The sequence below is a fragment of the Panthera onca genome, chromosome B1 (assembly GCF_046562875.1).
Source record: "Panthera onca isolate mPanOnc1 chromosome B1, mPanOnc1 haplotype 2, whole genome shotgun sequence".
In the NCBI taxonomy this organism is placed as follows: Eukaryota; Metazoa; Chordata; class Mammalia; order Carnivora; family Felidae; genus Panthera; species Panthera onca.
The window spans coordinates 160147101-160208140 of record NC_138342.1 but is presented as its reverse complement, the minus strand read 5'-3'; the positions used below and the strand labels follow the sequence as shown (position 1 = coordinate 160208140).

General features: G+C 54.4%; 2 protein-coding genes across 3 annotated transcripts; one reads left to right on the top strand and one right to left on the bottom strand.

Annotated features, from left to right (window-relative positions):
* The first annotated feature begins 7778 nt into the window (after nt 1-7778).
* Nucleotides 7779-12092, top strand: BRF2 (BRF2 general transcription factor IIIB subunit). The gene is made up of 4 exons (XM_060653605.3): nt 7779-8555; nt 9491-9550; nt 9998-10319; nt 11289-12092. The coding sequence occupies exons 1-4, from the start codon at nt 8402-8404 to the stop codon at nt 12016-12018; spliced, it is 1266 nt and encodes a 421-aa protein (XP_060509588.3). The 5' UTR covers nt 7779-8401; the 3' UTR covers nt 12019-12092.
* Nucleotides 12093-12704: 612 nt separating this feature from the next.
* On the bottom strand, nt 12705-48194 carry ADGRA2 (adhesion G protein-coupled receptor A2). Of its 2 annotated transcripts, XM_078445555.2 has the most exons (19): nt 47482-48194; nt 35181-35252; nt 24796-24867; nt 24467-24538; nt 24240-24311; nt 23790-23953; nt 23151-23364; nt 22476-22640; nt 21672-21870; nt 21015-21164; nt 20728-20889; nt 19705-19929; nt 19292-19508; nt 18182-18390; nt 17371-17498; nt 16936-17059; nt 16330-16475; nt 15727-15816; nt 12705-15496 (listed from the first exon to the last, which is right to left on the bottom strand). In XM_078445555.2, the coding sequence occupies exons 1-19, from the start codon at nt 47742-47744 to the stop codon at nt 14230-14232; spliced, it is 4011 nt and encodes a 1336-aa protein (XP_078301681.2). In that variant the 5' UTR covers nt 47745-48194; the 3' UTR covers nt 12705-14229. The 2 variants fall into 2 exon arrangements, with proteins under 2 accessions (XP_078301681.2, XP_078301682.2); XM_078445556.2 differs by lacking the exon at nt 19705-19929.
* Nucleotides 48195-61040: the final 12846 nt, after the last annotated feature.

The window sequence follows — 61040 nt, the reverse complement described above, 5'->3', positions numbered from 1 at the left end:
CCAGAAGGACATCATTTGAATTTTCTGTCCCCGCTACTAAAAGCTGCCGCCTGTTCCTCAGCACCGGGCACTTTTGGCTGAGTGTATGAGCAAGGTTCCTTCCTTGATCCCTCCACCCCAATCCCCCACCAGTTTCCTAGAGAGTGAAAGGTTCACTGTGGAGATGTGATTTGAATTCATATTGTGTTCACACTGCCCAAGATCTGGGAGCCAAATCCCTGGTTCAGTCAACTTGGTTTTTCCATTCCTGAATAGAGGGTACTGGGGAAGCACAGGGAATCTTCTCCTGAGCTCAGCTCTCCTGGAAGTCTGAGCCTTTCCTGATGAGGTGAGAGGTCGGCCTGCCTCCCAACCATAGTCCATGCTCCAAGGGCCCCGACCAAGAGGTCGGGAGGGAGGAGATGCTTTTTCTTGCCCTGTGATAAAAGTCACACTGTAGAGGGACAGAGGTGGGCCTGGTACAGGTACTGCCCTGTGAAGCCCCTCCGGGTGGGATGGGGGGGGCGGCCCTGAAGGCCTCCCTGGTTACCCCAACTAGTTGTCAGTGGTGGGGCTGCCATGTAAAGTGATATGAAAGCAACTTCTCTTAAAACACAGCTCTCCAGGTTCAATTTAAGAAAAACAAAAGGAAACAAAACCCTCTGGAAGGAGAGTCTTAGGGAAAGAAAGTTTCTTTATGCAAATGACCCTAACTTTTCCCTCTGAGGTCCTTCACTTTTTGTTTTGCAGTTGGTTCTGGCCCCCCGCTGTGGCCGCCAGACAGCCCTCAGGGGCAGGCTGCTGTGTCTTTCAAACTCCGGGGCCTCGGAGGGACACAACTCTCTCCTTTCTCTGAAGTCTTCTTAGCTTAGCTGCTAATAACAAAAAACAAACAAACATAACAACAACAACCAGGAAAATACAGAGAACGATTGTAAGATATATGAACAGCATAAAGAGTGAACTTTCCCAAATCCAGGATTCTGAGCTGAAGGAAGTCAAGCCCCCCTGGACCCTGGGAGCTTGGGCGTCTGTCAGGCGGCTTCAGGTTCTCACCTTGGCTTCCCAGTTGGTGAAAAGCCCTCTCCTGTTCTCCCTCTGAAGGAGTGGTGTCTTTTCCTCTCCCCTACACTCCCTTGTCCACTCACTTGGCCTGTAGATTTTTCTAAGTAATGTCATACATGCTTACGCCCAGAACAAAAGAAATCCTAAGCTCCTCGCTACCAGGAGGTAACTAAACACTGTTATTTTGATTCTTTGTCCTGGCATTTTCCCTCTTATAGAAATAGATACACTTTATTTTTTTAAGAAATTTAATTTGTGATGGGTATTGAAGAGGGCATCTTTTGGGATGAGCACTGGGTGTTGTATGGAAACCAATTTGACAATAAATTTCATATATTAAAAAAATAAAAATAAAATGGCAGCATGACTTTCAAAAAAAAGAAATTTAATTTGGAGTTTCTTTTTTTTTTTTTCCTTTCCTTAATTGAGGTGTAGTTGACCTACAATATTGTATTTGCTTCAGGTGTACAACTAGTGATGTGACATTTTAATATACATTAGGAAGTGATCACCATGGTCCAGCTCTTACAGTATGCACTAGACTCCTGTTGCAACCTGGTGTCTTAATTATCTAGATACAATTTATTAACTTAAAAAAAATGTTTATTTTTGAGACAGCAAGAGAGAGAAGGGGGGGAGGGGCAGAGAGAGGGAGACACAGAATCTGAAGCAGGCTCCAGGCTCCGAGCTGTCAGCACAGAGCCCGACACGGGGCTTGCGCTCACAGGCTGCAAGATCATGACCTGAGCGGACGTTGGACGCTTAACCTACTGAGCCACCCAGGCGCCCCAGATACACTTTAAAATGAAGATGGGAGCAGGCAGTGCAGTAAGTACGGACTGCTTTGAACATTTCTGCGTGCCTTTGGATACTGTTCTGCAACCAGGACGGATAGTGATCCTGGGGGAGAACGTGCCCAGCTAACTAACCCCCCCTCCGCCCCCCTCCCCCGCGCCCCCTGAAACACACACGCACACGGAAGAACTGTGGTGGCCGCGGATACCATCCAGGTCACTTCCGGCTCCGCTTATCATCGGCCGCCTCTGGGCCAGAATAAACGCTTGCTGGGGAAGCACCCTGCCCCTCCGCTGCCCGTGGAAAGCAGTCATTTACCGGGTGTGGTTCTGACGCTTTAACCAGGGCCCAGACATCAGCAGCACAGGCTGCTGGAACCCAACGTCCACCAGCGAATGGATCCCGTTCCCATGGCTTCTCTCCAGGTGTTCTCTCTGGGGCTGTGCCCTCACTCTCAGGGGAAGGCGGATTCACATTCAAAACAGGCTTCCTGAGCTCTGTGAGCCAACGTGTCCCAAAGCCCCCAGATCTCGACAGGTTTACACAGAAACCTGTATCTGAGCCCTGGAAATAGTCCCCTTGGTGCCCTTGATAAGCCCTCAGAGGAGAGAGAAAGCTGTTGTCCTTGCCTATCAAGTGCCCTTCAGGCTAGCTTTGACTGCAACAGCATTTTTGCATTAAGCATTTGTATTCTTACTAGTCACTACACGCTGACAGGTACTATTTCTAATTCTCATCAAGGTAGATAATATCTCCATCATGCAGATGAGGAAACAGAGTCCTAGACATGGGGAGAGTTTTGGTTCCCCTGGGGTGGCACAGTGAGTAGTTAAGAACAGATTTCGGGCCACCTAGGTGGCTCAGTTGGTTGAGTGTCCAACTCTTGATTTCAGCTCAGGTCGGTGAGATCAAGCCCCTCAACGGGCTCTGCACTGACAGTGTCGACCCTGCTTGGGATTCTCTCTCTCTGCCCCTCCTTCCCTCTCTGTCTCTCAAAAATAAATAAACTTTTAAAAAAAGCAAAAAAAATTAAAAAAAGAAGAACAGATTTGAACTCCTTGTCTGTCTGACCTGCAGGTCTAGAACAGGGGTCAGTAAATACAGCCTGCTTCCTGTTTTTATATGGCCCTAGAGGCAAGAATGATTTTTGCTTTTTTTTTTTTTTTAACATAAAATGAATAAGTCTGGAGATCTAATGTACAGAATGATGGGCATAGTCAACAGCACCACACCAAATACTGAAATTCTTACAATTAAAATAACAGTATTTCATGACACACGAACATTACATGAAATTCAAATGTCAGTGTCCACAAAGTTTTACTGGAATACAGCCATACTCATTTGTTCCCATAATTGTCTATGGCTGTTTCCACGTTATAAAAGCAGACTTGAGGGGTTGTAACAGAGACCTTACCATCTGCCAAACCTAAATATTTGCTATCTGGCCCTTTACAGAGTTTGCTAACCCCTAGTCTAGGATCACTTTGGGAGTCAAGGAGATCATGTTGTAATTCTCTTGGGATCCTGGAGGACTGGCCCAGGCGGGGAAACGGTATGACTTGATTCCCTCTCAAGATAAGGCCAGCTAAGCCACAGCCTCCCTGAGGAGGGACATTCCAGGTAAGTAAGCTGACTGGTATTCATGCTCTCAGTCTGTGCAGCGAATGGTGGCCTGGGACCACCTTCTTAGAGTTATCAGATGCCTTTGTTCCTCGGAGTTCAAGAAATGGAACACATTAATCCTCAGCCCAGGAAAGGCGATGTGTGTAATGGGGATGGCATGAACAATGCAAAAGGAGAAGGCGGATATGAGCAAGGGGAGTTAGCTGGCACCAGGATTTAGGTAGTTCGTGCTGTAGGCCATAGCGGTCTCACCGTGAGCGGTAGAGAAGATTGAGTTCCCACCAAAGAGCTGAGGTGATGGGAAGGCAATCCAGTCAGAAAGACTCCTCAGCCCGAGCCACCTGCCAGACTTAGTGTGACAGGAGAGCGTGTCCTCAGGGCTCGGAGTGAAACTGGCTCAGAGTGATAAGGTTTCCTTTCGGTCCAGTGAGCTGGGAGGAGCCCAGGGGTGAGGCCAAGATTAAGGAGCAGAGGCAGCCCAGCTCTCCCTGGTGATTTGTTCTAAATTAGAATCGTCTTGTCTCAGAGAAGTTTAGTCTTAGAAGCTGTTGCTTCTTACAGGCCCACCTGGGACAGGTGTTCATAGGAGTGGACTAGCCCCTCACTGAATGCCAGCCCTCAGTATAGAAGGTGGCCCCTGGACACCGAGATGACAAAGTCACATATTCCCACAAAGACTTGCAATCAGAGGGAGAGCTAGACGGGCAAACAACTAAGTAGAATACACACATCTAACTGAAGGAGGACACGTGGGAGTTTCCTTCAACCCCCACAGCAGCAGTGTCTTCCTTTCCCCTCTCCTCTCTGGAAAGAACTGTGACTTGAGGTCTGTATTTCACATCTGGACCATGGTTGGGGCAGCCTTTCCAACAGCCTCCCCTCCCCAGTAGCTTTCTACTCAAATCCACACGTTCTGGGCGCTCTGCATTCCAGAAGCCCGTGTGCCAGGCACCACGTGGGCACTGGTTATACAGAGACAAGAAACATGGTTCCAGTTTCAGAGGCTGGGGTGGGGGTGGTGGTGGTGGCATGGGGGAGAGGGGTTTGAGGAGCATCTGGTAAACAGATCATCACTATCACTGAATGACGGTAACTCTTAGAAGAGTCTGTAACAGCAGGAAGGGCACTAGGAGGTTGTGTCGGTCCTAATTTCCAGAGAAAGGCAAATAAATGTACTTCTTCCTCAGAGAGTGGAGAACCCCAGACTTACAAGCCTTAAAATTGGTTTTTGTAAATCTTAAGTACAATCTACCCCCCAGTGGGGGGCCCAAACTCAGGACCCCAAGAGTTGCCGACCGAGTCAGCCAGGCGCCCCTGGACTTTCAAGTCTTACTAGAGAGCGCCATCTTCTGGTCTGGGTTCTGCCTACCTCCCAGCCTGTCTGGGGGCCTTGTGGTACCTTGGGGTATCACACACTTGTGACTGGAAAAGAGAATCACTCACTCCGCTACCCCTTATAGGCGCTGGTTGAAGGATCATAACACCACTCTTCCATTTTACTAAGAGTAATGTTGGGAAAAGAAGAATTTTAAGGCGACTTTCATGGGCAGAGGACTCTAGTAAAATCCCACTTTTTTTTTTTTTTTTTTAAATGTAGTTAGGTTCAAGATCTGCACAAAATTGGGGGTGGGAGGAGTCTGATGCTGTTCTGTAGGGTAATGTAAAGAACCACTCCCGGTGCAATTATGTTGCTCTTGGGAACATATTTCCCCACCCCCGTAGGGATGTCGACTGTAGTGTCTAAAACTAATGGGTGGGGGCGCCTAGGTGGCTCAGTCGGTTAAGTGGCAGACTTCGGCTCAGGTCATGATCTCACGGTTTGTGAGTTCAAGCCCCGCGTCGGGCTCTGTGCTGACAGCTCAGAGCCTGAAGCCTGTTTCAGATTCTGTGTCCCCCTCTCTCTCTGACCCTCCCCCGTTCATGCTCTGTCTCTCTCTGTCTCAAAAATAAATAAACGTTAAAAAAAATAAAAAAAAATAAAACTAATGGATGTCTCTGAGGGGTGTTTTGTGCACACACAAGCATGCCGGTGTGTCTCAGAATTTATCTGCTGGACAGCCAGAAGTAAATCCTTATCACACACCTCGCACTAGTGGGCAAGTCTAGAGGAGACTTTGAATGCCAGTGCCCACCCAGAGCTATTGTGTTGAAGCCCCCTTGTGGTGTGGGGCTGGAGCGAGTAATTCAAACGTAAGGGAATGAACTGTTGGGGATTACTGTATCTTGGGTTGGGGGAAGGAGGTGAATGCTCCAGTGTGATCCAGTCCTGGGGTAGTAGGTGGGACTTCTCTAAAAAGAAGAGGTCTGCATGCTCTGAGAAAGCAGTCTTTTGGGGATGGGGTGGTATATTTAAGTATGCACATCAAGGAAAGAAACTGGAAAAGAGGGGGGTGACAGCTTTTGAAGGTATTTTGGTTTGGTTGTTTTTTAAAATTTAGTTGTTATTATTATTATTTTCTCTTGAGAGAGATAGAGCGAGCCAGGGAGGGGCAGAGGGAGAGGTAGAGTCTTAAGCAGGCTCCATGGGTATGGGAGCCTGACACAGGTTCCATCTCATTGCCGTGAGATCATGACCGTGAGATTATGGCCGGAGTCAAAATCAAGAGTCAGAGGCTCGACTGACCGAGCCACCCAGGCACCCCTGGTTTGGTTGTTCTCTAAATGCTTACCTCTTGAACTGTGAGGAGAGTCTTAGGAAATTTCCCATTTTACAAACATACTTCTCATTTATGTTACAATCACCTTAAGTTCCTCCACCCTTCAGCAAGGTGCATGAACGGTCTCGTGATACTGGTGTGGAAAAGGAGAAAATGGAAGTCTGGCTGCTCTGTGCTCCCAGGTCAACTGACGATTGGTCAGTGGGAGAGCATGTGGCTAGCCCACAGAGATCCGAGGTGCAGGAAATTCCGTCGTGCGGTAGTAAGGGAGGGGAACAGCTGTGAGCAGAGGGGGAGGCGCTTGTGAGCCGGGGGAGCTTCCGTTGAACGGGCAATCCTTGTAAGGCACAGCACCTCCTTCCCAATTTATACTAAAGGTAAGCAACATTTGAAGCAGGGAAAGCTGATGCTTGGATTGCAGGTAATATGCAATCTTTGTGTCAGAGATGCCCTTGTTCCCCACTGTGGTCCAGGTAACTCACAGTCTCATTAGGCATACAGAGAGTCCTCTGTACCGACCACTGATTACAGCTCTTTCAAAAGAACCTACCGCCCTGTCTCCTCAGATCCCTTTCTTTTTTGAGGCCCCAATCCTTTGAGGTCTCTCTGGGTACATGGTCACTGTGTCGTCTGTCTCTTCAGGTTAGTAAGCGCCATTTTTAATTTTGAAATCTTTTCAGTTCTAGGACGCAGAATTTATTAGTCTTCTAAGGAAGGCAGTTGTATCTTATCTTGTAACCTGTAACCTGTACCTTATTCCTCAAGGGAGTATCCCAATTTGTTAAGGGGCTGACAAAACATCCGTATTCCTCAATCCATTCTGCACAGGAGCTGTCCAAACATTTTCTGTTCTCAGGGAAAAGTGCTGATCTTACCTTCCGTCCCCAACCCCCAATGTAAGGTTGAAATTAAGCCCAGAACAGCTCCTAAAATCTGCTGATGCCAGGAGCCTAATTCTCCATTTTCGGCCCGAGAAACAGATTCCCCACACACACTTTAGGCACGTGCTGTGATGACTCCCATCTGCTTTCTTGGAGTCATATGGACAGACTTTGGTGGTCCTTGTCATTTAACTCAACTTTCTTATTTTTCAGACACAATGGATTAAACCTTTCAGGCGTTAAAATCTTTATTCTTGAGTGTGATTACATGACTCTTTTGGCGACTTTTAATTTATATTCAAACATAACATACATAATTTTAAATTTGTAAGCTTGGTTTCTGTGATAGTATTACTAGAGGCACAATTTTGTTCAAGATTCTCTGAGTTATACTATAGCAAGCTAGGAACTTTGTAGCAGAATCTTGGAATATCTTAAAGCTCAGCTTAAGCTCAGTTTTAAAACATCTACATCTGCTTGAACCCTCCAGTTTGCCCAAAGCCTCATCATTCCATATTCTTTCACTATCAACTCCCTTGGATATTCCTTGCCTAGTCTCTGAAAGCATTTGAGTTTGCCACTCTGGATTTAAAAAAAATTTTTTTTTTTAATGTTTATTTATTTTTGAGAGAGAGCGCGCAAGCGCTTGGAGGGGGGAAGGGCAGAGAGAGAGGGAGACACAGAATCTGAAGCAGGCTCCAAGCTCTGAGCGGTCAGCACAGAGCCCGAGGGGGAGCCTGAAGTCATGAATTGTGAGATCACGACCTGAGCTGAGGACGCTTAAACGACTGAGCCACCCAGGCGCCCCTTGTCACTCTGGATTTTAATTCAATTCCCTCATTCTATCGTTGAGAAAAATAGACTGCATAGACAGGAAACAACTTGCCTGGGAAAGCCACTCTGGAGAGTAGAACATAATTTCCTGCTTTCTCACCATACTTTGTACTATGGCCAAAATCAACATTTGTTACCAAAGAGTAACAGAGAATCTACGATTCCCCCAGCATTTCAGAAGTTAGACTTGTTTGGGAATGGCCACAATTTCTTGTCTGTTATGTGTGTCCACGTGAGAAGAAATCTCACCTAAATTCAACTCCCCCGCCCCGGTCTGGCCCACTTCAAACCGACCTCAGACGCCGGGGGAAGGCAAGGCGAAGACGCGGTCCACACCAGGAACCTTCTCTCCTAGCTCACGTTTCTACCCGAGCCCGCAGAGACCAGGACCGGAAGTGGCGCTCGGTCGGCGTACAGAACTGCCTATGTAAACCGCGTTTGCTCTGGCCGGAAGAGAAAGGTGCAGCGCTTAGAAGGCTCCCCTCCTAGTACCGGCTTCCGCGCTGCTGCTGTTGCGGACGTGCGAGTAGATATCTGAAAGCTTCCGAGACTCTGGGTTGTGACATGCCGGGCGGAGGCCACTGCCCCGATTGCGGCTCCACTGAGCTCGTGGAAGACTCTCACTATTCGCAGAGCCAGCTGGTGTGCTCAGACTGTGGCTGCGTCGTCACCGAGGGAGTCCTTACTACCACCTTCAGCGACGAGGGCAACCTCCGAGGTATTTGTGCCGGCCTTTCCAGGGCCGTGGGTATAGGCTGGGGTGGTGGAGGGATTGACATCAGATTCCTCTTATTCCTCTCACGCCCTCTCGTTGTCACGTGTACACTTAACTACGGGAGAAAGTGACCTAAAGTGAACGAGCGCTGCAGGAGGGCAGGGGCGGCCATTCCTCTGCGTTTTTCTAGCACCTGGTACGGTATCTGGCATGTATTAGGTCTCATAAACGTCGACCAAATGAAACAGAGAAACAGAGTTTCACTCAATTTATCTAGTTTGGGTGTGATGGACGGATGGAATTCTTTACAAGTGCGGAAAAAGTATGAGCCCGAAGGAGCCTTTAGCCGTAATTGACAAACACATCTTTTTTTTTTTTTTCTTTCTTTCTGAGTCCCTGACCAGTGCAGCCCTCAAAATCAGCAGTCAAGAAAATTGCGTGGATTGGATATACAGGAGGGATGGCTGCAAATTTGGAACTCTTGAAGCCACTTTAGTGCAGTCTTAACCTTCCTCAGTCTCTGTATTTTTTTTTAATTTTTTTTTAACGTTTATTTATTTTTGAGACAGAGAGAGACAGAGCATGAACGGGGGAGGGTCAGAAAGAGGGAGACACAGAATCTGAAACAGGCTCCAGGCTCTGAGCTGTCAGCACAGAGCCCGACGCCGGGCTCGAACTCACAGACCGTGAGATCATGATCTGAGCCGAAGTCGGCCGCTTAACCGACTGAGCCACCCAGGCGCCCCTTAGTCTCTGTATTTGATACTGCTTGTGAACGTAGAAAACCAGATGGACTTTTAATGTGCAAAAATGGGCACCTTCATGAGACAGGGAGCAGAGCCTAATGATATGAATTCTCCCTGGTTTTGTGTGGTGGGAGGCCAGGGGTCTGGTGGATAAAGGCTAAACAAAGCTATTTCTTGTCCCTTATCTTACAGAAGTAACATATTCCCGAAGCACAGGGGAAAACGATCAAGTTAGCCGCAGCCAGCAACGAGGTGAGACTCAACCTTTTATGATACAGTGGCCTTAAAGAAAATTCTTCTGATGGTCCAGCCCATCCTCTTGCTTTTCCTGATTTCAGCATTGCTATGTAAGGTAGAGTAGAAGAGAATGGTAGTCCGAAATAAAGAATGGAGATGGCCTAAGAGAGGTGGCAATTCAGTATACAGTGTGGGTATGTTAAAGGTTGATTTAAGCATCCCAGATCACACTTTGGCTTGGCTCTGAATCACACCAGCCCCTGAAGAGTGGTGGGTTGAAACGTGACTACTTTCCCCAGATTTCTTTGTGTCTTTAGAATGACCTCACCAAGCGTCACTTCTGTCATTGTAGAAAAGTACATCATTTGTGCAACTGGTATGGGAGACAAGTGTAGCAGAAGTTGCTAGGAGCCACTCAGTAGTGCCTTTGACCCCTCTGACTCTGGCTGTGGGCTTTCTTAGGTCTCCGCCGAGTGAGAGACCTCTGTCGAGTCCTGCAGTTGCCATCAACATTTGAGGACACAGCAGTTGCCTACTACCAGCAGGCGTACCGACACTCTGGCATCCGTGCTGCCAGGCTGCAAAAGAAGGAGGTGCTAGTTGGGTGCTGTGTCTTGATTACCTGCCGACAGCATAACTGGCCCCTAACCATGGGAACCGTCTGCGCCCTGTTGTATGCAGATTTGGATGTGTTTTCTGGCACCTACATGCAGATAGTGAAGCTCCTGGGGCTGGATGTGCCCTCGCTGTGCTTGGCAGACCTGGTGAAGACGTACTGTAGCAGGTACCTGCCTACCGGGAAACCCCGGGACGGGATGGACCCTTAGCCCTCAATCTTTTTACCTTTCTGTCACTTTTTCACCAAAGCGCATCTAAAGGGATTTGGGAGGAAGATCTATGTTCTCCCTCCCTTGTGCTCTTGTAGTCTCTCTTCCTAGTACTTGGCGATAAAGCTGATTCCATTTCACATTTCTAAACTGTTTGGCATTTCCGAATCCCTTTGCCTTTATTGCATCCTGATGCCTGATGTAGGCAGCGCAGGTATCAGCCTTGTCACCGGGCCGCTGAGTTGCGGCTCTCACGTTGTGCGTGGCCTGCTTGGCTGTGTGCGACCGCCCTGCCTCAGCAGGATCATCTGCAAGTGGAGGTGACAAGATGTTAGTGACCGGGCCAGTGGTGGAAGCTACTGCTTTTTTTTTTTCATTTTATTTTTTTTAGGAGCCACGTTCTTCTCTTTTCTCTTCTCTTTTTCTTTTCTTTTTCTTTTCTTTTCTTTTCTTTTCTTTTTTCTTTTCTTTTCTTTTCTTTTCTTTTCTTTTCTTTTCTTTTTTCTTTTCTTTTTTTTCTTTTCTGAAAATAGAGTAGAAGGCACAGGCTACCAGTGTCAAGTTGTGTTGGGTTTGCCTGGTTACTTCCTAGCTGGATGACTCTGGGCCAGATTTTTAACTATAAATGCACATAATGGGGCGTAGAGTGGATGATAGGAGAGCATGTGTAAAGCACGGAGAATACTGGCCGACAGGGTCGCTGACACATTAGCTTCCCCCCTGCATGCTCCTGCCCTTCACCTCACGGGTGGGAGAAGCAGCCTGTCTTCTCTCAGCACCTGTATAAACCCGCTGCCAACAAGTTTGAGTATTTGTTCCAAGAGGACAGAACAGCCCACCTGGAGTGGACTGCTTTTCTTCACTTGGGAAGAGCAGTCCCCTCCCCCATGGGCATCGAGACCAGACTCTCCTTTTGGTCATTTCAGCTTCAGACTGTTCCAAGCCTCCCCGTCTGTGCCACCCAAATACGTGGAAGACAAAGAGAAGATGCTGTCGCGAACACTGCAGCTGGTGGAGCTGGCGGATGAGACGTGGCTGGTGACTGGGCGGCATCCCTTGCCTGTCATCACTGCTGCTACTTTTCTGGCATGGCAGTCGCTGCAGCCTTCGCATCGGCTGACGTGTTCCCTGGCCCGTTTCTGTAAACTGGCGAACGTGGACCTGCCCTACCCTGCTTCCTCCCGCTTGCAGGAGCTGCTCTCCGTGCTGCTGCGGATGGCTGAGCGGCTGGCCTGGCTGCAGGTTCTGAAGCTCGACAAGCGCTCTGTGGTGAAGCACATCGGTGACCTTCTCCAGCACCGCCACACGTTGGTCCGCAAGGCCTTTCGCGATGGAACGGCAGAGATGGAAGCTGGGGAGAAGGAGCTGCGGGAACGGTGTCAGGGGCCAGAGCAGGGAAAAGAGGAGGTGGCGAGTAGTTCCTTAGATTTGCCTGAGGGGAAGCGGCCAGCTAGTCCCACCCCTCTCCTCCCACCTTGCATGTTGAAGCCCCCAAAGCGGATCTGCCCCCCACCCCCAGTCTCCACAGTCACCGGAGATGAGAACATATCTGATAGTGAAATAGAGCAGTATTTGCGTACCCCTCAGGAAATTAAGGACTTTGAAAAAGCTCAAGCTGCAAGACAGGCTGCCAGGAGTGTTTCTAACCCTCCCTGATGTACATCCGGGGGAGCACTCACCACATTCTGACAGCAGCTTAATAATAATCCTGTCCTATCTGGAGAAATCAGCATATGTAAGTCCTTAGGTGTTTTCTTGTTTAAAGGAACCAAGGGACTCTGCAATTACCTGGACCCTGGGTCCTGGAATAGAAGTTGGGAGCAGTGCAGGGACTATTGGCTTGGAGAGAATCGGTCCTTTGGTGCCGGAGAAGTGGCCCATGTTTGTATTACGTGGGATGGCTTCCCTCCTAGACTGGTTGGAGGAGGTTAGGCTTCCTCCTGGTTTGAACCGGGTACAATGCTGCTGCTACAGGCCTGATGATGGGCCCTCACTGCTGGTGTGGAGCGGGTGGTATCTCGAACAGTATCAGCCCCCAGAGGACAGGAACCGGGCAGCTGTGGGCCCAGTGTCCACCTATAGGCATCGATGGGTTCTTGTGTATGAGGTCATGAAATCCTCCACTTCATAACAAAAGGACCGTGGGTGGACTAAGGTTATAGCTCAAGGGCTTTGCAAAATTTTAATATATTAAAACAAGAGGCATCTGCTAGAAAACATTCTATTGTATAAAACTCAAGCTTTTAAAAACATGTTTTCTTTGGCACTTTTCATCCCCTCCCTCCCTTTTTTCCCCAGCGTATTGCAAAAGCTCTCCAGTGCTAAGGCATTGGCAGGGTATGTAAACGGCAGCCAGCATATGTGGAAGAATAATACGAAGCTTTTTTTTTTTTTCTTTTTGTCTAATATTGTCTGTGCAGCAAGCATAAATAACAGGATTCATCCCAAGGTGTGTGGGTTTTCTCCCCTCCCTTATGTCTTTTGCCTTCGTGATCAGGCTGCAGTGACATGGACGCTGGGAGGGGACCTAGACCAGGTCTTGTTTTCCTGTTCTTCACCAGGCCCAGGTTTCCCTCCACCTTCACTGGGTCCTTTAGTAAAAGGCTGGTGGTGACTTTTTAGGTTGGGGGAAAATATGGGTGCTGGTGTTTAAAAGTAGTGAAGGCACAGGGCCCGGGTGAGCTGCAGGGACCCTACCTGATACCTTGAGGGATTCAGCTTGGGAGTCTGTGAGGCAGGAAGCCAGTTTGATGTTTGGGAGGTTTCTCCCTAACCTGACTTAGAGGTCAGTTCTTGGACTAGTCCTTCCATACGGCCTCATGGAGGCAGGGAAGTCTCTTCCTCAGCCCCATGGTGTTAGAAAGCTGAGACTAGGGGTGTGGGGCTTGCAACTGAACAATAAGTGCTTCCCCAACACTACCTGCAGCCTTGTGGTAGAGCCTCTCTTCGGAGCACTGTTTATAGGGCCAGGTTTAGGGCGTGACTGCCTTCAGCTCCAAATCTAAGCACTACGACTCTCTACTTCCCTCAGATCCTTCCCAGGCATCTGGCAGAGTCAGCTTCTCAGGTGTAGGGCCTTGGCTTTGTCCTGGGACGCCCCCTCTACAACCCTGCCATGTGGTGTGTGGACCACTCCTGTGGGAAGTGTCCCACCGTCCCTGATGGTGCAACCTTCCCACCTGCTCCCACCCCCTTCCCTAGAACTCCATCTCCAGAGCTGCTTTCACACGGTTCTACCTTCTCTTGCATAGTTTATCTTAAAAGCAGCACCTATAGGTCCTGGTCACCTGGTTCAACTGCTAGGCTGGCCCCCTGGTTGGCCAAGAGCAGGGTTGGGGAGAGGCCCTAGGATCTAGGCACAGAGGGCTGACTTCTGACGAGGGCAGTGAGGAGAGAACGCTGTTCTCAAGCTCCTGTCATCTGAGTCTTCCTGATCAGGCTGATGACCATCAGTGAGGCACGGTGGATAAGCTGTGGGGAGTACCTAAGGAGGAGCCCACCTGGGGGCTCTGGGGGGGGCAGTCTCCCACTCCACGGGCTGGCAGGACCTCCCCTGCTACCCTGGACGGCACCGATTTGACTGCCAAAACCAGCCTGGGCTGGGACGGAAATGTATCATGCCTGTGGTCCTGGGATTGTCCCTACCCCAGAGGGACTGCCCTCTTGGCGGTGGCAGGCCTCCCCCTGTCGTTTTCCCCAGCCTCCAGGACTAAAGCTGGTGTGCCGAGCCGCAGCCATGGGCGCCTCTACCTCAAACCCGTTGATGTACCGGTTGACGTCTTTGAGGCCCCGCCCCCCCTCCCCCCCAGCAGCCTGGGTGACAGGGCCACATGGCCAGCCTGTCCTACAGCGTCGCCCACCCCCGCCCTAGACGGTGGTTTCGCTCTTCCACAGCCCCGTCTTCATGCAGGCGCCTCCGGCCGCCTCCGTGCCCGTCATGGTGATGTCGTCGTACTTGGCCCCCTTGGGCGCGCCGTTCAGACTGGCCGCGTTGAGCGGGTACGAGCGGCGCTTGCTCTCCCTCTCCAGCGCGCCGCCCCCGCCACCCTTGAGGTTGTCGCGACTGGCGCTGCGGCGCTGGCCTGGCCGGCCCGCCTCGGGGGGCGGCGCCGCACTCGTGTCGCTGCCCTCCGACGGCGTGAGCATGGGCTCGCCCTCGAGCTGGAGGCCCGGGCTGTTGCGGCTGCTGCCCGGGTAGCTGTCGGACGGGCTGTTGTGCAGGCTGCCGCTCTCGCTGGACAGCAGCTCCGGCGCCCCGGCCGCCGCGCCCCCGCGCAGCGCCTTGAGCCGGTTCTTGGCGCCGGCCTCCCCCGCGCGGTGCCCCTTGACCCGACTCTTGTGCACTCGGCGCCCGTGGTGCAAGTTGTTGGCGTGGCGGGGCGCGAGGCTCCCCCGGGAGCCCGTGGGCTCTGGCTCCCCTTCCCCGCGGGCCACCACCCCGGCCTCGCACACCTGACTCTGGGCCAGCTGCAGGTTGGTGAGCTTGCAGGGGCCCAGGGGCGGCGCGTGGCCGCTGCTGCCGCTCGGGGAGGACTTGAGGGAGGGAGGCCCCTCTCCGAACACGGGGGAACCGTCCTCTGAGGCAGCGGGCACGGCCCGGGGTGAGGCGCCGGGGGCGGAGGCGTGGGGGCAGCAGGCACGCCAGGAGGCCCTGACGTCCCTGCGCCTGGCACAGTGGTGGGTGAAGACGAAGAGTCCCAGGGCGGAGGCTGCCACCCCGTACAGGCAGCTGCACACCACCCGGGGCAGCCAGCGCTGGGACACGGCCAGAGCCCCACAGGCCCACATGGCCAGGTACAGGAAATGCGTGGTCACCAGCGCCCCCAGTTGGACTCCCGGAGAATAGAGGCCGTCACCATCCTCCGGGGGCCCGGGTGTCACCACCCCCGCGCTCCCAGTAGCCAGAAGGGAACCTGAGTCATTCAGGAAGGGGCCGCTGCTCCTGAGCCTGGTGGAAGCCCTGAGCTCCTCCCCTGGCTCCAGGGAGACCCTGCTGGTGCCCCCCTTTGGGCTCTGTGCCAGAGGACCCCTTAAGCGCAGCCCTGCACACAGGAAATAGATCCAGGTGATCAGCAGAATCAAAGCCACCGGGATGTAGAAGGCTCCTAGGCTTGGACGCCACACCAGCCAGCAGCTGAGGGGAGACACAGGCAGTGGATGAGGAGGGGGAGCACGTCTGAGGTGGCTGGGTGGCTGGGGTGATAGGACATGGTGAGTGGAAAAGCAGAGGTTGGCTGAGTCAACATGCATGGGTTTGGGGTGGGTCGCCGGCTGAGCGGGCCTGGCAGGTACCCCTGCCAGGGAAGTAGAAGGTGTCCAGTGTCAGGGTGGGTGGGTTTGGGGCGGGCGGGCAGCGGCGCTCACTAGGGGCTGTGGTCCCGGTAGTTGTGGATGTTGACAGCAGCTGTGATGCCACAGATAATGAGTGGGATCCCTCCAGCGATCAGATAGAACCTGGGGAGGAATGGGGTTTGGGGGTCAGAGAGATGGGGAACCAAGGGAATTGGAACCAGGTGCTCGGAAACCTTGACTCAGGGTCTCTGTCCCATCCTCTTTCCCCTTTAAATTCTGTCAGAATTTTTTGCCTGGGACGCAAGGCCCCTACGGGGCAGGTTCAGTAGATTCCTAGGGGACTTGGCCAAGACTGTTCTAAGGGAGAGAGGCTAGAATTGCTCTCTCACCCTAAACACTGCAGAAATCAGGGTGCTGCTCACGTGGCCAGGATCCCTGTCCAATGCCCTTTGGAGTCTCTTCCTTCCCTGGCTTTGTCATGCGGGAAAAGCCCTAAGGGTGCACCCACCCCATGGCCTTGGGCAACCTGGTACCACCTAGGGCCTTCTCTCTTTGGAGCGTGATCTCCCAGGATCTTGGACCCACCCTGCATCCACCCTGGGAGGACAGAGCTTGGTGTTCTATACCCGCCTCTGAACCCTTCACCCTTGCAAAGCTGACAGTCGAGGCATGTACCGGAGCATGGGACGGGGAGCTGGCGGGGCAGAGTCCCCTTCTTGTGGAGGGGGCGCTCTCCAGGTGAGCTCCTTGTGGAGGACGCGGGCCTTCACACCCATCCAGAGCAGTGTGGACAGTGAAGAGTAGTGCAGAGTGACACCCACCTGCAGGGTGAGGCCACTGACGCTGGGGGACGGGGCCGCTACGACTGGAGCCACCCCAGAGCCTCCGTGCGCAGCGTTCTCCCGCTCCTCCCAGGTTCCCATCCCCAGCTCTACCCAGATCCTCCTCAAGGTTCTGACCCCGTGGTCACCCTCTCAACTTCCAGCCCGGGGTTCTCTCCCACTCCGGAGACTTGACACCCCTGCTCTTGCTTTCTGGCTTGTCCCTGACCTCTCCTTGCAGACCCCATTCTCCACTTTGAAGACCCATCTCATAGTTTCTCTACTTCTTACCTCCCCTCCTCTCATGCCCCCGACCCCAGCAAGGTTGGACACAACAGTGGAGGTGGGGCCTGTTAGCATGAGTCCCCTTTTCCCCCTGCACCCACAGACTCTGTGCCTAGGCTGCCATCACTCATCTAGGAGCGCCCCCCGCCCCGCTCCAGCCCCTTCTCCTGCTTACTGCCTGGCAGACCGTCGGGTAGTTGGTGAGTGTGATGCCTCCTGCAAAGACGGCGGAGGTCATGGCCATGTGGAAGCACAAGTTCAGCAGCATGTGCCAGCCCTTCCGGGACACGTGGATGGAGCTGCCCCAGAAACAGTAATTAATGGGCCACTCAGCCCAAGATCAGGTCCATGGGGTCTCAAGGTAATTCATAGAGCAAGAGGGAAAGGCAGATATCTATGTGCATACATGTGTGTGAGTGTGATAGAGGCCCCAGGGCAGGAAGGGCTTAACCCCCAAGGTGTGTTTTCCAGCCCTAGACCCTGCAAATAAAATGCTAGGCAAGGGCCCAAGAAAGTCATGTGGCCCCACTGGGGAAAGGAACACTTGGCCAGTACTTGGTGAGACCCACAGCCCTCCCTCCTCGCCCACCCCTCCTGCAGGCGCTCCCACCTGTGGTTGAGGATGTAGGTGATGATGGTGGAGAAGAGGCAGAGCAGCAGCAGGGCGGTGCAGGGATACACGACAGGGTGCAGCCCTGCCCCTGAGCCCCCTACCTCCCTGGGGAAGGCACTCAGCTCCTAGAAAGAGTAGGAAAGAGGACGTATTAGGAAGCCAGGGGTAGAGGCCACCCCACGGAGTCCTGGCCAGCCCCCCAGGCCACTTTTCCTTTCCCCAAGCCCTGTCAGCTTTGGCCCCTAGTCCGTCCAGGTAGGTGAAGATGTAAGTGCTGCGAGTCCGCTCTTAGGAAGTCAGTCTTAGGCAGTGTTAATCATCTACTGCCTGCCTATTCCTCCCTCCTAGTCTCTTGCCCTTCCGGGAGCTTTTCTGAGCCTCAGCCTGAAAATCAGGGATGAGGAAAGAGCTGGAAGTTTCTATCATCCAGCTGATCTGGGAGAGCGGGCTGCAAAATGTGGTGAGGGAGTGGGGTGACCAGAAAGGAGAAATGTTCCCAGATTTTTTTTTTTTTTCCACTTTAACAATCTGGGTCTCAGAGAGTGCAGGATGTGAAGACCGGGGCTGGGGAGTTCCAGGTCCATCTCTTTCGATGAGCGGAGGCAGAACCTCCCTGTCTCCTGAAAGATGAAAAGGTGTGGGGAAGGCCAGAGGGACGTTTCCCCATGAGTCCTACAGTTACGAGGCCCGATAAGGCTGCTGTCCTCTCTGTAGTTCTCTGTGGCCCCAGGTGATCCGAACACCCCCATTCTCACCTCCCACACATTCCCCAGAGTTCTCCCAGCCTCCGGGCCCCTGTCGCACTCACCATGAGCACGGCCACGTTGCCCAAGTGCTGGCAGTGCAGGGAGCTGACGTTGGGCTGGCTGGAGCGGAGCTGGCAGCCCTCGGGGCTCCAAGCCCCGGGGCCGCCCGGCCCGTCCTGGCTCCATCGAGCTGCCATGGGTTCGGCCCCTTCAGCCCAATGCCGTAGCGAGACGGCCACTGGCTCGGTCAGGTTCCCCACACCACAGCCACCTGTGGGAGACAGGGAGGTCCACACGGGTGGAACCGGGCTGCGGGGAGGCTGGCTGTATGGAACTAGGTGGCAGCGAGTGAACAGCCCGAGCGTGCACTGAATGCCCGCGGGCCAGGCGCCGGCCGGACTTCGGGACATGGTTAGGTGCCAGTTCGGGCCCTGCCTTCCAGGTGGGCAGTCTCACCAGGGTGACACAGGGATGGATCAAAACAAAGCACCAGGGGGCGCCTGGGTGGCTCAGTCGGTTAAGCATCTGACTCTCAGTTTCGGCTCAGGTGGTGATCTTGCAGTTTCCTGGGTTCGAGCCCCGCATCAGGCTCTGCGCTGGCAATGCGGAGCCTGTGTGGAGTTCCCTCTCTCTCTCTCTCTCTGCCCCTCCCCTGCTCACGCTGTCTCTGTCTCTCTCAGAATAAATAAATAAACTTAAAAAAATTTTTTTTTAAAGAAAAATAAAGCACTGGGAGGTGGCCTGTTCCAAGTGCCGAATGAATGGTGGTGACCTACCTGAAAAGAGGGGACTCTGGGGCTGGGGTCAGGGACAGGAAGGTGGAAGGTACTTGTACTCAGGGAACAAAAGGTGAAGAGAGGACTCAGGGATGGAGGGAGTGGGGGCACCCGGAGAGGGAAAGTTGGCACCAGGTTAGGAGGTCGGAGGGAGGGAGGGAGGCCAAGGTGGGTCAAGGGTCTGTGTTTTTAACTCTTGCAATTTGACAAATCTGGGATATAAATCCCAATGTCTTCCTGAGGCTTTTCTCCAGAAGCCCTTTACAGGATGTCTCTGTCCCCTATCCTCCTGGGAAATGGGGTGTGGTCACTCTCCTCTGCCACTCCCCCAGGCTCTTAGGGGGTGCTGTGGGTGAAGGAAGGGCAGGAAGAGGTGTGGGGAGTTCAGTGCCTTACTGGTTCCTGCAAAGATGACAGGGGTGGCCACGCCACGCCTCTTGCCAGGCCCAGGGGCTCCAGGACGTGAGGTGTTGCCGTGGCTGCGGAAGAGGCGGCCGTTTCGGAAGATGAGCAGTTGCAGGGTGCAGTCTGGGGGGACAGGGGGAGCCAGGGCAGCCGGAAGGGACGAGAACAGACTGGGCGGCAGCTGGATGGAGGCCAGGGCCACGCTGTTCTGGGGGGACATCGGAGTTCCTCAGAGACATCTAGGACCCCCTAGGACTCCAAGGCCTAACGGTTACCCCCTCCCCCCTCCCCTCTACCCCTTTTCTGGAGCAGCTTCCACTCACAGCACCCACTCCCACGAGGCACCTGTATCTGGGCACATCCCCTCTTAGCATCCGCCCCCACACGCCTCCCCCAGTGCCCACCTTGATGTGGAAGGACGACAGAGAAATGCTGGGCCTCCCCGTGGTACAGCGGAAGCGGAGCTGCTGATCGGCCAGGGGCTCTGGCTCCGGGGAGGGGTTCTGGCCGGGGCTTCCGGGCCGTATGCCCAGCACTCCCGCCTCCCTTCTCTGGAAGGCTGTGCAGGTCAGCCCCACGTAGCTGTGTGGCTTGATGAGGTAGGCCTCCAATGCCACGTTTCTTGAGTTCTAGGGACAGGGAACTTGTCACTCCCACCCCCCCCCCCCCATTTGAGATCTGGCGGCTCTCTCTTGGCTTCCTGCTGAGACCACACGGTCCCTCTCTACGGTCCCTCTCTGCGGGTTTGCTCAGGCTGTGTCCCCCTACGCATTCTTCCTTCCCATCTTCCCAAGGCTTGGCAGTCTTAGGTCTGCTGCCGAGTCTCCCCTACCCCTGGCGATGGCACCTTCTTCCTCCTAAGACCTTTCCTCCCACTCACACCCTACCTTGTATCTTGCTCACTTCTCAACAGATACTAGTTCTGCCACCCCAACTAAACCGTGGAGCAGGGTCCACGTCCAGCCTCCTTGTACCTCCGGAAGTGCCTAGCACAGCATCTTGCTCCCCTGTGGTTGCTAATGGGTTCACAACCCACCCCTGGCGATGTCACCCTCTTTTCAGGGGACAGATGTCTCCATCACTCCTTGTTCCATCACAGTGCTGTCACCCTGATCCCAAGCCCCTCTAGTTCCTTGAGCTGGTGCTACGGTTCCATTCCCCACCGTGAAGTCTTGCACAACTTCTCCCTCTCACTGGCCCCCTCTCCTTTGCACTGCTCCTGACAGCTCGGAACTGAATTCCACTCCACTGAGTCATGCTCCGTGCTCTGGCTAGCTGGGCGCACGGCAGGTGCATACTTGGAGGACTTGCTGCCCGAAGAGAGGAGTGTGTCCGTCCTGGCTGGTGAGGGTTGGCCCCCGTTGATTCTAAGGCCCCTCCCAGTGCGAGGCTCCCCAAGGAGCTTCCTCCCAGCCGACCCATATTACCACAGAGATGTGCTGGGCATGGGGGCTGAGGGCAGCCCCCCCGATGCGCTCCAGGGCACCCACGATGCCGCTGCAGGCCTTGTCTTCACGCTGGGCCAGCCACAGCAGGTGCTCGTCTACCAGCATCAGGTTGCTGGCCATGTCCACCATCACCTCCACCAGCTGGCAGGGGGCAGGGAGTCACTGAGGGCAGGAGTCGGGTTTGGGGCCCGGGGGCTGGGACACAAGAGGCTTGAGCAAGGGAGGGGGTGGTTTCCAGGGGCCCCAGAGGCCGGGTTGAATCTCACCTCTTTGATCTGGTCGACATAACCCAAAAATTTTTGGATCATCTGAGCCACATAGACAACATCCATCATGTCCGAGAAGCTGGCCGCCTCAGCCGTGTACACCCGCAGCTGGTGGGCCAGGGTCAGCGCGTTGGAGGCGTTGATGGGCATCTGGGAGAATTGAGGGGAGAAAGGAGACCGTCCAGTTCTGCTCCTTCTCGCCGAGAACTGCCCCTAGGGGGCCCCCTTGTCTGTGCTGATGCTCAGGGTGCCGGTGCCTGGGGAGAGGGGTCTAGCCCACCAGCTGGGTCTAATCAAGACAGGAGGCACAAGGAAGGAATGAACTCAGGACTCAAGGCTGTCCACTCCGAACACCACTGGCCTAAGGACGATGGGACCACCTCACGCTGTCCTTGTTTTCCCCCTTAAGGCTGTCCTTGCTGTGTTTGGGACTAAAGATGCTCGGGGTGGCCCTGGGAGGGGCTGGTCTGAATTGCCTGGAAGAAGAAAATTGAGAGAACAAGAGCCCTTCACCGCGCACGCCCACAGAGAGGAGGGGCGGCGGAGTGGCCGTGAGGGGGCCTCCAGGCCCCATGGGGCCAGCGGGCTTCTCCCCTTCCCGTTTCCCGACCCAGAGCAGACGGGATGCCCCCTGCCCCTCTCCTCTCCTGGCCTCACCAGCACAAAGGTGTAGAGCACGCGGGTGATGTCGTTGGTGTACAGACAGTGGGAGTAGTCCCCGGGCTCCCAGCGGCCAGCTCGGTCACACCGGCGGGAGGCTCGGGTGCCCGGGGCACCCCCGCTCAGGGGCACTGAGGTGAACGGGTACTGTAGGCAGGACTGGTAGGCTGTGATGCCGGCCAGGGTTCGAGGCCACCTGGGGGTAGAAGCAGGAGTGTGCTGTTGCCCCAGGCTCTTCCTTCCCTCAGAGCAAGGGTCCCTCCCCTGCCCTCAAGAACCTGGATGCTCGGGCCCCTTGGGACCTGGGGGAAGGCTTCAGAAGCGAGGGTTTGGACTGGCCTTCCAGGGGCTCCCGAGCCCCACCTTCTCTCTAACTCTGTGTGTGTTCAGAGTCGGAGCCCTGAGTTCAAGTCACTTAGCCTTGGCGCCCCTGAGTATTCTCAGCTGTACAACGGCGAGAACAGACCCGCCCTCGCTAACTGAGGGGGCCATTGGGATATTACGGCGTGTTTGTTGTGCGAGAGTTTTGTGTACTGTTAATGTAAGGAAGCAAACCAAAGAAACAAAAAAATCCACCCAAACTTCCTGTTCTGCACAGCACATCTCAGATGGGGAGTTCATACAAAAAGACAAGGGCTCTGTCAATACAGCAGCAGGACAGTGGCACTTGGAGCTGGACGACAAAAGTGCTGTCTGCATCTCAGAGCAGATGGGGAGACCCTGGTCACCGGTGTTGTCAGACGCAGGAGCGGGGGTGGGGGCTGGGAGGGGGTTCCTCTGGGGCAGCAGAGGCGGCCGCACCTGAAGTCCCCGCGGTTGTTGGCCACTCGCTCAGCCGGGCAGTAGGAGGCCGAGGTCTCCAGCACCACGATCTCCACCTTCTTGCTGGCGTTGCCCTGGGCCGTGGACACCGAGCACTCCCACTCCCCTGACGCCCACACGCCGATGTGAGACACCGTCAGCTCGCTGCAGGCGGGCAGGGGGAGGGCCGGCTCGGCGAGGTGCTCCAGGTGGCCGTGCCACTCTCCCTGAGCGCCCCGGCCCCGTCCACCCGCGTCACCCTGGCCTAAGTGTGCAGGGCTTGAGCTTCGGGGTTCTTTTTCCTTTAACTGAGCGAGGGATACAAGTACATACTCCTTTCATTCCCATCGGCCTTAAGATATTGTTTTCCTGAGCTTCAATTTCCCTGTGTGTATCAGGGAGATAATAATACCTCTCTCGAAAGTCTATTGGAGAGATTAAGTCTGATAATAGAGTTTTTACATCGTAAAGGCACTAAAGAAAAGTCAGATGTGATCCTTTTTTTTTTTTTCTATCAGGCATTTAATCTGTATTCCCCTATCCAGACCGTGAGTCCTGGATTTCCAGGCACACACACAAGCACACTCTTAACGCCCATGAATGTACTCCCAAGGACATCTGGGCACAGGGCGTTGGGCGGGCGGGGGATGGGTACTGTGGCAGCAGGGCCTGTACCTGGTGATGAAGGTGCAGTCATGGATGAGGCTCTCGGCCAGGAGGATGCCCGCCTGCTCGTCACCCTCCAGGGGGGCCCGGTTGTGGTACCAGCGGATGCGGGTGTCTTCGCCCAGGTAGCTGGCAGAGCACTGGAAGGGCAGTCGGTCACCCTGGAAGACCACTTGGCGCAGGGACGGGATGAGGTGGTGCGTGTGCAGCTCCAGGGCCCCTTCTGTGGGGGGGGACACCAGGGCAGTGAGGCCCGCGTGCAGCAGCGTGCGAGATGCCGGGGGCAGGGGCGTGGTGTGCAGAGCCAGGAGTGGAGCTGCACTGGAGCCCACTGTGGCTGGGGGGTGGGGGGGAAGGGGCAGGAGAAAGCCTCTGGAGATAAGAGCACAAGGAGGGGGCGGGAGGGTTTGGGGCAAGCAAAGAAAAGCACTCCTGTGGCAGCACATTTGTCACCCCAGGAGGTGGGACCAGGTGCAAACACAAAGCAGCAGCCCCAAAGAAAGTTTAGGAACAGCTGATGGAGAAGGACCCCCAGGGGGTTCTGAGGGAGAGGATGCCCTGGAGAACGAGAGGAGGGGGGAGCCTCGAGCCAGTGGGGCCCTTCAGGAGCGCGTCTGCGCCAAGGGTGCAGGGTGAGGGCGTGCTTACCGCAGCGCAGCTGGGCCTCCTGGAGGCCGCCCAGGGCCTGGGCGTGGAGGGCACCGGGGTAGGCACAGAGCGTGTGCTCCGACAGCTGCAGGGAGCGATTCCGGGCCCAGGACAGCAGCCAGCGCAGGCGGCAGTCGCAGGTCAGGTACTCAGTGCCGAGATCCCTGCAGAATGGGTAGAGGGGCCACAGAGTAGAGCGGAGGGGGCGTGGGCTCAGGGGGCGGGGCTGGAGCCCTGGGAGGGAGACTGAGGCTGGGAAGGGCACATTTGGGTATGCGTTTGCCACCACCAGCCTGGCGATGGTGGGAAGGCAGGTATGATGCTTTCAGCCATTGCCTGTCCCGCCTATGCATAAGGCTGGCCACGGTGGTCATGATACTTGCATGTGTCCTTCCTGGGCAGAGAAAGGAAGCAGAGGTCTGAGTCCTTGGGCTGGAAATAGATACTCACACAACCTTAAGGGCTGGCAGCTCATCAAAGACCCCAGGTTGCAGACTGGAGAAGATGTTTCCAGATATGTTTCTGCAGGGGGGCAGGGAACAGTGAGCCCGGATCTCAGGGTCTCCCTGAGCCAGAGGAGGGAGGAGTGGGTGAAGGGAACACAGGGGACTCTGAGGGTCTGGTGCTGCCCTCCCTCCTCCCAGGCCCCTCCTCCCCACTAACTGCCCCTCACTTACAGTCGGAGAAGCCTGGGGAGGCCCTGGAAGGTCTCAGAGGTGAGACAGCCAATCCGGTTGTTGGAGAGATCTCTAGAGAGACACACACACAGCCTCAGCAAGCTGGCCGCGTAGCAACACGTGGATCCACTTGTGGGGGACACAAGTGTGTGGCCGGGGCTCGTGTGGGGAGTAGGATGAACAAGGAGATGGGCTTGAGGTGTCTCCTCCATCGGCGCCCCCCGCCCCAGCAATACAGCATGTTGGGGACAGGGGCGCTGTGAGTGGGGAAACGAGAAGGGACCCAGGGGACCGGCCCCAGGGCTAGGGGAGCAGGACATGCCACTTACAAGCGCTTCAGCTCTCCCAGGCCCAGGAAGGCCCCGGGATGCACCGTGCTGATGACATTGTTCCTCAGGTCCCTGTGGGAGGCAAGTGGGAGTACTCACACCTCTGCCTGTCTGGGCCACATGCTCCCCTGGGGTGGAGAAGTTTCACTTTTACCAGACGAGAACTAGATTTCCTTCTAAATCTCCTCAGCGCTGGTTGGGAGGCTGGATGAAGGATCCCACCCCTTAGACGCGTCTCCGCGGCCCACCCCAGCAACCGTCAAGGGGTGCTGGTCAGAAAGGTGTCAGGAAGCATATGGAAGCCAAGAGATGGGGTGGGGCCACCTGGGACACAGAAGCAGCGCACGGTGGAAGCAAGGAGGGGAGCCGGCACTGAACTGGGAGCTGGGAGCCCTCGCTCCAGGTCACTCCAATCTGAGCTGCCCAGGATCTCACAGGGGCTGCTGTGTGCACCACTTGAAAATGGATGTGAAAGTCTTTTGTAAATTGCTATCCAAAGGTAAGATCTCCTGGAGTGTGGCACTGGAGGAGGTATTTTCATAGCCATCCTGTCCATGTTGATCTCTCCATTTGACAGGTGTGGAAATGGGTCAAGCAGCTGATGACCGCATGGGTGCTGACCTGGGTCTCTGATTCCAGGGCACAACCATTACCGTCCCCACCCCCACCCCGCCCAGCGATCCCTCATTCTTCAGGTGAGGAAGGCAAGGCTGAGGGGGTAAAGGTTTGTCCACCTGCCTTCCCCCCATGGTCTCCTAGGAGCCCACAGTACTGAGGGAAAGTGGCAAGGGAAACACCATTTCTGGGCTGAGCCCGAGCAGGTCCAGACAGAAGAAGGTGGTGCGCCTCCCCGCCCCCCCCCGCCCCCCCCCGCCCCCCCCGCCCCCCCCCCCCCCCCCCCCGCCACCTGCCCTCCAGGGCTCCACGGGGGCCAAAGGCCACCCACCTGGAGGAGCAAATTGTTTGTCCCAGGGTCTGGTTGCTCAAGCTCAACCGCACAGCCACACTCCAACCCTCCCTCCCTTTTATCACCTCCCCCAGTGGTGGCAGGGTAGAGCTGAAGGGGCAGTTCCTACCCACTGGGGACCCACCAGTGCCTACCTGGTCCCAGCTCAAAACCTGGCAGACTGGCAGCTATCTGGGACCACTGAGGACCAAAGTGAGCACTGGCCCACTGGCTACATCCCATCCTCTGCTTCCTGGGCACAGCCACTGGTGTCTAGACCACCAGCTGGCCACTCACCCAACTACTCAAGGACCACCGGAGTCTTTCCTGAGCCCGCCCAGCACGCGCACAGCCTCACGGAGTAATGTGCCAGGAAACCTCCCTGCTCAGCCAGACTGCCTCCCCCTCCTGGGACCGTGGGCTGGGGGCTGCTGCCTCCTTGTTTGCTCCCTTCATTCCATGGTGCTCTCTGTGCATTCCCACCCCACCCCAGGCATCTAGGTAGATTATGAGGCAGAGGGCAAGGGTGGGGGATTCCTGGAGTAATCAACCTGTCAAGAAGGCCTGTGCAAGAAGGTGGAGATTGACAGAGATATCTGGGGCCAGCCTGCTTTCCAAGGCCCACCACCCTCCAGCCCAGAATGACACAGGGCGCACTTGGCCCTGCCTGCCAAAGTCTCAGGGACATCTGTGGATTATGGGCACGAGGGGGTTAACTAGCCGCTCCCAGCTCTGGGAGAGGAAATGGGTGTCCAGGATGGGGGGGGGGTGCCATCCCACCAGGGGGCCTGTTTTCGCACAGACAGTCCCAGCTGGGGACAAAAACACCCAGAGAGAGAGAGAGAGAGAGGAGAAATAAAACACGCTGCTTAGTCCCGCCCATGGCCAAGGGTCCTCATACTGGAGCTCCCTCTCATACCGAGGACGTGGCCTCCATAACCCCGTGTCCCTTGAGAAAGAAGGGAAAGTCAGCAGAAGGGGCCAGCTTCCTCAAGAAGGGATGGCTTCCATACCCAGGCATGCTGGTAGTGCCCCAGCAGGGACTGTGCAAGTATGCAGACCCTAGATGCTCGCGCAGCATGGACACTGGAGAGGGACAGGAAAGGTGCCCCGCCTGGTCTGGGTTGCCCTTCCTGCCCGGCATCCCCCTTTTGGCTCCTTACTCTCACAGCACCCCCTCCAGTGCTGTTCCAGCATGTGCCCCCTGGCCCCTGTTGGGGTCTGGCCATTCTCAGGGCTCTGCCTCCCACCCCCACGCGGGGGACGGGCAGAGGGAAACACATTCCTCATTGTGTCACTTCCCTTCATGGGCTGCCAAGGGGCTGAGGCCGCAGCCCCCCGCCCCTTCCCTCTCTGCTCACTGTGTTTATTCTCATTTCCTCCCCGGCCCCCCTTGAGAACCCCCACCCCGCCTGCCCCACTGATGCTCTGCAGATGGGAGCAAGGCGGCCACTCAGGCCCCAGCCCCTTCCTGCCCTGGGTTTCCTGCAGCCCAGAACCACGTGGCGGGGGGGGGGGGGGGGGGGGGGGTGCTGAGAGGGGAGCTTCCCCCCGGGCGCTGGCACTCCTTTTCCCTTGCCTCACACCCACAGAGTGGCTTTAGGGGTGACCAAGGCAGCCTTTCCAGAGCCCAGGCAGGCCAGGCCTGAGTCTTCTCCTGAGGAGCATAGGCTGGAGGCTGCTCACTGATGGGGCTGATGGGGTCACGGTCCCTAAGGCAGGGGAAGTGTGGCTCTGGGGCTGTACCCTCCCTAGCAGCAGGAGGAAATACTATCATAGAACTTGGATTTTTTTTTTTTTTTTTTTTTGGACCAGCAATGTCCCTATAGGTTGCTTCTCGCTTTAGCACATCATTTTGAAAATCTGATGATGGCTATGGACTCCTGCTTCAGAAAAATGCACTACACCCAACACTGTATGATTTCTGAGGGCTTGTGGCACCCAGGTTACAACCCCCTGTTCGGGATTGTCTAAATCCAATCCCTTCATTTCTTAGCTGAGGTCATGAGGATGAACAGATGTTTCTGTGATGTGGAATCTCTCACTTTCTCCTTGCTTCCACAGAGCCCAGGTCTTGTAGGCTGGGAAAGTTGTGGTGTATGGATGGAGCCTCCCCTCCCCACCACCCCTCGCCCAACCCAGAGCAGGCTACCTTGACTCTAGGCAAACCCTTCTCCCTGTACCTGTGCCAATTTGGAGGAGAAGGACCCGATGGCAGAAGTCAGGCATGGGGGGCGGGGGTGGGATTCCTGAGAGCAAAACATACCCTCTACCCTTCTTGGGAAAGCTGGAGCTCAGGAAGCTGAGTGTGTAAGAATGAGTGTGTGAGCATCAGCAATAAAGGGGCAGATTAATAAAGTGGACTTCATAAAAACTTAAAACTTTTCCTCTCTAAAGGACATCATCAAGAAAGTGAAGGACAACCCAGGGAATGAGAGAAAATCTGTATCTGATAAGGACCTTCTATCTAGAATATATAAATATATAAATGAGAGAAAATATATCTGATAAGAACCTTTATCTAAAATATATAGGGGCGCTTGGGTGGCTCAGTCGGTTAAGCATCCGACTTCGGCTCAGGTCATGATCTCACGGTCCGTGAGTTCGAGCCCCGCGTCGGGCTCTGTGCTGACAGCTCAGAGCCTGGAGCCTGTTTCAGATTCTGTGTCTCCCTCTCTCTCTGACCCTCCCCTGTTCATGCTCTGTCTCTCTCTGTCTCAAAAATAAATAATAAAAAATGTTAAGAAAATTTAAAAAAAATAAAAAAAATAAAATATATAAAGGACTCTTCCAACTCAATAATGAAACGACAAACCTGCTGGGAAAAAAAATGGGCAAAGGATTTGCATAGACATTTCTCCAAGGAGGAGACAGAAATGACTAAATAATGCATGGAAAGATGGTCAGCACCATTAGTCATTAGGGAAATGCAAAGAAAAACCACGATGAGCTCTCACTTCACATGCACTGAGATGGCTATAATACAAAAAACAGGCAACAGCAAGTGTTGACGAGGGTGTGGAAAGACTAGAACCCTTATGCATTATTGGTGGCAGTGTAACATGGTGCAAGCCGCTGTGAAAACCAGTTTGGCAGAGGAACTACAGAACCCAGGTGCATATCCAAGAGAAGTTCACAGAAACCTGAACGCAAATGGTCGCAGCAGCATTATTCATAAGACGGCCCAAAGTGGGAACATCCCAAGTGTCCATCAACCGATAAGGCATTCGTGCTACATTCACGCAACAGAATATTAGGCCATAAAAAGGAATGAACTGCTGATATATGCTATAATATGGATAAACCTTGAAAACGTTAGGCTAAGTGGAAGAAGCCAGCTATACGGGATTACACATGACATGAATCCATTGATAGGGAATGTCCAGAATAGGCACATCTATAGAGGCAGAAAGCAGACGAGCGGTTGCTTCGGGCTAGGAAATAGCAGGAGGAATGGGGAGTGGCTGCTCATGATTCAAGGTTGCTTTTTGGAGACGATGAAAATGCTCTAAAGTGAGGTCGTGGTGACTGAACGACTGTGTAAATATGCTACAAAGCATCGGATCGCACACTTGCAGTGGGTGGACTTCACGGCATGTTAATTACACCTCCCTAAAGCTGTTAAAGAGCCGGTGTGCACGACAGAGCGTGCACGTGTGCGCGGGAGCGCGTACCGCGTTTGGACAGGGTTGGGGCGGCCCCAAGTTGGCTCCCTCTGGCCCCCACAGACCTCCCTGCCTGTGGGTTTAGAAACCAAATTATAGGTTCGGAGGCCGCAGAGCAGCTTTCCCCGGGCCCTCCAGGACTTCCAGGGTTCATTGGAAAGTGGGGGCTGGCCTCCCCCCGCGCTCCGCCCCACAGGTATGGGGGCTGTCTAGGGGAGGGCAGGGAGAGGATCCAGCTGGGGAAACCTAGATGGTCTGGGGCTCTTCTTGTCTCTGGGGTCATCCAACAGGTATTTACCGAACATGTACACTATGCCAGGCATCGGTGCTACAACAGCAAGCAAGAGGGCTGTCCCCGAACCCGTAAGCCTCCCTTCCCAGCCCTCAGCGGCTCCCAAGTCGGCAGCTTCTCTTCTGCATTCCTCCCCAGTGTGAGTGGGGATGGGAAGGGGAAGAAGGCAGGGCCAGGCGGCCTTGCTCTTGGCCCCGCCCACAGATTAATGGAAACCACCTGGCGGGTGAGCAGCGGCTCCACCCCCAGATCCCCCCACCCCCCATTCCTTGCCATCGTTCCCATGAGCATCTGCTTCTAATGAGTGCCCGGCACTGCTGCATACCAGCCCCCGGGGCTCATTAATCTCATTAGGCAATGACAAATCATCCTGGGGCTGACCAGGCTCCCCTCACCAGGCCCTCTCCTCCAGGCATGCACAAGCCTCTACGGGCTTGTGTCCACACACAGCCACTGACTCGCCTGCATGCCCAGGCTCTCTCCCTTGGCCTCTTCTGGGGGCTGCCTGTCCTGTAGCCCACTTGGTCCCCGTTTGGGGGGCTTCTCACTGTGACCGTGGCACCCTCGGAGCCCTGAAAGGTCTTCTGGTGGCCTGCTCTCTGTTGAATGCGTGTGGTGGGGGATGTGGGCAGAGATGCGAGGGACCAGAGGAACGGGCCATCCGTGAGTATTTCTGGCGCCCACGTTTCAGCTACCTGACTGTCCACCCAAGGCTGGGGCGCTCTGGGCAGATCCTATGCAACGAGGGGCTGCCGACATAACATCTTGCAATTTCACACTCTTCCGAGAAGGGAACAGAATGGCCATTTACTGACAGCCCTTGCTGTCCCCACAACAGCCTGTCCAGGAGTCCCACACCGCCCTTTTCCAGGGTAGAAACCCGAGGCTTGGACAGACACCCGGAAAGTAAATGGTAGAGGCAGGATCCAATCCCAGACCTCGCTTACTCCAGAGTGGAGTTCTATGCCCTTCAAGACCTCCCCACCCCAGAAGTCTTTCCTCTGCAAAGGACAGGCTTGTCCATGCCGAGGGGAGCTGGGACACAGAGGGGAGGGCTCAGAGACAGGGTTTCTCACACCCATCTGGATGACTCTGTACACTCCTTGGCCATGAACTGCTCTGCTGGACTCTGTTTCAGGTTTTCTTGGCCGACAGAGCCCCACAAAGGGTGTCCCCCATCTCTCCTCTCACCCCAGGTGCTCTCTTGAGCACCTGTCCTCCCCTGAGATCATCTCAGGCACGTTCCCACTTGGCGCTCTCTCTGTACTCCTCCCAGCCTCAAGGTCCTGCTATGCATTAACCAGGCCTACTCCCCCCATATGCTTATACTTAACCAATTTTCAAAGGCCAGAGGGGCGCTCAGCACAAGGAGGCAATGACGGCATTTTTTGCAGCCTCGACCTGCCATTTCCATTATTAGGCCAGGCCCCAACCCTCCCACGGGACTTGCTGCTCACAGGCTCTGGGATGTTAGGCTGCCATGGACTCAGCTGCCCAAGCCTGGACGTCTGAGCTTGCCAGCACAGAGAGATCAGTGTTTCCTGGCACCAACTGCACGCCAGGCCACAGCATCTCATTTGTGATGAATAGGCCCACAGTCTAGGGGTCATCTGGTCCACTGGTTCCCAACCTCGGATGAGCATGAGAATCGTCTGCATACCTTGTAAAAAATTCCCAGCCCCCTTCCAACATGATTCATTAGCATCTCTGGGAGTGGGGCAAGGATCTCTCTCCATCCCTGGGATAGTGGGACAGTGGTTTTTGAAGACTAAGTTTTATGTGTTCACGTGGCCAGGCTATGGCACCTTGTAACTTACTCAAACATGAATGAAGGTGTTGCTGTGAAGGTATTTTGTACATGTGGCTAAAGTCTACAAATCAATTGACTTTAAAGGAGATTACCTTTGGCAATATGGGTGGGCCTCATCCAATCAGTTGAAGGGCTTAAGATTAGCAAAAAAGTTTCCTGGAGAAGAAATTCCATCTCGAGACTAAAGCATCAACTCCTGCCTGACTTTCCAGCCTGCTGGCCTGCCCTACAGATTCTGGATTTGCCAGCTACCACAATCACACAGACCATTTCCTTAAATTAAATCTCTTTATAAATAACTAAAATAAAATAATTTCTTTTTTTATTTTTTTAAAAATTTTTTAACATTTATTTATTCTTGAGACAGAGAGAGACAGAGCATGAACGGGGGAGGGGCAGAGAGAGAGGGAGACACAGAATCCGGAAGCAGGCTCCAGGCTCTGAGCCCTCAGCCCAGAGCCCGACGCGGGGCTCGAACTCACGGACCAAGAGATAGTGACCTGAGCTGAAGTCAGACGCTTAACTGACTGAGCCACCCAGGCGCCTCTAAAATAATTTCTTTATACAGATACACACACACACACACACACACACACACACACACACACACATCTCCTATTGGTTCTATTTCTCTGGAGAACCTGACTGATGCAGTGATCAGCTGGCCTGGAGATCCTGGGCTCCTCTGGCCCCTGCACTGCCTTCTATCCTTGAGAAGCATGAGCACCTACTGAACACAGCACACCCCTCTGCCCAGAGGCCTCCCCTCTTCTGGAAAGCCTGGCTGCATCATTGGGCGCTTTGATTTTTTTTCTTTCTCAAGCAGCACCTGTGGGTATCACACACACACACACACACACACACACACACACCCCAAGATCATAGAGTTTAAAATCCATAATGTGCCTTACAAATCACCCTGTTCCCCCTTTTGTTACAGATGAGGAAACTGAGGTCCCAGACCTGGCACCCACGCCTGCATCGCTCTGACTTCATTTCCTACTACCCCCCATTAACATGTCCTTCTTCTTCTTTTTTTTATGTTTATTTTTGAGAGAGAGAGAGAAAAATGATGAGTGGGGGAGGGGCAGAGAGAGAGCGAGACAGAGCGAGACAGAGGGAGACAGAGGATTTGAAGCCAGCTTTGCACTGAGAGCAGAGCCCAATGTGGGGCTCAAACTCACAAACTGAAATCATGACCTGAGCTAAAGTCAGGCGCTCAACTGACTGAGCCACCCAGGAGCCCCAACATGTCCTTCTTCTGCTTCTCAGACCCACTAGGCATACTGTGGATGTAGGGCCTTCCCCTCCAGATTCTTCCCTTCCTTAGGTCTTGGGCTCAGTCATCTTGTCAGCAAGTCCCTCCTTGACCTCGATACATAAAGTAGCAGGCTTCCCCTCTGCCATTGCTTTCTCCCCCCTTCACCCTGCGTTGGGTTTCTTTGTAGTACTTATCATTTCCTGATATCTTTGTACATTTATTTGCTGTTTTCCGGGTCCCATCAGTTGAGGGTAAGTTCCATGAGGGCAGGCACTTGGTTTGCTGTGTTCACTCCTAGTGCCTAGAACAGAGCTCAGCACACAAACAGGGCTCTAGAATGAAGACCTTGGATGATTCCTAACCTCCAAGCAGGGCTCACACTCAGGATTCTGACTTCTCATCTGTCTCCTGCCCTGTGCGCCTGCCACACCACATGATGTGGCAGTCAGTCATTATTCTTTGACTACTCTCATCTTTCTCTGATGGCTTCCCATGCTTTGAAAGCACCTGCTGTGCAGTGACCTGAGTCCGTGGTGCTGGGGGGGGGGGGGCGGGGTTCAGTGTGGTGGCATGGGTGGGAAGGAAAGGACTGTCTTTTTTCTTTATCAGAACATTTACTCTCATGAGACTGAAGGATGAGAAGCAGGGAGACCCCTGTGGGTCTTTGATAAAGTGAGAGGGTAAAGATGGGAAGACTTTAGTGGGGCCACGGGAGGCTCAGAGCAGCTCTCGCTGGAGCTAAGAAGGGAGAGCAGCTCTGGGCGGTGGTCAGCTCTGGTGGGGGCAGGGCAAAGGGCTGGAGGCAGCTCTAGTTTGTCATCCTCCAAAAGATCCCTGGAAGGAGCACGAGGTTTCCGGCCCCACAGCCCTCTAAGACCAAGCCTGGGCTGAGTGCAGGAATCCGAGCATCCGCACGCTTAATTGCGTGTGGGAGGTAAAAGTTTTCCCTATTTGTTCGTACCCAAGGAGACTTTTTAATAGCAGCTTGGTGGCAGTCCTTTCTACCTTGTCTGGACCACCCTGCCTGTGAGCTGCAGAGCAGATGGTAGAGGGACCTGGTCACGGAGCTGTGTGCTTGCACAGTCAACATCCTGAGACCCCCTCCCACCCGAGCATGCCTCAGATCGGAGAGAACGTCCTCTGCCTTTCCACCCGGAACGTGGGCTTGCTCCTTCCACCCCTACTAGCCCAGCCAGGCCTCTGAGCTTTCCTTATGGCCCTGGGGACTTTGGAGGAGAGGCTTTCCCTTCCCCTGTGAAGTGGGTGGTAATAGAGATGATCTCATAAGATCATGGTCATGGTTAACGATCTAAACTCCATGTCATGTAGATACTGCATCCCAATTGCCCTTGAATTTTCCAGCCCTCACAGATCAGTGAGGTTCCTCCTTTGGGCACTAGGGAAACCCCAACCTCCTTAATTCTAACACACATGGCATTGTCGTAGTCTCCACTAGACTGTAATCTCTGGCTCTTTGAGAGCAGGCTTCCCCCTGATTCTTCTGTATCCCCCATCACACTGATCCAAGCCTGTCGGGTGAAATGGTACTAGAGGGGCAGGGGCCCTGTTGAAGGATTTAGGAATGCCCAGCAGGGTAGGAGCAGAGGTAGGAGAGAGGGTGCCGAAGGGGCGGAAAGAAGCAAGGATAGGGCTCCAGGAGGGACGGGGGCCCAGATGTCCTGTGGGAGGCAGGACCTAAAGCTGTCGTACAGGCTATGGTTCCTGGAGCCGGTCAGCTGAACAGGGAGTTGACAGAGGGGCTCGTTTGGCAGGTTAAGTGGCTTGCCCTCGACTGAGTCAGGTCCCCAACTCTGTTAAAAAAGTTCTTCCTGGCCAGCGGGGTCCTTGCAGTCCTGAGTCCAAGGCCAGCCTGCCTGGGCCTGTAGGGCAGGACGCAGCTCCAGACCGGGGCAGTGCGGGTGGGGGCCTTCTGGATGTAATCCACTTTCCCACCCTCGGCCCAGGCGCTAGCCCCTTGGGGTTTTGTCTGTTGGTTTGTTTGGCTGGGGGGAGACAAGGAAAGAGGCCCCAGTCACACTAAATCCTCCTCAGCCCTTTATGCTGGGCCCCCAGCTGGATGGGGGAGATGGCATCTGGCCAGCTAAGGGGCTCAGCCCTCACAGCTAATTGCTCATTAAAGAGCGTTAATGAACTTCCCTTAGCCCCATCGTTGCCTAAACCAGCGAGGCTTCCCTACTTCTCGCTGCCGTCACTGGTTGAAGGAGCCGGTCTCTCTCTATACCCTTCACCTGGTGGTCAAGTCTCGCGGGTCTGACTCTGGGCTCTGCTTAGCCAGCAGGTCCTAGGGTTGAGAAGTCCCTCAGCACCCAGTGTTCCCCCTCCTGCCTGGACTGACTTTTTGCCCATGACCGTTATCCCCCACCTCCGCCCCACTTTGCCCCAACACTTACAGCTTCTCCAGCAGGGACAGTCCCAGGAAGGATCCATTCCGCAGCCCAGTAATCTTGTTGTTGCTCAAGAGCCTGAAGGAACAGAGAGAACACAGACAGGAGAACGTGCTGTTACAAGCCAGAAAGTGTGGCTGGAGCGGGGATGCGGTTTCACCACTACAACCATGTTGCTTTCTGTGTAAATGGTGCCCCCTTTCTTGTAAATGGTGCAAGACAGTAGCCCCACCCCCTCTAGGAAAGAGCCAGTGAATGGTTCAAGCAGATTGGTTAGCCCACTGAGCCCCAAATTAGATATTCACCTGCCCTGGGTTCCCTGCCATGGCCCGCATCTGACTCAGGACTCTATGTAAGTGGGCTGAACAGGTGTCGAGTTGCGATGGCCCCTTTACACCTTAGAACCACTGCCGGAGCCGCAGCGCCCTCCTCCTGCCCTCCAGGGCTCTTTCTCAGGTCTTCAGCCCCATACCCCGAGGAGAGTGGTAAGGGGAATGGTCTGAATTGGGTCAGGGCTCTGGCAGGTGGAACAGGAGGTCCAGTAGGTATGGAGGCAGGTGGGAGGAGCTGCCCATCATTGGGCAACACTCTGTGAGCCGAGGACTTCACAGGAGGGGACTGTTCCCAGCCCTCGAAGGCCCCCAGTTCAGAGGGACTGCGTACCCTTGCCTCCCTAAGCCTGGCTTCGGCCTCGACAGAAAACCGATAGAGCCCTGTGCCTGGTGGAAGCCCGGGCCTTGGCCTTTGCCTCTGCCCACTCTGAGTTCTGTTTATTTATTTGTATTTAGAGGGGGAGGAGAGGGGCCCCAAGCTACTGACTAAACCCACTCTGCCCACCCACTTAGCCTTTCTCTGCCAGACTCCCTCCCTGGGAGGAGGAAGTTCCAGACCAGCCAAAGGGCTCATCCTTTGAGTTAATTGCTTATTAAAACGCTTTAATGAGCCTCTCAGCCCAAACTCTTGCCTGCTCTGGGCTGAAACAAAGGGTTTCACTTCTTTGCTCCTATTGGTGGACATGGAAAGGCCAGAGTTGTAGGTCTGGAATCTTCTCTCGAGTGGGCAGCCTCTGGGATGGACAGTAAAAGAGATCTTGGGGGACGGGGGTGGGGACAAGGCATGCTAGCAGCTGTCAAGAGTTCTGCCCACAAGCTTACTGGAAGTGGGTAGGTGAATATATCAAGACAGGTGTGAGATGGCCCCAGACAGCTGACATTCCAATACTCCACCTTCAAGAGGCTCATGGAGGACAGACAACGGCCAGGATGGAGGCTAGAGTGGAAGGGGGCTCCCTCCCTTCCCTGCTCTCCAGATAGACCCCTCCCACCCTTCTGGTCCCCAACTAAGGGTCCTTTCAACAGTGACACTTCCTAGCAGGGCCTGAATAGTGACTGTGTGAAAGCGTTGCGGGGGAGGGGATGCTGGGTTTCCAAAGGGCTCACACACACACACACACACACACACACACACACACACCCTTGACATTTCAAAAAGTACATCACAGTTGTCATTATATGAATAATTAGAACTCACATTGACCCCTTTATTCTCATTTTATGGATTAGGATGATTTTAAAACTTTAAAAAGTTTACTTATTTATTTTGAGAGAGAGAGAGAGTGAGCAGGGGAGGGGCAGAGAGAGAGGGAGAGAGAGAATCCCAAGCAGGCTCCGCACTGTCAGCATAGAGCCTGATGTGGGGCTTGAACGCAGAAACCAAGAGATCATGACCAGAGCTGAAACCAAGAGTCAGACACTTAACCAACTGAGCCACCCAGGTGCCCCTGATTGATTAGGATGATTTTAAATCGCATTACACATGGTGGTTATAAATCATAAATAATCTTGTCAGTTCTTAGGGTCTCTAATGGTCTCATTTAGGCCCTGGTGGGGCTGCAGGGGCTCCCTCCATGGTGACGGGCTCTTGACGGTGTGACTTTTAAATCAAAGCCCATCTCGCCTCATCTCTTGTTCATTCCCTTTGTATGCTCAGAGTTTGAGGTTTAGAGGTTGCATTAAATGTCAGAGAAGGTGAGAGAGGACCCCTTGGTGTTTTTAGAAGTGTCAGGAAGAATAGTGGAGAAAGGGCATAGGTTTCAACCTCCCCCCCCCAACCCCAAGGGTGTCCCCCAGGGACTGCCCCCTCCTTGGGTTTGTGGGGAATGGGATGCTGATAAGGCTGAGGGTACAGGGGAGGGGGAGGAGGAGGGAGAGGGTATGGTAGGAGAGAGAAACAGGGCTCCTGAATTATCACAAGCCTGTTCATGAAGGGGGAAGCCCGAGAACATTATTTCTCAAACTTGAGCAGAGACCTGGTAAAGGGAGGAAAAAATATCTTCTTTCCTGAGAATATGTCTGAGGATTCTAGTTTGAGAAATATTGACTTTGGAAATGAAAATCTTACACTATGAAAATACCTTCTAATAATTATCTCAAAATTATCTGCAAAAGAATTTTGTTTAAATATCATTGAACAGAAAATTAAAAAAAAAAAAAAGTCTTCCAACTCCCAATCCCCTGAGATTAAGACCTGGGATCCTAATTTGAGAATCCTGTCTAGACAGGTCTAAAGGTGGCGTTGGGGTGCACCCCACATTCTTCAGACTCTTCAGCCTTTAACCTTTGAACACCTTTTGCATACCCCAAATTCTTTAACCCAGAGCTGGTCAATAGAAGTATAGTGTGAGCTGCATACGTAATTTCAAATGTTCTAGTAGCCACATTTTTTTTAAGTTTAAAAATTAATTCTAATAATATATTTTATTTAACTCAAAGTATTAAAATGTTAGCATTTCAACATGCGATCGATATACAAAATTAGTAATGAGACGTTTTCCTTTTTTCTGTTTTTGGTACTCAGATTTTGGAATCTGCGAGTATTCTACTGTTCCAGCATATCTCAATTCAGACCAGCCACCTTACAGGTGCTCAGGAACCACATGTGGCTAGTGGCTTAACCCTTATCCAGTTTCCTTGTGGCCAGCACCTCCCCAGGAGGAAGTCTGGGTTGCTTGAGAGATACTGAGGAAATTGTGTGGGGGGTGGGGGGGGGCGTGTGGGGGCAGAGCAAAGGATTGGGGACCAGCCCAGAGTCAGGTGAGGATGAGCCTATGGCCCAGAAAAGGACCAACTCATCTCTTGGTGTCCTATCCCTCTCTGGCAGGGCCCCCTCTCTCTGAGACAGCCCCTGTTGTGCTGGGGAGGTGCGGGGGCGGGGGGTCAGCTGCAGCCCACGCTTCCGGTTTGACTAGCCCGGTGCAAACGCTGTCTTGAAATGAGATACTTTTCTTGTAGCAGAGAACATGTCCCTGATCTCCCCCATACCCACTCTCTATAAGACATTCATGAAAGCAGGGACACCAGGCAAACTGGTTCACCCTTCTCCTCGCATGGGTCTCCTTCTTGCCATATTTCTAGTTCTTGGACAAACTTCAGGCAGATATCTGTATGATCCAAGTCCCCAAATACCCAGAATTGGATCTTTTGGTCTTTACAACCTAGATGGGGCTGAGGAAATTTTGCTTTGGATCCAGATTATCCAGAAAATGGCTTCGGCTGTGCTTGTTGGTTCAGTTCTCAGGAGGTGCCCTTTGTGAGTCTGGTGGGGTGGAGAGGGCAGTGATTTGGGACAGAAAGTGCTTGGGTCTAGTGTTGTCTTGGGCAAGTAGGAAGCTGGCAGTTAGTAGGGGTTGAAGAAGACATGCACAGCCTCTTCCAACGGGAAGAAGAATGTTCCCACCACGCTAGGCTGTCTCAAGGGGACAAAAACAGGCCAGGCGGCCCCGGCAATCAGGCAGGGAAGGATCGGGAGCCTTGGTCCATGGTTCCATCCAGCCTCACAGACACAGTGCCAGCTTGGGCCCATCTTAACCACCCTGCCACCCCTACCGGACAGATACTTCCTCAGCCTGCCCCAACCCCTCGCCCTGCAACAGCACAGGGAGCCTGCCAGGTGGATCTCCTTCCCAACCACGCTTGCCCCCGCTGCATGGACCTCTGGCTCACCCAACCCGGCCTCTCCAGCTTTTCTTCCCTCCCTCCCCGTCTACCACTCCGACATCGTCACATAGTCCCAGGAAGGGGGGCCGGTCCCTGGAGTCCCCTGTTCTCTTACCCTAGGGTCTGAAATCTGGCCAAGGAGAGGGGGCATACTGAGTCTATTCCAGAACTCTCTCCCAGCCAGGGTCCTATTTTAGGGAAGAGGAGCAAGCAGAGTTACCGCTAACGAGGCTGGAGGCCAAGGGAGCGAGTGGCTGGCGTCTACAGAGAGGCCCTGTGGCCTTTGGGCAGCCACAGGAACTCACCAGATCCCAGCCCAACATCAGAGATGACCCCGTAGGGGTCATGTGGGCACCACTCCGTGGGACATGGGGCCAACACATGCCTGAACCAAATTGTTCTCTCAGATGCAGGAAGAGTCATACATGTCATACCCCCCTCCTCCACCGTGTGAGGACCACACGTCTGGACACTTGGGGAATCTGTGCCCTCCAGGGAGTCTGAGCCTGGAATTCAGACCATCCTCAAGGCCCTCAGGGCTCAGGAGGACCTGTCTCCAACATCTGTTGCTGGCACCTTGGCAGTGTCTTAGGGACGCCGTCAGTGAGGGATCTCAGGCCCACAGCCACTCTGAACGGTCAAGTGGAACCAGACTCCCAGCTCCTTCTGCGGGCACAGTGCCCAAGGCCTCTGAGCACTTCCAGGGCCCACAAAGATGTCTGAAAACGAAAAAATAATCACTGCCTCTGAAATATAAATGCTATAAAAAGCAAAATTGACATTAACAAACCCTTAACTAAATAACAACCAAATGTCCTACTATGTCGATTAGCAGTGATTGTTATGTTCCTCGCAGGCCGTGGGTGCATTTCAGTATGCCTGATATGACAATAGGGTCTCTAAAAGTGACACTGCCTCTGGTCCACAGGCCCTGCCTTGACATATACCCTCAGACGAAAGGCTGCCCTCCTGTGGCTTCCCCTCCTTTCCCTTCTCTTCAGGGCTGCCCTTCATGTCCATGCAGCCTGATTGCAGGGGACTTACATGTTGGAGGAGACATACAGTGTTCCTGAAATTCCCTGCCATCCCCTCCCTTGGCTGGAGGCCTGACTGGAAGGAGACCTAGGTAGGAACTTGCTTCCTCGGGCTGTAGGGGGTTGTGTCTGGATATGGTCTCTGATCTCAGCCTTGAAGCTGAACTGTCCAGGCAAGGGCCTGAGGTCAAGGCTGGGAAAGAAGATAGTCTTGGAATGGCTCCTATGTGTGGGGCCTTCTAGTCTCCTTTTCTCTAACCTACCCTCTGTACAAGGGCACCCTATCCTGGTGGGGAGCAGGCACGACCAAGAAATTGGGGCTGAGATGGGGAGGACTGACTGGAGAAGAAGTGCTACAGGTCTTTGTGGTTGGGTGGTCCGTGTGCCTTGATGGGGGTCTGGGGGCCCCAACACCCTAGCTTGAGCCCATGGAATCGAGTCTGCTATAATCATTCACACCTAGGCATTCATTCATTTATTCTTCAAATCTACACTAACGCCCATTGTGGGCTCAGCCCCGTGTAACACAATAGCACTACAAACATCAATGAGACACTGCGTCTACAATCCTCCATTCACGAAAGGTGGAGGGCCATGTGTCAGACAGGATGCAATGTTTGTGTGTGTGTGTCCCTGGATTTGAAGAAACTGGGAAGTTACTCCCAGTCCACCTTAAGTGCTTCTTCAAACGGCCTAAAATCTCAGCCTGGGGTAGGGGTGGGAGGGGGCATAGTTTTGGGTGAAGAAAATGGATTTCTTTTCAAATGCTTTTCAAAGACAAATAAACCTGAAAGGATCAATCTGAAATCAGTCATTTTTACCCAAGTACAAATTTGTCCTTTAATCTTTCTACCCCTGAAGTTTTCCTTGGGAGCCCTGAGGCCCCAATCCTGTCCTGCTTTTGTGAGCCGGTATCCAGTCTCCATGATGCGACTGTAAGGCCCCTGAGGTCAGAGACCGGGTCTCTCGCCTCCTGGCACTGGCGCCGGGCTGGTCAACAGCAGGCGGTGGCTGAATGAATGGATGGGTATCCGGAGAGGCAGAGCTCCAGGGAATGTGGGGGTGGTGGATGGACAGAGTTCACACTGAACCCCGGTTTCCTCCTTCCTCCACGCCCCTCCCCCACCCCCGCCCCGCCCCGCCCCGCCCCCTACCGCTCCGTCTGGGCAGAGCTCACTCCTGACAGCTTGGAGACAGCTCCCATCCCTCTCCAAGCTAAGCTGGCTCCACAGTATAGCCCTCCTGAGACATCACCCACCCCCACAGGGGTGGCATCCTCCTGAAGCTGTGCGTGGTGCAAGGGAGGGAGAGAAACACCAGGAAGCATGCTTTAGACACCACTTTCCCTGGGTCCATCTGATTTCAAATACTCTGCAGTGATTCTGTACAGAGGTCCCCTAAGCACACAGGTATTTGCTAGGCTATTATCTACCCCTTAACCCTGGCTCATGTGTCCGTTTGGAGGAAGTGGATTAGTATTATCTCCTCTGCCCTGTCCCCGGGGGGTATGCGGTCTCTGATTTGTCACTATGGGAAGAGGCTGAGAGCAGGAACCCTGGGTCTGGCTCCGAGCTGTGTCATCTTGGGCAGGTCAGCCCCTCTCTGGGGGTTTCTTCTCAGTAAAAGAAGGGTTTGGACAGAAGACTCCCACTCATTATATTTGATGGTTTTTCCCATCCTGAATACTGTGTCTCCTAGAGCCTGAAGTCTGAAGTTTCTGCCTCACCACACGGTTCCCAGCAGGCAAAGAGCCCTGGGTGGGTGGGTGGGGGTGCAGCTCTCGGACCTTCCTTCTCTTTCCAGCTGGGAGATGTCTGGCCCCTCATGGTCAGGCTGTAACTCCCTCCTCAGGCTTCTCTCCACCCCGTTCCCTGCTCCTCTGTGACAGATTGGTTCCCCTGCCCCTCACCTGGCCCCATCCATCTTGCACACCCCTTTGCTCCTCCATCCCGCCTCTCCCCACTCAAAGGGCTGGAGAAGCTGGGTCCTGGGAGGTTGCCTGACTTTGCTACACTCCACAGTTTCTCTGCTCCCCCCACCCCCATCACCAGTCCTAAAAGCAAAGGAATGTTCTGGAGTTTGGGAAGGATGGGGGCCCGCCAGAGGAGGGAGGAAGGGGAGGAGGCAGCTTTGTCCTGTCAGTGTCTGAGCTCTAAATAGAACAGAGCGGCTGGGCTGGGGGAATGAAAATAAACAGCCCCTCCAAGCAGCCCCTTCCTAGCAGTTACCGGACTTGCCTTCTAGTTCCTCAGCCCAGGGCCATTTCCCTCCCCTCTTCTCCCCTGCTCTCTGTCTGATCCCAGGGAGTAGTGGGGGGGGGGGGGGGGTCTATACCTTAGAGGGAGTGAGGCGTACTGGTTCAGGCTGTGTGGCTTTGGGGAACTCACTTCCCCTCTCTGGGCTTCGGTGAGGAGAGCCCACTAAATGGAAGGATCAGCTCAGAGGTGGCTGGAACTTTTTCTCCCTCAAGAAAGGGTTCTTATCCCAGTGATTCTCATGTGGCATAAACTTGGAAACTCTCTCCCTTTAAAAACATGACCCCCAATTTCAGGGTCAATTTATGGTCAGGTTCAAATTACACTGGTTTGCCTGTGCCCTTGGGGGAAATTCTCAGACTCACCCCCAGGACTGGGGATTGCCCACCACCCCATCCCCCAGCACAGAAGGATGATCCATGGTAGTCAGCAGGAAGGGACCTCCTTGGGGATCAGGAGTAGCTGGGTTCATGCACATGTTCTGAGTAGTTCAGGCCAAATTACCCGTTCTGGGTCCTGGAACCACTGGGATGCTGAATTATAGGGGTTGTCTTTGGAGCTCAGTGCGGTGGCCTCTCCAGTCTCATTGGCGCAATGAGGACTCAACCAGTAAACCCCAGAGGGCTCTGGTCTCCGCCCAGTGCTTGCCCTGAGATGTGAGCAGGGACCCTAAGAGCAAGAGCCCTAAGAGCCCTAAGAGCAAGAGTCCCCAAGATCTCCAGGGAGGGGCTGGCTGCCTCCAGCTTCTCCGGGCAGGTAGTTGGAAAGTCAGGGGGCAACTTGGATTTCTTCTGGGCCCCTGATTTCACACAGGCGGGGTCAGAAGCCCACACGGGCTTGGTGCAGCTGAGACCCTGCATCAGGAGGGGAAGGTAGTGTGTTGGGAGTCTTGTAGCCTCCTCCCACCTTCGGCCCCCAGCCTCTTCCCTCTTTTCTTTCCTTCTTTCTCTCTGCTCTCTCCCCCTCCCCCTCCTCTCCCTCACAAAAGCTCTCTGTACACAGCCACTTCCTCTGGCTGCTGTCTCTGAGCCCAGACCTTATGAGAACCATATGGGGGAAAGAGGGTGGAAGAGAAGGGGGTGGGGAAGCTGGCGAGGGCCCGCCCCTCCAGCCAACATCTTTCCACTCCCTTCAGGCTCTGCGCACTGGCCGTTGGCACACTTTGCCCCAAACTCCCCCAACTGGATCTTGGTGGCTGGGGTGAGGGGCACTGGGGGGAGGGCCCCGTCCAGAGCTGGGGCTTCAGAGGGAGATCTGTGTTCGAGAACCACTTTCCTGAGACTGGAGCAAGCGCAAGGGCTGTGAAGGGGCCTCCCCTTCCCCCATGCTGCTCCTAAAGACCACCAAACCCACAGCAAAAGGACCCAGCCACCATTAGGTGCGTCTGAATGGCAAATGCCCCTTCTCTTCCATGCGGGTTTTTGACGTGGTGGGCCGCCCCCTGCCCCAGAAACGGGAGGCGAGGCTCGGGTGGCGGTGCGGAGGGGGTGTGTGGGTTCTGGGAGAGTCCGGAGTGACCAGTACCACGCCTGCCCCCTCCGCACCCAGCCTTGGAATGTTCCCAGGTCAAAAGGGCCAAGGTTCTGCTGGGAAGGAACTGGGTTTTTGAAAGCAGCTTTTGTGTCCGCTGGGTCCCAAATCAAGCCAGGTGAGCACTGAGTCCCTCACCTGAGAGGAATGGAAAGCAGCCCAACCAGCTAATCCTGGCCTCAGTTTGCTCAGCCTGTAAGATGGGAGATGCAGGGCTCGATTTGCTGATCTGCAAGGGCCTTTTCAGTGCAGACGGTCTAGGAATTTATGTGGTGGCTGGAATCCTCTGAGGGGCTGCTCAGATGTCCTGCAAGGTCCTCGCAGGAGATTTCCTTCTGGAGTTATCTGTTATCAGTCCTTTCCTAGAATTCCTTATTACCCCTTCCCCCTCCCTCTCACTCCCAGAGCTGCCAAGCAGAGGGCAGGCCCATCAGCTGCTGCCCAGGAATGGGTGGGGGGTTCACAGGGCTCCTCATCTCTCTCCCAGGCTCTCCCCAAAACAAGTCACCCACCACACCCCCCATGAGACCTTCCCCCTTGGGGGAGAGCCATAAAGGCTCCTGCTCCGGACAGGAGCCTCGGTGCCCATGGCTGTCCTGTGGACTGAGCTGAGGGGTGGGACCGATGGATCAGGAAGGGAGCCAAGAGTTCTGCTTTCCTGGAAAACTGTGCATGAAAATCCATTAGAAGGGAAAAGAGCAAAGGGTGGGGAGAGGGGGCACACGGTCTAGAAAAACAGAAGGCAGAAGTTAAGATAATAGGGGTGGAGGTGGAAGGGTTTTCAGTGAGGTAAATAGGGCTGTTCATGGAATTGCCTCAGAACTGCCTGCAAGCTCTCTCTGAGCAGAGACGGGAGGCTCCTTGCACACAGGCACCTGATCTAGAGCTTTCTTTGCCTGAGTAATCCCAGCACTGGTGTCTACCAGGTTTCCCAAGGGGGAGTCCCGGGTCCCCTTGAGCAGGGTGGGGTGTGAGGGGGACTGGAACCTGGTGGCCCATTCTGGAGGGAAACAGGGGAGGAGGGAGGTAAAGCCATGATGCATTAAAAAAAAAACAAAACCAAAACCAAAAAACAACAAACATCAGCCTAAGTCCTATTGTTTGTACCAGGTGACAGGCAAAAAGGTGAAAGGAAACAAAAAAAGTAAGGAGGAGGAGTTCGGGAGGGTGTGGAGAAGTTTTCCAAGCTCTTAGCATCATGCTTTGCTGCCAGGCTGAAGCCCCTTCCCAGCCCTGTCTCTCTTCTTCCCTCAAGAGGCATGCTGGGAAGGGATGGGTATGGCTGAACCCTGAGAAGAGAATCCCTGCCCAGCAACCAGGATCAGGATTATGTGGGGCCTGCAGGGAGAGCCTAAGAAATATGTCCATGGCTGGGATTCAGTCGCACTCTAGGCTGATGGGCCAGTGGGCTCTCAGGGGCTTCTAGGGCCTGCCCTGCCATCACTGTGGGGATGTCCAGCCAGGCTCAGGGGCTGTTCCTATGGAAGGTATCTTAAGCCAGCCAGGTCAGTGGCCTGGGACAAAGAAGAGGCCCTTCCTCTGGGAATGGTTTGCGATGGGAAGGTGAGCTAGCAGTCACGTTTGCTGCTGCCCTGTCACAATATATTCTCACCAAGAGTTGGCTGTGCCCACTCACTCACTCCTTGCAGTGGCGTCGGTGGGAATTAGCTATGGCTGGAAAGCATTAGTTACCAAATCATTCTAAGATGTACTGCAAAACCACCTTTTAATGTTTCCCCCCCTTTTTTCTGCCTTCAGTATGTTAGGATTCCCTAATCCCAACAAGCAGACATACAGAGCGACGGTGTCCCCCATATGTGTGTGAGCACAGCCACAAGAGCCAGTGCACAGACGCACAGACACACAGAGTCCTCTCTTGAACTGAGTTATCATTGCTCAGCGGGGACTCACACAGACTCCCGCCCAACCATTCCACACAGCAAGCATTTTTCTCCTCCAGAACTGAGTGGGCCGGGGAATGCCCAGGCCTGTCTGGACCCTTCAACACCACTGGACAATCAAAGAGACCAGGAAAGAGCAGCCACAGCTGCCTTCCCAGGCCACGGCCACATCCCAGGGCTGCTGCTGAGACGTGGGAGCCAGCGGACACATTGCCTCCACTCCCCCCAATGCACACACATACACTCCCGCGCACGCGCGCGCACACACACACACACACACACACACACACACACACACACACACCCCAGCTGGGGAAAATGCAGGCCAGGCGGCCAACGTCAGAGGCTGACCAGTCGTGTCCTGTCAGGAAGCCGGCAGCCTCTGAACTCACCCAACCAGAGGCATTACTGTATTGTTCTGGACACAATCAGGATAGACTGTGAGCCAGCCCCAACTCTGGGCAAGGGGCGGCGGGGGACGGTTGCCACTGGGGTCAGGAAGCCAGGAAAGGGGAAGCGCATGCAGGTTAGGTCCGGGACAGGAAAGGCATGGGCCGCGGCTAGGGCCGGACCCTCCACTCCACGGCGTGCGTGGAGCTGGGAGCACGTGGTCAGGGCAGGAAATCGCTGCCGCGGGTCGGGGTCGCTAATTCTCCTGCGGTTGTGGGGGCTTCAGGCCCCCATCAAGGAGGCTTGGGGGCGGGTGGTGGTTCGAGCCGCGCTCGTAGCCAGCAAAGTGAGAGCTCGGGAGGGCCCTGGCTGAGAAAGGAAACAGGATGACGGAAGGAGGCTGGGAGGCAGCCGCCTCCCCCTCAGCCAGGTTTCTTTCTTCGCAGTCTTGGAGCGAAGAAGTCAATCGATTAACAGCCAAAGGTCGTGTTGTACCCAGGGGAGGTAAAGGAGAGGGCGGGATGCAGGACCCGGCGCACAGCTCACTTCACCGACGCGCGCGGAGGGAGAGGGGCCAGAGGGCGACCGGGACGCCGGGGTCTCATCCAGGCCAGAAGCGCCGCAATCCCAAGGACAGATTTGCCGAGCCCTCCCTCCCGCCTGTCCCGCGGAGACAGTCTGGAAGCGGGGCTGGCAGGCTCGTGGGGCGGGTGGGGCGCCCCCCACTGGAGGAGCCAGGCCCGCGGGGTGAACCCGGGAGATTCCTCCAGCCCGGCCGAGGACGCGTCCTCCGAGGTGACAACCACAGCCACCTTTTGGGCCGCGGGTCGATCTTTCCTGAGCCTTCTTCCCCCAGCCCACCCACCTCAGGTCCCCGAAGTCTGCAACACCAGCCCAGACTGGAAAGTCGAGGGGCGTGGGCATCCCGCCAGGGCGCATTCCCCTCACCTGTGCAGGTGAGTGGGCGCCCGCTGTCCCTCTCTCTGGGGCGCAGCCGCCCCCGAAGTCCCCTCCTCCTTCCACACCCCGGAGCCCTAATCCTTCCCGTACTTCTCCAAGCCTCCCTTCACGGAGCCTGGACGCAGGCCTGTCCTAAAGTCTCTGAAGCGGCGGCAACGTCCCGTCCCCCTCTTCCCGCCCCTCCCGTCCTGTCTTCCTTCTCGCCCTCGTCGGCGCTCGGGCCGGCCGAGTAGGGTACTCACAGGGTAACGGTGCCGTTAGGCAGAAGGCCGGGCTCCGGAGGCTCCGGGAGGTCCCCGCCGCCGCACACCACCCTCCTGCGCGCCGGGTTGGGGGCGCCGCCGCTTAGCCCCTTGGGCCGCTCCCCCGAGCATTTGCAGCTGCGGATGGGCACGGGGCAGCCGGGCGCGCCCCGGGTCTCGGGAGCCAGGAGCAGTAGCCACGGCAGCAGTGGCAGCAGCAGGCGCGCTGGCGCCCCCCGCATCCTGCGTCCCGCGGCGCCCATCAGCCCATCGCCCCGCGGGGACCCACAGCGCTGGGGCCCGTCTGCGCGCCGGCCACAGGGACCCGGGCTTGCGGGAGGCGTGCTCAGCGGGGGCCCGGGGCGTCCGAGGGCGGGGCGGGGGGCCCTGGGCGGAGGCAAGCCCCGGGGTCCCCGCCGCCGCGCCCCGGGGGCATGTCCGGCGAGCGCCCCGGCGGGGAGGACGCGGGCGCGGCTGTCAGCGCGGCGCAGGCGGCCCCCGGCGGCGCGGCCCGAGGCTCTGCGCCGTGCTCCCGGGCCGGCTGAGGCCGGACCGCTCCGCGACGCCTGCTCCCTTCTTGCCGGGCCGGGACCTAGCGGATTGCGCCGGGCTCCTGCTGCCGCCGCCGCCGCTGCCTCTCCGTGCCATGGATGGAGGCAGCTCCTGCGCGGCGCCGCTCCCGCCGCCGCCGGCCCCCGCCCGCCCTCCGCGGAGGGCGCCCTCCCCTCGCCGGCTCTCCCGTCCGCGAGGCCCTAGCGCCTCCCGACACGCAGCCAGGCCGCTGCCCTCCTGGGAGCGAGAGCGGGCCGGGCGGCCTGAGGCCCCGTTTGTCCCGCGAGCCCGCCCTGAACCTAGACTTTCTCCGTCCCGCCCCTCTTCTCCGGGCCGGGACTCTTCCTCTCCACACCCCATCTCGGACCTCAGAGTCAACCACCATCACTTTCCACAAAACCCTCCCTGGCTCAAGCTCATCCAGCCCGCGCCCCCGTGTTCTGGGTCTTTCATTGCCCTGCGGGTTTGGCCGGAGATACCTGGTGCTGCCTGTTTGGGATTGTGATTGAACTTCGTTCACCGTCCTGGGGTCGCTGAGACTCAGCTTCGCTTGGCTCCTGACCTGATGGGCTAGTCTGGAAGCCGGCTCTCCCTCCCACAGACCTAGGAGTCTAGACCCTCCTCTGACGCCGGTGACCTCACGCAGCGGGGGGTGCTTGTCACTCAGCCAAGGAGGGGTCAAAGGCCAAGGCAACAGGCTAGATCTGGCCTCTTATGTGTGTGTGCGTGTGCGTGTGGGGTGGGGGCACGCGTGTGTGTTTGGGAGGCAGTGGGAATGAGGGAAATGGGAAGAGAAACAGCAGGGAACCTACCAGGGTGTGGAAAGAGCACTGCACTGTGAGTCAGGAGAGCCTCATTCTAGACAGCTCTATTTGACTTTGAACACAGCCTCTAATATCCTGGAGTATCTCTAGTCTCTGGGGTCAAGATGGGGCTCTGCCTGCCCCCTAGTTTATGAATGTCAGCTGTGGCATTTGAATGAGTGAGTGAGAGAGGGGCACTCAGTTTCCATAGGCAGAGGGCTGGGGGCTTTGGGTAGCGTCTGACCTTGACAACTGGGGATGGAAATGAAAGTTTGACCAAGGGTCTTAGATGCGCTGTAATGCAAGCTGGGAATGGGGCTGGGATCGGAGGAGAAGGGAAGTGTGGTCCAGTGTGTCTGCTCCCTCAGTTTCTCCACAAAGTGGCCGTACCTGCCACTTAATAGACCCTTTGCTGCTGAGGAGCAGGCTGCCTGGGTTGGGGGATCCATGGGCAGGAGTCCTGTTCCTCATCTTTTACTGTGTCACCTAAGAAGGTCACCATCTGCCGCCTTCCTTCTGTGCTCTTGGCCTTGTTGGTGTGTGTGGCACCTTTTCCAGCACTGTGGCCTTTCATCCAGTCTCCCACCTCTCTCTGTGGGGAAGCGCCTTCTCTTCCTGGCCCCCAGTGGCAGACACTGGGCCCAGACACTGGCTTCTTCACTTTCCCTCTCTGGCTCCACCAGTCTCTCCAGGCCGCAGGCTCTGGTTCCTTCAACTTCCAAAGATAAATAAATAGTGATTGCAAATGGAGTAAGAGAGAAGGGGCACCGACTCCCCAGCAGGAGCCCTCCGCGGGGCGGCAGGCAGGCTGAGACCGCATTCCTTTGGAAGGGTCGAGATAGAGCCACGGCCACAGGCACGGTCTGCCATTCAACTCTCCTGCTCCCAGGCAAGGAAAACTTCTCAGAGAGGAGGAGGAGAGGGCTCTGGCCTGGGTCACACAGCTTCTTTTGTCAATTCCTTTTGCTAAACGAAGACAGTCAGAAGTCTGGACGGGAGTTGCGCTGTGACATGAACTCTCTGAGGCTGTATAGAGGCCACATGACATTTAATGAGGCAGAGCTTCCCCACAGGTGGGACCAAGGTGCCTCACGGGGACATTTATAAAATGCTGTCCTGTCCTGCTTGGCATCACGTTTGACTTCCATACCCGCCCAGAGGAGGTGAATGGGGGCAGGAGTCACTTTCCCATTTTACAAGTGTGGATGAGGAAACTGAGTCACGAGCAGTAAACGGCCAGGCCTGGGAAGTTACCCTCTGACTGCTTTTCAGGTGCTCTTTCCTCTGAACCGCTCAAAGCTTTTCCCACAGGATGCTTCCTGGTTTAGCTGTTCTCAGAGGTGCAGGGTGGGATGAATGAGTGGCCTACATGAAAATCTTTTTGTTTCAAAGTTTGTTTGGGACAGAGGGAGAACTCACACTTAGTCCCAATCTCCAGAAGTCTGGCTAGGGAGTTTGGCCAATTCAATACACCCGGATGGTGTGATGAACTCTTCAATGGGATAGGGATAAGGTACCATGATAATAGAGAGGAGGCTGAATTGATCCTACCGAAGCAAGAGAGAGAGGGAGCTTACCAAAAGTTTTAGTCCCATTTAGGGGAGACTGACTCCACCTGACTCTACTAAACCATAATTATTCCCTAAGGGTCTGGGGCTCACATCTCCTCTGTCGCTCTCAAAAGAAGTTTGCCTTTGCTAGGTTCTAGCTGCTAGCCAACCTCTCTGTGCCCCCAGCTTCGATGCTGATCCAGTCCTCCTTGTCAAGGGGTAGTTGGGGCCTCTTGACATGGGTCACCCCACGGGAGACCAGCCCCTCCATTTGGAGCAGCAGTGAGTGGAAGATGGGGTGACGGTCAGTGTCCCCTCCATCAGAGACTGGAGCAGACCAGAGCCACCACAAGGGGACCTGCACAGAAGGACACCTAACATCTCCTGAGTGCTTATTATGTGCCAGGCACTTGTTGACTACATTTAAAAAAATTTTTCTTTAATGTTTATTTATTTTTTTTTGAGAGAGAGAGAGACAGAAACAGTGTGAGCAGGGGAGGGCAGAGAGAGTGAGAGGGGGGACACAGAATCCAAAGTAGGCTCCAGTCTCTGAGCTGTCAGCACAGAGCCCAATGTTGGACTCGAACTCACAAGCTGTGAGATCGTGACCTGAGCCGCAGTCAGACGCTTAACTGACTGAGCCACCCAGGTGCCCTGCTTGTTGACTACATTTTACAAGAATTAGCTCCTTTAGGCCTCCCAACACGGTGAGGATGTTTTAGCAGAGAACTGAGGCGTGAAGAGGCACCTTAATAGTCCAAAGGATACAAGCTAGTAAGTGATAGAAATAGGGTTTGAACCCAGGCACTCTGGGCTCCAGAGTCCAAATTTTAAACCACCATGATCTATAATTTTTGGAGAGGAGAAGGGCTCTCAATAGTTCCCCCCACATTTTACTTCCTGTGAGTTTTTCTCATTTTTTTTCAATTCTGCTTTCTTTTCTTTTTTTTTTTTAATATGAAATTTATCATCAAGAGGTTTTCTCATTTTGATTCCGTGGCCCTTTCAGAGCTGAACCTCTGTAGATGTCCACTCCCACACCATAGCTGGTAGTGGACCCAGGACTCCTATTCTGACAGAGTCAGGGAAGGCAGAAACTGTCCAAAGCGGTCTCCCTGCTCAGCTAGAAGAGAGTTACAGGTGAATAAAGACCGTAACACGTGTAGACTCTGAGCCGGCAGGAGCTAGGGTTCCCAGCTCCATGTGCTACTCTGTCCTCACCTCTATTGTGTGGGGACCCCCTCCTGGATGTTCACCTTTGAATTCTTAGGTTTTCTAACTCCCTCTGTGCCTTGTGGCCTTTCAGCGGCAGGATCCCAACACAGACCCAGGACGACAGTACATGAGATAATGGCCCATAATTGGGTCGATATGTCACGTTTCTCCAGGGCTCCACCAGCTTAGACAGATGCAATGAAGGCACAGAGCCCGTGACACCCCCATTCTCCCACCTCCCTCCCAGGAGGGCTGTGCCAGGCAGTCCTCTGGGCTCTCTGTCCCTCTTCCCTGTCCTGTACCTTCCTCTGGGGACTGGGCTGAGCTGCCTGTCCTGATGGAACATTCACACTGAGTATTTGTGAGACGGAAATGCTCGTGCCCCAACCAGAAGGAATGGATAAGACTTGGGAGAAGCCACCCAGATAAATACTTGGGCCTGCAAGGGCTTCCCATTGGTGATCAGATGTTACTGCACGTTAGGGACCTGTGTATGATTTCGGTACTCCCGCAGGAAGTGGTCATGATCTCTGTCTCTATTCAGATTGGACTCACCCTTTAAAGTAAAATCTACTCGCCTTCTCTCAGATGATGGACTGGCTCCTGCATTTTGAGAACAGTGGCTAAGATCATGGACTCTGCAGCTGGATTCAAATCCTGGCTCTCTGTTTTATGGCTCATGTGACTTTGGGCAAATCACTTAATTTACCTAGGCCTCAGTTTTCCCATCTGCGAAATGGGGGATAAAAAATAGTGTCCCCCTCATCATTGTAATGATGATGTCAGTTGTGTATAAATGATGCCCGTGTGGTATAATCCAAAAATATACTTTGTCCTGGCTTCTCACCCAGAGCCCCTGAAACCCTTGGCATTTCCTCAGGGATAGGAGTGTCTTTCCTTATTCATAAGGAGCCTCTTGGATCACACCTGAGTTTCTGCTAATGCTGACTGAAGGTGGAAATCTGAGGTAGCCTCCTGATGGGAGATGGGGCCTGTCACCGGAGAGAACTAGTGGTTAGAGGGTTGGAAATTTCAGTGCCACCGGTCTCTGCCTCTGGGAAAGGGGTAGCGGTGCTGGAGATTGAGGTCTATAAAGACTCCAACAATGAGGGGCGCCTGGGTGGCTCAGTCAGTTAAGGGGTCTGACCTCAGCTCAGGTCATGATCTCACAGTTCATGAGTTCAAGCCCCACATCAGGCTCTGTGCTGGTGGCCCAGAGCCTGCTTGGGATTCTCTGTCTCTTTCTCTCCCTCCATCCTTTTCCCACTGGCACTCTCTCTCTGTCTCAAAATAAATAAATAAACTTAAAAAAAAAAACGCCAACAATGAGATTCATGCTTACAGATTGGTGAACACAGCAAGGTGCTGGGAGGGCCACACATCTGGGGAGGACAAGGGAACTTCGCCTCCTCTCCCCGTACCTTGTCCTATGCATCTCTTCCATTTGGCTGTTCCCGAGTTGCATCCTTAAAAATAAGCCAGCAAAGGTAAGTAAAGTGTCTCCCCGAGTCCTGTGAGCCATCCCAGCAAGTTACCGAAACTGAACAAGAGGTCATGGGAAGCTCCGATTTACAGCCAGTCAGTCGGAAGTATGGGCAGCCCAAGACTCCCAACTGACATCTGAAGTGGGGAGACTGAGCCCTCACCCTGTGGGGTTTGCACTGTTTCTGCGACCGGAGAGTCGATGGATGTCAGAGAACACCCAGCCTGGCACCCCCAAGTGCTCAGTAAATGTTAGCTATCCTCCTTCCCTGGGGCTTCCTGCTGTTTTCCTAACTGGTCGTGTTGAAAAAGAAACACCAGAGCCACGATGGAGTCACTTGTGCTAAGCCCCACATCAGCAAACCAAGACTTAATACCCAGCCTGATTTCTGTTTCAGGCCTCTCAGGAATCTGACCTTTGACCAGTCAATCTGGCATAACCTTGTCAGCGCTAGTGAGGTAACCTGTGTGAAAGACCCCAGCTTTTTCCCAAAGGAAGGAGACCTCCAGGCTTCGCTAGAAACTTCCTTTTCCCACTCCCTTCTGCCGATAAGCCCCTTCAATTTTGTGCAGCTTTGAGGAGCCCCCGTCTGCTTGCTGGATGGGGCGCTGCCCTGTTCATGAGTCATTGAACACATTTATTCAGTTGAATTGCATTTCTAAACGGTACCTACTCAGTTCTGTCCTCTCTTACAGTTCACCGTTTACATATTTGACTCTTCCATTAGAATGGAGGGCCCCAGCAGAGGGAATTCTTTCATTTCTAGGATTTCCAGCCTGTTTTCGTGCCCAACAGACAGAAGAGACATTTATTTCATTCGTTCGACAAAGCGTGACAGAAGTCTTAGTCATTTATTTAAGCAACACGTATGGAGTGGCTACTGTATGCCAGATATTGTTTCTGGCACTGAAGATACAGCAGCAAACCCAAAGAAAGTCTGTGGCCTGGTGACACTAACGTCATAGCAGAGGGGACAGATAACATGTAAATAACAAGTAAATAGGTGTAACCTGATAGATGGGGGTCAGATGAGGCAGCATAAGGCAATCAGGAATGATGAGGAAGACCCCTCCGACAAGGTGACCCCTGAGCAGAGTTCAGAAGGAACGGGGGAACAGGTCGCGTGGATTTGGGGGGACAGAGCGTTCCATGCACAGGGAACAGCAAGTGGCAGCAAGGTGGGAGGGCACTCCCCGTGCTCAGTCACGGAAGAGTTGGGGACCAGTGTGTTTGAAGCAGCCTAAGCCAGAGGAAGAGAAATAAGAGGTGTGGTCACAGTGCCCTTTGAGCTCATGTCCCCCTCACCCAGGGTATTGAAGACCCTGGGAAAGACTTTGAATTCTATTCTGAGTGAGAAGAGAAGCCTAGAAAGTTCACAAAAGAGAGTTACCTCATCTGAATTAGACATTTATTTATTTATTTATTTATTTATTTATTTTAACATTTATTTATTTTTGAGACAGAGAGAGACAGAGCATGAACGGGGGAGGGTCAGAGAGAGAGGGAGACACAGAATCTGAAACAGGCTCCAGGCTCTGAGCGGTCAGCACAGAGCCCGACGTGGGGCTCGAACTCACGGACCACGAAATCATGACCTGAGCCGAAGTCGGCTGCTTAACCGACTGAGCCACCCAGGCGCCCCAGACTTTTATTTTTTTAATGTTTATTTATTGGTTTATTGATTTATTTTGAGACAGAGAGAGCATGTGGGGTTGGGGAGGGGCAGAGGGAGAGGGAGAGGGAGAATCCCAAGCAGGGTCCGTGCTGTCAGTGCAGGGCCTGACGCGGGGCTCGATCCCACGAAGCATGCGATCGTGACTTGAGCTGAAAAAAGTCAGATGCTTAACTGACTGAACCACCCAGGTGCCCCTGAGTTAAACTTTTAAATCTCCTGTCTGTCTGGCACATGGGGGATGACAAATCAGGGATGCAGGGGACCAGTTAGGTAGGAGGCCTGTCCGGTGGAGACGCTGTGGCACGTTGGGCCAAGTGGGCGGTGAAGGAGGCAGAAAGAGGTTGGATCCTGGATGTGGGGAAAGCGAGTCCAGCCGGATTCCCTGACACACTGGAAGTGGGGTGTGAGAAAATTTGTCAGGAATGCCCCCTAGCAGGTGGTGACCACACTTAGCATGGTGGGCCCCGTGTAATGTGTAAAACCGTCAGATCACTGTGGTGCATACCCGAGAGTAACATAACATGGTGCGTCAACTACACTTCAATTAAAAGAAAAGAAAAAGATTGACCTCCTAGGCGTTCGGGTTGAGCTGTGAGAAGAATGGAGCCGCCATTTACTAAGCTGGAGAAGAATCAGGAAGGATAAAGTCTGGGGAGAAAATCAAGAGTTTGGCCCATCACTGTGTTGGGTGCTGGGGATACAATGTTAAAAAAAAAAAAAAAAAAAAAAAAAAGCTGTGCTTGCAGCCCCCATGGAGTTGATAGTCTAGTAGGAGAGGCTGTGATTGAATAAATAAGGGCACAAATGGCTCTATAATCAGGAATTGTGATGGGCTGTGAAAGGAAGGGGGCCGCTAGATAGAATGATGAGGGACAGAGAGCCCTTAGTTTCCACTGGGGGCCAGGAAAGGCCTCGCTGAGGAAGTAGTGGCTAAGGTGACCCGGAAGAATAAACAGGCATCAGCCAGGCAAAGAGGGAGGCCAGGAGCTTCCCTAACCCCGGGCAGGAAAAAGCTTGGTGCCCTCGAGGACAGACCCATGTTGCTAGAGGGAGTGATGGGGGGGCCGGTGATGGAGGGGCGAGGGCTCTCCTCCCTCCTTCCTCTCCCTGGCCAGCCCTGAGGCACGTCTGAAGGCTCCAGGCTCCTCAGAGCTCTGGTCTTACAGATGCATCAGGATTCAGGAAGGCTCTCGATTCACAGCCTTCTCAGGTCACAGAGGGGGAGGGCTTTTTCTGGTGGACTGAGGCAGCCCAGCCCATCAGGAGCTATGGTTTCATGGCTCCTTGGGGTCTGTGACCCATTTCTTCTAGGCCCCCTTGGAGGACCTGCTCCACCCATCGCCTTTTTTTCCCCAGAGGCAGTGGAGAGGATGAAGCCAGACACAGGCTGACGCCCCTCTTCCTGAGCCCTGTGGGGGTCAGACTATTCAGGTGCCAGAAGGCAGGCAAGCAACACTGGCCAGAAGGAGAGTGTGTGAGTGTGTGTGGGTAGGGGTGGGATGGGCGGAGGTGGCCGTGCAGGGGAGAGAGAAGGTGGCATGGGGCCAGCATTTTTCCAAAGGTGTGTGGACGTGAGGCTTCAAGGTTGTAGGAAAACAAGCATAGAGGAGAACAAGAGTGACATTTACTGAGGCACTAAGGTGCTGAGCACATCGTGTGTGCTACAGCTGATCCTTGAACAACGTGGATTTGAACTGTGTAGGTACACTTCTGGGTGGGTTCTTGTTTTTGTTTTTTGTTTCTTTTCGTTAAGTGTTTTTTTTTTAAGCTTATTTATTTATTAAATTTTTTTTTCATGTTTATTTATTTTTGAAAAAGAGAGAGAGAGAGACAGAGCATAAGTTAAGGAGGGACGGAGAGAAGGAGGGAGATGCAGAATCCGAGCTGTCAGCACAGAGCCCAACGCGGGGCTTGAACTCACAAACCACGAGATGGTGACCTGAGCCGAAGTCAGACGCCTAACCGGCTGAGCCACCCAGGTGCCCCAGTTTATTTATTTATTTTGAGAGAGAGAGAGAACAGGGGAGGGGCAGAGAGAGAGGGAGCGAGAGAATCCCAAGCAGGATCCGCACTGTGAGAGCAGAACCCAATGCAGGGCTCGGTCCCACGAACCATGAGATCATGACCTGAGCCGAAGTCAGAGGCTTGACCGACTGGGCCACTCAGACGCCCCTGTGGATTTTTTTACAGTACAGTACTGTAAATGCATTTCTCTTTCTTATGATTTTCTTAATAACTTTTGTTTCTTCTAGCATACTTTATTGTAAGAATACAGTCTATAGCACGTATAGCATGCACAGCATGTGTTCACTGACTGTTTATATTACCAGTAAGGTACCTGGTCAACTGTAGGCTATTAGTAGTTAGGTGTTTGGGGAATCCAAAGTTGTATTCAGATTTTCGACTGTGCAGGGCGGTCAGTGCCCCCAACCACCATGTTATGCAAGGGTCAACTGTATTTCATTTAATCCTCAGTGTCGCCCCCTATGGGGCTACTATATTGTCTCAGAGATGAGGACGTTGGAACTGCTCTTAACCAACTTAACGGCGGTTAAGCGACACGCGTGTGTGGGCACGCGTGCATGTGAGGACAGCTGCGTGTTGGGGCTGGAGAGGGCTCATTTGGCCTCACTCCTTTCTGTGCTATGACAGAGTCCCTCAGTGGAGCAGCTGGTCGGGGAGGGAAGTCGGGCTCTCCCAATCCCCCCCCCCACTCATGGTGGGTGAGGGCCTCCCCAACCCAGGGCCCAGGCTCACACATCAGCGTCCCTCTCAGCCCACGCAGCACTGAAGAAGACTGAAGAGGCACAAAAAGCTACTTGGTGGAGAAAGCTGGCATGTGCTATTCCTGGTGGGAGGAGAGATCCAGATAAGCCTGGGGTATTTCGGGTCCCCCCATGCAGGGGGACAGGGCCAGCTGGGGGCTGGTGAGGCTGAGGACTGGGCTCTCCCTTTGCAAGGCATGTGGCAGGGGGCCCAAGGTTGAGGCAAACCTCAGACTTTGTCTAGAGCTAAGCTTGCTTCCAGCCCTCACCGCTATTTATAAAAATTATTTTTATCAAAGTAATGCACACAGATGGTTAAAATATGAAATCTCATGGAAGCGCTTGTAATGAAAAGGAACAGTCCCCTCCCAAACCAGCTCCCCGGAGGCAGCTTTCACCCGGTTTGCTTTTAGTTCTATGCTCTTTGTTGATGAAGCCACTGAGGGAGGTTTTTAGTCCCCTGGGATGGGGGGGGGGGGGGGGGGCGTTCCTCTGGCTGAGGGTGGCTTTGCAGGTTCAGCTTTCAGGAGCGCCCCCAACAGCTCTCCACCGGATGGAGCTGCCTTCAGGCTGGTGGCTCTCCATAGATTTTCAAACCTGGTTCTCTGGGTCACTGTTACCCTCTCCCAGCACCATGGCCTGTCCCCGCAGGTCCCTCTGGCCCACTTGGAGTGTGTGGGAAGCCCCTCCAGTCGCGGGGAGCCTCATTAACACACATCTATGGCTGAGCCTCAGCCTGGCAGGTTGGGCTTGTAATCTGCATGGGACCCCAATTCCCTGAAGCAGCTGTCCTCTTGGTGCCTTGCTGGCCATGGGGGATTTCTGGGCTGGCCCTTTGGCCTTTGTCTCTCTTATCTCCCTCTGCTTCTTTCCCTCTCTGTGTCATTTCTTCCTCCTTTCCTTTCCTGTCCACTTTGTGCACCCTAAACCTCTCCCCCACCCCACCCCCCTGGACGGTCAAGGTCAGACTTCCGTGCAGGAGATGAGGCTCTATTCCCTAAGACCTGTCAGGCTGCCTTGGGGCCCTGGCAGGCCTGTGGCCATGGAGGGGGAGGTTGGGAGAGACATCGAAGGAGGAGCCCCCTCCCTGGGCCTCCCTCCTGGGGATTGCGCTAAGGGAGTTTGGGTGTGTCACTGGAGTCTCAGTGCCCCGGGTGTGTGAGCCAGAGTATCTAGTTTTGGTTTCACTCGGGGCTGATTTGGCTGTTTTTCTGCCCCAGTCCCTAGCTGGGTCTTTGGTTTAAAGCTATGGGGAAGGGAAGCGAAGGCTTGGGTGTCCGGATTGGGCAGCCTGTTAAGGGGAAGTGGGGCCTCTTAACCTCCCTGTGTCCAGCTTCCTTATGTACTCAGTGAGATGCCCATGAGGGCAGCTGGTTGCGGGCGCTCAGGAGTTAGTTGCCTCTTGGACGGTCTCCCTTCCTCCTCAGCCTTAGAGGATCATGTTTCATTTATGAAGGAAGGCAACAGTTTTCCCGACAGCCCTTATCTGCTGGGTCCATCAGGACTCAACCCCGGTTTTCCATGGAGATTCAGGCAGACCGCAAAGCCCAAGCGGGCTGGGTCCAGCACAGGGACACTAATGTCTACTGAGATTTTACTATGTGCCAGGTTCTGTATACAGCGTTTTACACGCTGGATCGCATTAAAAAATACGCGTCCTTGATTTTTTTATGTTTAACTAGTCTCTATACCCAACGTGGGGCTTGAACTGACGACCCTAAGATCGCGTTGATGCCTTAATCACATTTAAACTTCACAACAACACCAGGAGGCAGTCATTCTTCCTATCACCTTGGGGCACCTGGGTAAGTGGCCAACTCTTGATTTTGGTTCAGGTCATCATCTCACAGTCATGAGATCGAGGCCTCCCCCCCTCCCCACCTTAAGTGCTCTCTCTCTCTCTCAAAAAAGTTTAATATCACCACTATTTACAGATGAAGAAACTGAGTCACCAAGGAGGTTAAGTCTTTGGCCGAAGAGAATTTGACTGGTGAGGAACAGATGTGGGAGTCAAACCCAGACAGACTGGTGCCAGAGTCTTGGAGCAAGCATTTTGGCTCTGTGCGTGCGTGCGCGCGCGCATGGGTACACACGTGTGCATGTGTGTGTGCCTGTGGGCAATAGCTGCTCCCCACCCCTGGCGTGGGCCTTCTCATTTCACTTCTGCAGCTCTTCTCCCTGTGAGCATGTTCCTAAATGAAATGCATAATGTCCTTTTGATGCCTGGGCTCCTTGAAGTAGACACAGTGAGAGCCCTGTTCCTCCGTTGCTGCCCGCCCCCCTCCCCCACCCTGCCACCGCTCCAGGCTTGGGCGTCAGCTCAGGGCTCTCAGGGGCACAGTGGCTGCCAGATTGGCCCGGGCCTCACAGGTGAACAGAGCCATACTGTGGACAGCCTATGCCACGGCCGAGACACACAGTCTGGGAGAAGGCCCGTGACCAGGCACACAGACCCAGGCCCAGGCAGAGGAAGAAGGTGGCTCTCACATGCATCCCAAACCTGGACCTTTACAGTCCCTGCAGGCCCCAAAGTCCTCACACCGTCAGCAGCAAGGTCAAGTAGGAAAGCAAAGCAGGGACCCTGAGAGACCTCAGCTTTGAGTTTCTTGCCCTCACCTGCAGGCAGTTTGTGGGGCAAAGGTGATGAAAGGGATCAGAGGCCAAGGTGAGTAGAGACAGGATGCAAAGAAGGAAAAAAGGGGAGACAGGGAGAGGGCTGGGCTCACCCAGAGGCCCCCCCCCAAATGGAGGGACACCCGCCCTCTTTCTCCGGTGGAGGAGATGCCCCTCTTCGGAAGCCAGCAGGAGGCAGGAAGGCTGTGCCCTACTAGGGTGAGACCAAGCGGGCTGGGCTGTCTGGTATGGAGGTGTCTGTGGGGAGCCCTGGGGGATCAGCGGCAGCCCCTCCAGCCTGAGGCCCAGCTGGTAATCTCTTCCCCGGGGGCCAGCCGCCCCAGCTGAGGAAAGCTGTTGGCGGAGGCTGCCTCTGCGGATCCTGGCTTTATCTTCCCCACACATTGAAACCATCAGGCCCTCCGACTGCAGCCTGCCTGGCCCTGTCAGCTAGAGACACCGCGCTTTCATCCAAACCAGACCTTCCCTCCTCTGGTTCCCCCCCCCCCCCACCGGGGCAGGGGGCAGTGAGCACAGCCTCACTCGTGCCCCCCTGGAGCCACTCTCAGAACTTCTTAACTAAAAGTTAAGATTTTGCTCTCCTCTCTGAAATGTTTACGAGGCCACCTTCCATGCTGGGCCCCTTGCTCCGCCCTCATTCTCCAAAGGGAATTTTAGTCGATGCTGCAGAAAGCGGGAGTTCTGGGGGCCCCCCGAAGCACCAAGCTGCTCCATGAAAGCAGCGAGTGAACACTCTTCAGCGCTGCTTGTTCTGGGGAAGCCAAATCAGAGGCAAACCCTGAATTCCTCTTGCTCACGGCCAATAAAAACCTTGCTTCAGTGCCGGCTTCCTCTGCTGAAATCAGATATCCTAGTAATAAACAAGTCTGAAAGGCAGGGAAA

What these genes read in the sequence shown, in the direction of transcription:
- ADGRA2 (XM_078445555.2), bottom strand. Translation starts at nt 47,744, where the DNA reads ATGGGCGCCGCGGGACGCAGGATGCGGGGGGCGCCAGCGCGCCTGCTG. An exon ending in CCTAACGGCACCGTTACCCT is followed by an intron (nt 35,253 to 47,481) that starts GTGAGTACCCTA and finishes CTGTTCCTTCAG; the next exon opens with GCTCTTGAGCAACAACAAGA. An exon ending in ACCCGACGGTCTGCCAGGCA is followed by an intron (nt 16,476 to 16,935) that starts GTAAGCAGGAGA and finishes CTCACCCTGCAG; the next exon opens with GTGGGTGTCACTCTGCACTA.
- BRF2 (XM_060653605.3), top strand. Translation starts at nt 8,402, where the DNA reads ATGCCGGGCGGAGGCCACTGCCCCGATTGCGGCTCCACTGAGCTCGTG. An exon ending in CGACGAGGGCAACCTCCGAG is followed by an intron (nt 8,556 to 9,490) that starts GTATTTGTGCCG and finishes CTTATCTTACAG; the next exon opens with AAGTAACATATTCCCGAAGC. An exon ending in GTGAAGACGTACTGTAGCAG is followed by an intron (nt 10,320 to 11,288) that starts GTACCTGCCTAC and finishes TGGTCATTTCAG; the next exon opens with CTTCAGACTGTTCCAAGCCT.